The sequence below is a fragment of the Lagopus leucura genome, unplaced genomic scaffold (genome assembly GCF_019238085.1).
Source record: "Lagopus leucura isolate 7727_CA_CO unplaced genomic scaffold, USGS_WTPT01 Super-Scaffold_100009, whole genome shotgun sequence".
NCBI lineage: Eukaryota > Metazoa > Chordata > Aves > Galliformes > Phasianidae > Lagopus > Lagopus leucura.
Genome location: NW_024962266.1, coordinates 5,467,810 through 5,538,395, shown reverse-complemented (window position 1 = coordinate 5,538,395; position 70,586 = coordinate 5,467,810). Strand labels below are relative to the sequence as shown.

Below are 70,586 nucleotides of genomic sequence, written 5' to 3'. Positions count from 1 at the left end.
GGGTGTAAAAAGCACTTTAAAAAAAGATCACCATGAATGGGGGGGAAAGACAAGTACGTATGTCAGAAATTACTACGTACAGGAACTGATAAGGCCTGAGAAACCATGAAAAAATTTATGGGCACCAGGAATCAGAACGGGAAAATTTACCTTTATGAAGATCAAATACAGTCTGAGACATTTAAAATAGTTCTGTCATTCTGTCCAATCTAAAAAGTGACTGCATTCTAAGGGAAGATATTTTTAATCTAGACATTTCTGAAACCTGCATATACAAATAACTGAAGACTCCAAAGCATCAGAGTTTGCAAGACCTCCAGCGCCCTAGCATCTTTTTTTTTTTTTTTTCCTCCAGAGGGGAAGTCTAACAGTCTGGAACCACTTCATTAACCCAGTGAAGAGAACCAGTGAAAAACAGGCTGGAATTTTTATTTATTTATTTTTAAGTTTGCACCACAGACCTTGAGGATTATTTTGCTTCCTATAAAGGATAACAGCAACTTGCCATCCACAAACAGCCTTCTCTGAAAACAACAGATTCTCTCGACAAACGTTACACACTTAGCCTCTTAAACAGCAGCTAAATTCCACTGCATAACGTTTCAAAAAACAAGTGTAAATGCTTCAAATAATCTGAGTAATCATGCAGTGGTCAGCCCAAAGCACTATACAGTGCCACTGCTAGCAAGAATATGTGCTAGATAAGGACAGAATGGCAGATGCCAACATCAGGAAAGACAAAACAACTTGGGTCATTCTATCATTAAAAAAAATAAATGTATTTCATTGTACTTGCAGAAGCATACACTGACTGACATAGACTTCTATATTGAATAGGCAAATGCAACTACTGTTACTTGCCTAACTGGCCATCCAGTGACTATCTGGAATAGCAATGAAGTAAACACAGGAAGCAACTCCTGTGAACTCCAAAGCAGTGATACAATAGGAAAAAAAAAAAAAAAGATTTATACTTGAAGTAAACATTTAAACATTTATAAAAACATTGAAAATTGGGGAATTATAGCAGTTGAAGATGAGGGACAGCTATTTAGTTAGAAACATAATCAACTACTGGAACATAATTCTAGCAGATGTAGCAGGCAATGGAAAGGTGCAGATGGAAGTGTGTTTTTATTAAAGCCACTGAGCTCAACACCCAATTTAACTAGATCAAATGGAAATGACAGGAACTACCATATAAAACACTGGGCAGAATATTGTAGATTTGCAGTTTCACTAACCTAAGATAAAAGCTAAACATTAAAGTGAACCCTTGAAGTCTAAGTTTTTCACAGAGATGTTAAAATTGACATCTAGATGTAGGGAAGTATATGGGACAAAATAAAGTAACAGCACAAAGGGGAAGAAAATCTTCAGTCATTTCTTGCTTGCACAGGAGTAGAACACACTAACAACACAGCATCACCACAAGAAGCAGCAAAGCCCCATCAAGTCATGAAGGCATCAGCTGCAGCCTTTAACTAACCACAACCACAGTTAGCTGCATTTCTACCAAGCAAATGGATCGATATCCAGCAAAGAGATTGCTGATACTTCTTCCTGCATCTTTAAATTAGTGCCTCTATTTCAAACCTTTTCCAGAAGAAATCATACGTCAAGGAATAAACACTTAAAAGCCACTTCCACTTCTGTGGTGTGAAGCACATCCTATTTTAAGCTTTCATGACAATAAATTTTGCTTTAAAACTTTTTCTAATTGTATCATTGGAACAACACTTAAGTCTATTTTCTTCAGAGGTCGCTGTCAGATGTCCCTCACAAGTATGAAACAAACTCAGCTGATGACTTGTACTGAGAACAGGCAATTAAACTGCATGCAATATCCAGCAGTGAGCCAGCACTATTCCCACGCCTGTTTTGTTTGTATCACATATCTGGGCAGCATGAAACAATATTGTGAAGTCTGTAGCAGAAAAATTCCATGAGAAGCCTCTGGAATTTATGGCATACTAATCAAACAAATTGAAGGGCATGTAGTATGAACAGATAGGAAAAGTAGAAGATTCAAACTAATATATACAGAATTAAGAGTTTTAAAGCTTTTCCCGACATACATCAGGAAAACCACACTAAAATCAAACAGGTTTTTTGCATACACACAAATTGTCAGGTTAAATTTAAACTTAGCTGCCATGTGCTCGAGGATTTCTCTTAGTTTCGTAAGGATTTTAAAGTGATTACACCAATTTTTACAAGAACATACCACAGGATTTCATGTAAGGAGCCACCAAGACTTAAAGAAAAGGTAGCCATATCAGGTGCCCTCTTACATCAGATTTATAAACATACTGCTTTCAACCTAAGTGGCATTTGAAGTTGTTTTATTTTCTTTTTCTGGCTGTTCTTTCTCTCCCACTCCCCCAACAGCAAGATTATTCCTTACAAAAATTAATAATGTTAATTTTTGAGGTGCTATTTCCCCTCTAGTACCTCTCTTGAAGACTTCTAAGCCTAACCAGTTCCTTCCCACTTCCTATCCTCTGCAAGTTTTGGAAAACTTGAGAGAAATGTTACAGCCAAACAACCCTGATTTCATTGGTCACTTACTTCTCTTCTTCGTGCTGTTCTTGTTTTGAAGCCCATCCTGTGCCGTCCTTAGGCACAATGTTCACATTGGGATCGTTGCCTTTGTTTTCTGCTTTGAGACTAGGGAGGTTAGCTGGGGGAGGCATCCTCCTTGAAATAGCAACTTTTCCAAGACTTTGTAATCCATGGCGTGTGGCAACTGCATGCCAGAACAGAAAGTGCAAGTTAGCAGTGCTGATTAGCAGGCAGAGTTCCTGCAAAGCTGCACAAATCAGTGAAAATGCTTGTTTAAAAAAAAGAAAATCTAATATAAGAACTAGAATTTCCCTTTTCTTTTAATTAAACAATGAAAAAAATTGAATTATAAATACTTGATTCGGGAGAACTTGAGTGCTTTGAATACTGAGTCACTATGGTTAACTTATTCCAGAAGCAAAAAAGCACGTCAGTTCACTCTGCCTTGTGCTCAATGCTCTCTCACAGAACGTTGGAGAAGACATTTTAGGTATGACATTGACACCTTGCTACTTTTAGGACATTGTTGTCAACTATTATTTTCTTGCTCTTCTCAGAGGTTTATCATGCTTTAATGGGTCCAGCAATACCCACACAGGATCATCTCATTTTTTCTGCCAGTCCCAGTTGGCAGATGCTGCTCATACAAAAGCATTCCTACACACTTTGTTTACTCCAGATCACAATTACGAAAGCAGTATGAAGCCAACACACGGCACTGGACATTCAACCACCAATTTGTAAGTTCACATGAACAAGATTCTCTGCTAAGTATGTTCTATAATCACAAGCATTTCATTTTCAACCTCTGAACATCACATTACAGTAAACTTAAGGAGCCAATGTATACACTAAAGATCTCAAAATATACTCAAGTGACATAAGTGCTGTTTTCTTCAGAAATACACCAAAAAGCACAGCTGGGGGACGGTGCGTCATACGCTGATAACAGATGGAAACTGCAGCCATAAAACTGTTATTTACTTGCATGCTACTGAACTGAAAATGCTGTTTCTCCCTGAACTTGAAGTTTACAGATAACCAGCAAGTGGAATCAAAACTGTTTTTCCACAATCCTTCCAGTTAGCTGTTATATAAAGCAGCTTAAAAGCCTTGCTGTGGTTAACGATTGTACTGCCCTCCTAATTAGCTGTACAACAATGAAGATGAAACGAAACACATAAACGAAATCAGTTTAATTTACCTGTGGTTTTCTGAGTTTCCAGTGACTTTCCCTTGTAAGTATTAAAGAGACTGAGCGTTGCATACTTGGTTTTTCCATCCTTTGCTTTTGTACTCTGGCCTGACTTTTCCGACATGTCGATGGAAACTCATCGAGTCTGGTACCGCCCGCTCACTCCTCTAATCAGCCTGAAAACAACACCAGAAGAATAAATCAACTTGAATGTAAGCCAGGACTTAAGACAGTGGTCATAAAATGAAACTTTACAGCACATTTAATACTATTAAGCATTACTTCATTTAAGCAAACTGCAGACGCATTAGAATATAGTAGACCGAGGAACAGCTTACGTTATGAAACAATATGCCATCACAAAATCAGGAGGGTCAGCATTTGAACAGCAAACTCTGAAAATGTTAAGTATTGTCTAAATCTCAATTTATAACCAAAAAAAAACCCAAACAACAACAAAAAAAAACCAAGCAGAGTTTCCATCAGCAACCAGTTTCCCACTGGGGGAGCACGATGACCTCATCCCCTCCTGCAGCCAAGTGCTCAGATAGCACAAACTGCAACACAGTATTTCTGGAATTTGCTTTTTCCAATTAAAACCACCATAAACTCAGCAGCTAGAGAAGTGAAATACAACCAAATCTGAAGTTTATCAAAACTAGAAATATGATACGTTCAGACATATAGCAAGTAATTCTTTGAACTAAAAGCTATGCTATTCTTGCAACTGTGAATCACAGGGCTGCTAGAGAAGGCCTTCTCTCCTCCCTTCTTCCCCTACAGTAGCAGATCTTGAGAAGAACCACCCAGTAATTATCACTGATGTTTCTCTTGTTCTTAGAAGGAACTTGCCAGAGTTTCTGCTCACCATCAGCTAGGAACACACACGAGCATTCATAAATGGACTAGACAATAATATTCTGTTTAAATTTTAACACTACTGGAAAAAAACTAAAACAAAAACAACACTACAGCCACTAGAATAACCATTTTTCACACACTCCCACTTTGATGCCAGAAGCTATAGGCACTCAAATACTCTTGCATTTCACTCTAGGACCAGCCAGCAAGAAGCAAGACAGAGCTGTCCAATCTGCTCAAACTCCTCAGTGATCAACCAACTTCATGGTCAAACAGTCTCAAAAGACCTTCAGGAGAAACTCAATTTGCATGTAAGGCACTCGCATATTATAAAGAGACTGAACAGATAAATAGCTGAAATAAAATACTTAGTTGGTCATGATGACATAAACCAATGGCAAAAGATCAAGGAAGTCTCATATAGGATAACATTCCCACTTGAATGAAATGAAATGCATTTTGCACTCTCACAAGGAGGAAGCAACTCCCAGATTTGTTTTTTGCTAGACTGGTCAGCATCCTCCTATCATCCAGAAACTTGAAAAACAATAGAACTGTTTAAAATTGCACGTTCCTCGGGGATCTGCTTTGCAGGAAGTAGATGAAGCACTGCAAACAGTCTTCTTTCAAACCAGGCCAGTTAATACATTCACATTTAAGTGAATTTAAACCTGATACTGGTTGCCAGACAAGATATACTGGTAAAATTAGACTTTAGAGCAGGTATTTAAGTGAAGGGTGACAAACACTCCCTTTGAAAGGCCTCTGTCTCTTTACAAGCATATCTTCCATGTCATATACTGCATAAGCACCCTAGTGCCATCTAATTACAGTTATAAGTGTCTGGTTCCAAGCCATATAATAAAGCCAGATGAAATAAAATTCCAGCCCATGTCCCTGTCCAAGTTCTGTGCCTTTTCACTCCAGCTTCACTTGTACCTACTGCATTCTTATACAGGAAAATCACAATCATTCCCTCTTTAGTACCATCTATAAGACACTTATACATACAATTATGCTTTTGGTTGGCAAGCACCAGACTCGCTGATACTAAATTTTCCCTAGTATTGATATATTTTTTATTACCAGTAAGGTAGTGGTGAGTTTGAACTCTGTTAATCAAAGCTTTAAAAGCAAGAGCACGACAACAGCTGTACAGCTCTGAACAGCAGCAACATAAAAAAAAACACTTCCAAGAATGAAATCATTACCATGACAGCAAACAGAAGGACAGGCAGCAGTGCAAGCGAAACCAGCAGCTGGCAGGGCTTAGTGCACTATGAACAAACTTACGCAAATCAGTGACTGATTTTTAAGGACTACAGTTACTCCACGGGTAATTACAGGAGGGCCAGTGCTCCCAAACTCTGGAGCAAAGATTACCCTTTGGACACTTAGTAACGTTATCAAATAACACAACTGACCTTTGCTGTGGCCTTAAGACCTGCATATTAAAATTATTACTGTAATTTCTGTATGAGTCTTTTTTCAGACTGCAATCCACTGGCTTATTTAGATCCTGCAGTGACCTCAAGCACACGTACAGAAATCAGCACAGTAAGCAGCCATCATTACATCCAGAACTCCTGATTTCCTGAAACCCACTATTAAGGAACATTTTCTCCTGCCCTCTGAGATATTTACAGTCGGTAGAAGAACAAATTGAATGCAGTATGTGTTCTCATGGACTGTGATTGCAGAACCCTATTTCTAAAACATTAACATAGAAAACAAACAGCAAAATTTCCCACTCCACACAGAGCTTTTCCACCAAGCTCCTCATTCTCCTCATCACTTCAGATTCCCCCCAAATTAGTTGTTTGGAATAATGATGATTCACATCTCTGTATATTTGATAAAGTTTTTGATAAGGATAAACTGCATATCAGGAAAGATCTTATTTCCACTTTGGAAAAGTGTTCTTCTGTGATTAAACAAGGAAGAGAAGATTTCTGAGGTCACTTTTCTAGGAGTGGAATGGTAAGGAGTTTAAAACATTTCACATCATAACTCAGCAGCAGCTGTTGTCTGGTTTCCTTCTCTCTCTTCTACCACATCCACGTCAGTGTTTTGCGGTTTTATTACACACACACACACACAAAAAAAAAAAGTTTCACAAAATTCCATTCGAATACAGAAAAGCATTTTGCCTAAGTTGTGACGTTTTGTTATCTCTGGAAAAAGGGAACAGAGTTACGTAAAGCTTCAAGTAAAAAGTTCCTGGCAAAACGTAGATCAACTCTTACTACTGCCGTGGGAAATAACTTCATTTTCTTTGTTATGGGCTCCAGAGGAACCTGTTTCTGTACATATCTGAGGCACAACGCACACCATTCCTCAGTTTTGAGAGAAAGATTACTATTCTCTCTATTTCCCAGGCATCCCATTCTAGCTGAGGTAAGCACAGGTGGCTGCATGAAAACATCTCAACTGTACTTTATACAATCCACTTGTAAACTTCTAAGCAAAGTCTTCTCTGTTTCTTGTTTGTTTTGGTTGTTGTTTCAACAAAAGCATAACATGGCAAAAGACCTCCTTAGCTTTATTTTTTTTAATTACACTTATCTTTTACACAGTCCAATCAGCTTAGGATATCCTCCTCAGTTTAGCCTTCATGCATTCGGTCACTTACAGCAGGCTATTCGTGCCTAAACTTTACATAATTTGGAAGTTTCAAAAATGTTAACTGAACAGCAGCATCATTCCCACATTCCCTATTTAACTCAGAGTAGCTCATCCCATCGCTTCAACTCCAAAGACGTATTTTGGTTGAAGTGGAGAGGATGAGCTGCAATGACATAAGATGAGGCACATAATTCAAGACAAACCTGCTGTGTATTTCCTAGGAACTGAAATTCTCAGTGCCTCAAATAACCATCTGTGAAGTGGGAAACTTTAAAAAAAACAACAAAAAAACCAACGTGATATGAAAGTTTTTTCATAGCCGGGACACGTTAGCACCTCTCAAACCAGAAAACAAGAAACAAATCCACAAAGACTTTTCATAACATCTTACCCTAATTTTAAGCACACTAAAAAGTGGTTAAGGAGCAAAAAGCCTCACGTACAAATTTGTCATCACATACAAATTTTGAATCTGTTTTTAACTCCACTTTCTTTTTCAGAATAGCTCTATTTTGGGCACACTGAAGAATGTGATTCTTCTAAGTTTTGAAACTAAACAAAAAAAAATACAATGGAAAAAAAAACAACAGAGCTTTCTTGCCATATGCTGAATGGATATTAAGAAGCAGATTTCCCAAATTCAGTGTTACTAATTTTGAAAGAGCATTCCTGATATCTCCATAAGGTCTGCACTTGATACCCCAGATAACATGACATCAGAATTGTCAACTAGAAAGAAAGGATTTCATTTCAAGGCAGTTGCCTCACAAGAGTAAAACCCAAGCATTATCCACAAGTAGACAGTAAGTTTTGAACATTTACAGGCTATCCTGAAAAACAGTCACCACCATCATGTAGAGCAAAATAAAGTCAATTCAAAACAGGACAACAAAGCATGCTGGATTCCACGCAACCAGGAACCTAAGAAAGCTTTCCTTGTGCCTTATCCATAGCATATTATGTAAAAGGATCATATTATTTTACAAATGAACACTGTTGTGTAATTACTGATGATATGGTTTTGCACAAAAAGAAGGTTGCACACAAATGATGAATGGTACTGCAACTAAACATACCGACTTCACCTCTCTGACATACGACACGTTAATGAACACCACACATTCTCTAGAAACCCCTTATTGCTGCCCTCATACTTACAACTTTCTAGTGCCCAAAGCATCATTCTGGGACTACAGTTTGCAGGAGCAATTTATATTAAAAAAAAAAACAAAAAAACACAGCAATATAGTGGGATAAATGGACAAAACAAAGAACTCCTTATAGCTTCAGCATCAGGCAGCTTGAAATGACATGAAAATAAGCCACAAAACCTCCCTAATAACACCTGAGTAGCAAAACGCTCTGTCAAATCAAAGCATCTAATAGAACAGTCTCTGAGGTCAGGATTTTTTTTTTTAAAAGGATATTTTGCAGCAGCAATCACTGTCAAGTAGATCATTGTTAAGCAGGCTGAAAATTACTGTAAGGATTTCAGGGACTTTCGAGCTTCTATTTAATGTACTTCAGACAAACTACATAGATCTGTTATCTACTACTACAGCAGCTCTGCAGACCTTCAGAGAGTTCTGGGTAGATCTCATTACAACCCACTCTTGAACATCCAGATTAAATTTTATGTACTTTGAAAGCCAGGTGAATAATTCCATCCTCACTTCTCTTCCACACATCTAGATTTTGGGCTCCCTGGTTTTCAATCAAGCCTGAAGAGTGCACAACATAAGGGTCACAAGGGTTAGTCTCCAAGTACAAAAGAAAAGCCTTTAAATACCATCTCTTCTGCACCCACCACCTCTGAGGAAGAACTGCAGCACAGGTCAATCTCCTAAGCACTGGGCACGCTGGAGAGAAGTACTGCAAATGACCCTCAAATGGAAAAATCAAGGAGTTGTTCTCCTTAGAACCAAAGCATTCTGTAAGATGAAGTTGAAACCAAACAGGCTTTGCTTCAAATTACTTGCCTTCTAAGCCTATTAGTGTTTTGGGGAGAAAAAAAAAAGACCAAAACAAGCTATGAGCTGGGTGGAAAACAGTCCATGACAGCAGACAGTCACTTGAGGACATCACCCCATCTTATGCATCTTATAAAAATGCAGTCTGCAGACGCCAGAAAGGAGCATCCACAAATATGCCTGCATCAGTTTTGAGGCAAAGATCTACATTTTAAAACAGAGCTACTACAACAAGCAACAAAAACCAAAATGAGCCACTTACAAAAACCGTATGCAATAACCAAGTGTTCTGCAAATCGTATGTTAGTTCAAACTAGAGATCTGTAGAGCAAGCAAAACTTCTGCAGCCCTAAACTGTAGGGCAGCTTGTTGAACAGTCTTGTGAGAAACAGCGTCACCTTGAACATGGCCTTACAACAGCACAGCTAGCAACAAGCCACAAGTATGAAGGGAACTTTCATTAGGCTCTCTCTATAAGATGGCACTAGCAGAAGTGACTAACACTTTTTAAAATACACTTTCAGGACACATCCTGCAGCAGAGAAAGGCTAGAAGGGATTCAAACAAATTTATTTCTACTTCTTTTTTTCAGAGCATTCTCGAGAACAAAAGGAAAAATGAGTTAAGAGAGCTGGCTGGAGTCAAAAGCCAAAGATAGAAAGGATGGCAGCCATGCAAACTTCCAGTCTGTCTCTGTTCACAGATCTGAATAAATATTTAACAGTATGTGCATGAACAACTCACTTAATAAAACTGTCAGAGCCGCATCAAATATTTCCATGTATCACCTGGCTATTTTGTTTAGCTAAGGTAATTAATAATACTTGTACTCTTCATGAACTCTTCTCCTTCTGAATTTTACCCAGGGCATGGAGAGTTCATGGTCTTGCCCCCTCATGGGCAGAATGGTGCCAGTACAGCTGCTTAAGATAGCTGGGAAAAGAAAAGGGACAGTTTTCATTTTGTTTAGTTTGAGGATAATTTTGCGCATGTTCAAAGTTCAAAGAATGAAGCTGTTCATTATTTTAACAAACACTATCTAAATATTACTTAAAGTAATACTATTACCTTTGGGTTTCAGTATTTTCAATAATTACATCGCTTTTTTTCTGTGTTAATATTAAGATGCTGTTCATAAGCACAATACTTTCTAAAAGGAAGGAGATAATGTGAAGAGGTGCTCAAAAATGAATGCAACCATTCTCATGACCAAAATCCTGAAGTTAAGCATCTCACTAAAAATTTATTCAGCTCTTGCCTATTCTACAAACAGAATCACAGAATGGCCAGAGTTGGAAGGGACCTCAAGGATCATGAAGCTCCAACCCCCCACCACACACAGGGCACCAACCTCCCCATTTCATACTAGACCAGGTTGCCAAGGGCCCCATCCAACCTGGCCTTGAACACCCCCAGGAACGGGGCATCCTCAGCTTCTCTGGGCAGCTATTCCAGCACCTCACCACTGCCATGGTAAAGAACTTCCTCCTGACATCCAACCTAAATCTCCCCTCCCTCAACTTAAAACCATTTCCCCTCGTCCTGCAGTTATCTACCCTTTCAAAGAGTTGACTCCCCTCCTGTTTGTAGGCTCCCTTTAGGTACTGAAAGGCTGCAAATGAGGTCACCCCGCAGCCTTCTTTTCTCCAGGCTGAACAAGCCCAGCTCCCTCAGCCTGTCTTCGCAGGGGAGCTGCTCCAGTCCCCTGATCATCTTCATGGCCCTCCTCTGGACCCTCTCCAACAGCTCTCTGTCTTTCTTGTACTGGCGGCTCCAGACCTGGACACAGTACTCCAGAAGATTTAATACATAAAATTAAATTTCTGCTTAAATTTCACATGAAAGCCATGATCTTCCAAATACCTTTAGGCATCTAATTTCTATTGACCATAATAGGAAGTGAGTTCTTACATGAACAGAATGAAGACCTCAGATCTCACCCCATGAATCAAACTATCTCAGACTGTCCAGTAACTTCTTAGTGTTTCTCTGTTACCATTCCCGAAACATACCAGCAGCCAGCAACTTACACTTTGTAGCTCCTAAGGAAAAAGCAGGCTGTTGGGAGGTAGCACTGCCACTTGGCAGAGAACAAACACCACAAGGAAGAAGGCAGCAGCAAAATCCCCAAAGAATGGGACTCCTAAGAGAGCAATTGATGCTACCAAGCAACAGGCAGAGAGGGGACCCTGGAGCACAAAGCCCTGCTCACCAGCAGCAGTATGGGTGGTTTAAAACCAGCAAGGAAACATCTTCTCAGACTAACACTCCTCTGTCTCTCCACTGAAGTTCTCACTCTTTCTGGTCTATGTGCTGATCTATTTAAATTCTCCATATAGGAAAAAAAATAGATTTCTATTTTAAAGACACATCTACAATTTTTATTATTTTTTTTAAGTGAGTTCAAGTACCATATCAACAATATCACATAAATAAATAAATAAACGTCACATCCTCAACCCAAATAGAGGATAAACTTAGAACTCCAAAGCTCTCACTCTTGTCGCGTCCAAAACTATTTCCAGAACTTCTAAACGCAGCAAAGGTAATGCTTACACTTACTTGAAATTAAATAATGACAAAGGCTACAAAATCAGGACCTACATTTTTTCCAAAAATTCTACTCTTAGACTTCCAATCACACCTTCCTGTTTCCCCACTCAAGCAATATCAGCAGCACAACTCAAGTAAAAACGACAACGATTAATAAGTACTGCATTAATACCAGTTCTCCTACAAGTACCACTTTTTCAAATTACCAAAGTACATTTAAGCAGCTTCTCTTGCCAGAAGGTTATTTCAAGAGATTCCAGCGAAGACTGACAGCGCGTGCCACACGTAAGCCAGAACTAGCACAGCATGCAGCTCAGGCACTAACACCACTAAGCTATTCTTGCCTCTTTCTGATAAACCTCAAACATAAATTAGAATAATCTAAATGCTCTGCAGGATTACCAAATATATTCTAACGCAGAATGTACGTTTCTGTAAATCTAAGATCCAAAATCTCTTTCGTGTTCAACTTTAAGGCAAGCTACTGTGCTCCTAATTAGCCTGACTAACCTTCACAAATCTTTCTTTCCCTGCCACTAAGTGTTAGAGCACGTTTTTTGTGAGACATATTTTTGCTTCCCCAGTTTCACGCAGTTTGCTAAAGAACTTTTTCAAATTGTAAACTTTTAATTGCAGCAGGGCTTCTGAAGTGCTGGAAGGGAGCCAGGACCAGGAAAAAAAAAATGTAAGACCAGCTTCTATACAATTAAGGAGAACATCATAATGAGATGCATTCTCATTACTTCTGGGAACCGAACAATGCGAGCGCTTTCACCCAACTAGCTTTTCAACTCACAGATGCCAAATAAGATTTTTATTTTCAAGATTTTCAAGAGTTTATTAAAGAAATTTCCATTATTTAAGAAGAATGAGAATACTTCAAAGCCCTTGAACTAATTTGCTGACTATATGAGAAAAAGATAAGTGAACAAAATAAGGCAAATTCTTGCAGAAATGATCCATATACCTGCTATTAAAGAACAGCACTCAAGTAGTAGTTAAGCAGGCAGCAAGTTTCACTCAATAAAGAGAATGAACACAACCTGTCTCACCTATCAGTTATTTTTAATTGAAAAAGAAAGTTAAACTGTACACTAGGCTTCTCACAAACTAATCCAGGTCAGTTTATTCTGACCACAGCTGCTTTCTGTAAAGGCATCTGTTAATGTTTAAGATCACAACGGTCTGTTAAATTACAACAGCACTTAACATGCTGTCACAAGTACCACTTTGTTTCTTGCTCAACTACAGCACAGCATCCAGCAGAAGCCTGGGAAGGCAGAACTCCTGGCATGCCCATTGTCCTGAGGCATAGCAAAGGCAACATGGGGAGTCTCCTTCTCAGTGGCACCCCAAGCAGCACTGTTCTGCTTGCTGAGAACAGCATGTCTGATAACAGAGGAACAAAGGGGAAGCCCACGTCTGATCTGCTGGAGAAGCAATGCTGCTGATGATAGACAGCCATCCCTGTGATTATTCAAACGAGTGCTGAAAGCACTCAGATGCTCAGCCCCACTCTGCTTAAATTTCAACGTATGAAAAACCACAAAGATTAAGCAAAACCGGTGATATTGGTGGGTTTGAGGATCCATTCGCAAGAATAATTTAAAAAATCTGCCTGCACCCTACAGTAAAAAGGTACGAACAAGTAGTCTACACGTCACTGGATTCCTTCACATTTCTAAATGTACACAGGAAGCAAGGCATGGTTTTGTTCCAGCTGCACTTCAGCAGCTCTGACTCCAGATGCAGACTTAACAGCATGCAGGATGCGTTCCTGTGCAGACGCCCGGCTGGGATAAGTTACCTGAAACAAGAGCCGGGCTGCATAAGAGTCAGCTCCTTAAGTCAGCCACAGTGTCAGGTGCAAAATATCTCCTTTTAGGAAGCTGGTGAAACATAATCTCAATAGGTACGTGACAACAGACCAGATTCTCTAAACTTCCACCTAAATGAGTGGAAGTAGAAGCCCTTTTAAGTCACCCATCTCTCTACTACTTCATCTTCTCCCTTCGATCTAACGCTATTCCTGCAAGCACCCCTGTGCTTTCTTACAGACTCTGAATCAACGCCATTTAAACCCGTGGCACTTTTGCCTCTCCAGTATGCCTCAACTATTGCCTAGGTTCAAATGAGAAAGTCTCTGTGGTGATTTCTAAAAGCTGAATGAGACCTCCTACATATTTCCTACCCTTCCCACTCACTGAACAGACAGCAGAAGAGGGCAGGATAGAAAAAATACAAAAGTAAAGCCAAGTTGTTCCTTGCTGTGGATAATCCAGACTAAAAATCTTTTTTTCCAGATGTCAGTTTCTTCTCCCTTTGATACAATTTCCAAGTCCAACTGTAACAATTAACATTTTTCTAGAGGAAGAAACACTTTTCAGTTCCTCTCAAGGAACCACAGTTCACTTGCAGCAGTGAATTTATTTCTCTCAAGACCTTTAAAACCCCCTGACACCAGCTGAAAATAAGTAAAAATTTGCCAGTTTTTAAGCAAAACATTTTTTCAGTGTCTCCATCCACAGATCAATTTTAAGTAACAGATCATTACATTTAAGGCCCCTTACTTCAGAAATCAATAAGATGCTTTGAAACAGTGTTCAGGCAAAGTATTCTGGTCGTGAACTCTTGCAGAATATTTTATAAGTGCACAAGAACTACAGTGGGGCTAAATCTTGACCATTTTTATTTCTCACTAGAATACATGCGCCAAAATGAATTTCTCTTCTCTAGCTACTAATTCCAACATCTTTCCCTTCACATTCTCAAGTACCTTTGTTACTGAAGATGGCAACCTCAAGAAGGAAGGAAACTCATTAACAGTAGGAATCTGCAGGACATAAAATTTTATACAGAGCTCTGTACATCCTTAACATGATGAAAAACAGTTCAGTAACAGTTACTCTAGTCAGTAAACCTGTCTTAAGCTTCTTGTCACAACCCTTAAAAATTCCCACCTTCTTTAATACTCCAAATCCGTGTTGCCTGTAATTCCCACCATACTTCTTAATTGATTTATATAGCTAAAACCACAATCTCTCCCCTGTATTAGGAAATGTTACATCTTACTTGTCTTTAAGACAGTGTAAGACAAGTTCCCACTGTGACAGCCAGAGTCAGGGATGCCAAATGCTCACAGATTATCACTCTCCATCATCAATAAAGAACTTTACTCCTGTGCATAGAAAGGTAGAATCTGCTCCTTCACAAGCCTTGGGCCGGTCCAGTTCATTACCATGCAGCCTCTTATGCCCATCATCTCTGCTTATGTGGTGGTTGCTGACGACACGCTAATTTCTTTAAGCAGAAACCATCTCCATCCTGTATCTAAAGCAATGCTCGTTATGTAAGAGAAGCAACTGTGAAAATCACACCAAAGACTGGACAATGCTGCTTAATTAAGGGTCAGCTTCAGCTCTCTGCTTTAGACCACATTCATTATTGAAAAATAAAAAAGATGAGCTAAATTAGAAAAGATCAGAAAAGTCTTGTCAGCATACCTAATTTATGTATAGGACTTTCATCATTACAGAATTGATTTAAGGTATGAAAGTTAACTTTCATCTGTCCAATTACACCAGATTAAGCCAAATATTTTCAGTTTCTCTTGGTTCTTTGTTTACCAAAAACAACAGACACAACCCCTTGATGCTCTGTTTTCAAAAGCAGTCAAGAAATCTCAGTACACTGTCAAAACCACAGTTAAACTATGATGAATCCAAAGCTAAGTGCATACTACAAAGTTTTGTCCCTGCTTGATACATGGCATAAAAAACATTTTCTAACCAAGGTGAATCCAGTAAATGAATCACGTAGCCATACCATGAGAAAAAGGCAAGCTTCTCTTCATAGAATGCATTCTTCCTGCAGAGTATTTATTCTTATTTGCAAAAGAAAATCTGTTACTGCAGAATATTTTTGATGTACACACAAACACACATTTCGATACACTTGCAAAGGAAGCACAAGCTGTTTTTAACAGTATTATAAAACAAGACCTGTAAACACAGAAATGTGATTTTAGCCAAATGAAAGCATCAGTGCACTGATCCCCAGACAGCAAGGCCTCCCAGTGGGATAGATGGTTACTTTGAAAAGGAAGAAACACCCAAGTCCTGTAACTTATCAAGTCTCAAGCTGGGAGAAATACCACTGGCTTCTGAAACAAAGTTATTCTTCTGGAAAGATGAAGACTCTCCTGCAGACACCTGGGCTGAAGATTGAAAGCTGTTAAATAAGGTGAAAAAAGAAAGCTTACAAATGTCTCATTTGAAAATAAGAAGCCATATGTATGCACATACTATTTAAATGCACATCTATAATTTTAAAAGTTTACAAGCTAAAAATCTGGAAATATGAAGGTCATGTGCTTACAGAAACATTAATACTAAAAATAAACTGAAATTGCCTGTGCGATTGAATGAGGACAGCCTGAAACTGTTTGCTTTTCTAAGCAGCGAAGTTTGATGTTTGCTAACAGAAGCAAACAGTGGCAAAAATGGGCAACCTAGCCACTGCAGTTTTACTATAGAAATCCATTTGGTTGCTGAGAGCATGCTGAGCTACAACTTACATCCCAGCTGCCTAAACATGGAGTAAATCTGCTCTGTCACTGAGAAGTCAGTTGTACACTGAATTAAAGAGATATTTAAGATAATCTTCTCTCAGCCACCCAACACCAGGTGGTCCAATAATTTCACAGCTGATGTACCCAAATGTAAAATGCAGTAATTTCTGTCTCTGGCATTGCAAATCTCTGAAAACATAGCTCAAGTTATCTTCAAAAACACATCAGTTAAAAGTTACCACTATCATACTTGAGATAGAAGATACACAATGCAATTCTGCACTCTAATTTAATCATTAATCAAGATGTTATCAGATACAGGAAAACAATACGATGATACAAAGCTTCTCACGCTAATACAGTGCAATCTGTAATAGTCTAGTTCATTACTGTTTAGTTAGAATGTTATGTAATGGCTGAGGTATTTGTAATAAAAACAGTCTATTTCTGTTAGCCTGTTCTTCCTAGACATAAAAGCTGTCTTCATCTGATTTTTATTAGGACTTCATCTTCCTCTGCTCTTTATGCATTTCTTTTTCCAAGACTTCTGTCCACCCCATCTGCACTTCACAAACACGAGCACACTGTATTATCTCCCCAGCCTCCTCACACCAATCTCAGCATTTCTTTTTACACCTGCTTTCACCCATGGAAAGTTTCCACAAGGTTTTGTGAAACCCAGTCCTGAAAAAAAACCACCCACCAACAACCCACAAACGAGGGCATGAAACTGAGTGAAGAAAAAATTCACTACCGAAGATGAACAACTGGTTCTACCAGTAAAATACCACTTGTGGTCCCGTCATTACAGGCCCAGCATCCATCCCCAACTAGTGGAAAGGTGCTGCATTTTCAGGGCGGAGGTTTTCTTCCTCCATTACTATAATTGGCCTCTGCCCCATTCTTCCTTCAATAACTACAGGAACATCTGTCTTCCTCACTCCCACCTCCAATGAATCATAGAATGCCCTGGGTTGAAAAGGACCACAATGAACATGTAGTTTCAACCCCCTGCTATACGCAGGGTTGCCAACCACCAGACCAGGCTGCCCAGAGCCACATCCTTGAATGCCTCCAGGGATGGAGCATCCACAACCTCCTTGGGCAACCTGTTCCAGTGCATCACCACCCTCTGTGTGAAAAACTTCCTCCTAATATCTAATCTAAACCTCCCTTGTCTCAGTTTAAAACCATATCCCCTTGTCCTATCACTATCCAAAATGCACTATACAAGGGTTTGTTCCTCTGCAAGAGTACACGGTGCATGGGTTTAATCCTCCTATGAGAGCTACCTTTTCCTTTCTGTTTCCACATCTAAGCCTCTTATCCACATCACCCTTATATGGTATTTAGGCTGTTCTCCACCCTCTCTCCACTTTCCCATCACTCCCACAGCTGACTAGGCAAATACGTCAGACTAAGGGGCTTGCACTTTGTGTAACTCAGGACACCTGGCACAAGTCAACCCCACCAACACATCCACTGCTTTGCCTTACATTCTTTCATTTTATTAATCTAAGAAATCCATTCAGACAAGAACAAAACCTGAATGAGAGCTCTCTCATCTTTTGATGAAAGCACCATCTTTTCCCTCTTCTTTGTGGGTCATTTAACCTTCCCTGGTAGACTAAAGGATTTGAGAAAGACAGACCTAAAGAAAGTGCATTCCATAAATCTGTACCATCAAACAAGGACTCCAGCAATAAGAAAGTTACAACTGTAAACAGATGCAACAATTTGTAAAGGTTTTTCTACAAAAAATTAGGGCTCCAGTTACTAAATCTAAACAAAAGTAAAGAAACTACAGGTTGATATTCATAAACTATCTGCAGAAGAAGACTAGCCAAGATTACACACATTTTACAAGCTAATACTTACCAAAGCAAGGCCTAATGTAGAAAATACATATATAGTACGGTGGTGTTCCAGGTGACAGGAACCAGTCCTGGTGGCCATACACAAACACTGGCCTATGCCACTTCCCAATTCAGCTCACATGGCCACCTTTTATTAACACACCTGCATCACAGCAGCCATAACCTCACACACTGAGCCCAATACTGAGAGACAAAACACCTCTCCATTGAACTCTAAGTCCAAAGAGCTCTCAAAACTTAAAGGTTCTTTAGTCCCAGGGAAGACCCCGGGGAAGGGTCCCAATATTAATTATGAAGAAAAATTCTCTGGGTTTTATGATTCAAAGGAATTTGAGAACCGTTCATCTCCTGGCACTCAGTATTATAAGGCCATCCTTTCGTTTCTTCCTGATGGACAGATGAGATCACGTCCCATTTCCTCCCCCATTAAAATGCAGTTTCTTGTCCAAGCACAGCTCTTAAGGCTAGACAATGGGTAGGCCTGATATCCCACAGCACAAGAAACAAATCAATTGAAGAAAAAAAAAAAACACTCCTTCTGCTTGAAATAATCCTTATTTCTACTAGTACACTCAGTTGACTCCAGTAACCAAAGAATGATAACGAAAAACAGCCCTTTTCCAATGAGAAAGGGTTCAAGACCTTTTACAAAGGGACATGCTTACAAAACGCATGCCCAAGACACAAAAGGGAAAGAAACCACACAGCATTCACTACAACTCCCAGCACCAGGCTCTCATGCATGCTCTGATTCCTCCATAAAGAGGGCCTGAGCTGGAAACTAGCCCCAAAATTTCAATCTGTATCTGTATGTGATGGCTCCCATTGCAGACCACCTACCTGAATTTTAGCCATGTCATCTAACCATGCTCACACCATGATTTAATCGCTAAGCCCCCTCCCAGCCCTCTCCACCCCCACTCCTACAAACCTCATTCCTGAGAGCAGAAGCCACAATACCTTTCCCAAAAGCGCTTCACTCACATCTAAGATAAATAACCCAGCAGCAGCAGCCTTTTACTGTGCATCTCCAGAACTGTGGATGGACATTTCAGAGTTAGAAAATCAAGCCGCACAGCCCAGCGTGCAGCACGAAAAAAAAAGCTCCCCCCGGGGGATCTCGGGAGGAAGAATCAGTGCCACAAAGAGAACACGAACGCCGGGGATCTCCCTAGAGAGGGACAGAGACGTTCAGAGAGAAAGGGAAGGAACAGAACCGAAAGCAGAAATTGAGAAAGGGGTGGGAAACGGGGAAGAAGGATGAGAAACGGGGAGCCGTGGATCGGGAAGCGGCCCCTGCAGCCCAGCCGTGGGGCGAGGCCCGGCGCCGTGCCCGCTGCGGGGCGCGGCCGGCCGCAGACGGCGATGCGCTGCGTTGCGGCCCAGCAGCCCGGCCCGCCGCAGGCCTGGGCGCCCTGCCGCCTCCCTTCTTCCCTCCTTCCTTCCCGCTCTCTCTCCCTCGTCCACCCGGCCGCGGCCCCGCGCGCACCCCGCTCCCCGCCAGGCCGCTCAGCACCGCCGCCAGGCCGGCCGGAAGCCGCCCCCGCCCGAGGCCATGCGGCGCAGGCCGCTCTCCCGCTCCTCCCGGCGCCGGTTCCTCATCGCCGGCCGGCGAGGAGCCGCGGGAGAAGGGAAGCGGTCGCTCTCACCTGGCGCGCAGCGCGGCGGGCCGGCGTTCCGGCCTCCCCCCCACCCCGCGCTCCCCGGGGCTCCCGGATTCGGCGAGGCCGCTGCCGCTCCCGGCGCCGCGACGCCGCGCCTCAGCCGCTTCCACACAGGGGCCAAGATGGCGGGCGGCCAAGCCGGCGCCAACGACGTCTGACCTCACCGCGCCGCGCGCGCGCGCCACCCCTCGCACCGCCGCTCACGTGACCCCAAGCCGTGCCGCAGTCCGGGAGGCGCGCGGAGCCCGCGAGCGCCCCCTAGCGGTCGGAAGTGGCGGCTTCCCCCAGCGGGAGGAGTGGCTCGCGCGCCCCCTGCTCTCCCGAGCCCTTGTCTGTGCGCAGGGTGTGCTGGCGCTGGGCCGTGGCCCAAAGCTGTAAGTCCCCCTCGCCTTTCCCCAACCCCCATCGCCGATTAGTCAACGCGTTACTAAAAACGTGGACTCCCACCATGCGTAGCACTGTTAGAATCTCGCTGAGGTTTATTTCCGGCTAGCCCCTCCCAGAAGTTTCCATATGAACACAACTGCTGTTCCCAAATCCGCAGTGCTGAGGAGGCCCGTGCCATTCGGCCTCATCCCAAACCTCCCCACAGTCTTGTCCCGCTGCATTTCAACCACAGATAGGGACAGAGGGGTGAGATCCCACACACATTGGACCCGCAAACACCTCCCTGTTGGCGCGGCACAGCACCGTCTTCATAGGGTCTCTTCTAGAACATAAGTCGTGCCCGGGGAGCCCACCCCAGCTTGGGACATTTGGAGAGCAGGAACCCTACCACCAGTGCTGTAGGGAGGGCGAGGAGGCCCAGCCAGCGCCAGGAGTGTGAGGAGGCACTGTCCTCCAACACCCGAGTTCTCAAAGGTTTCAAGACCCGCTGCCACTGTGTCAAGATGGCAGCCCTAGCCCCGCTCCACTGCCCCCGTCCCATCAGGCGGTACTGGTAGGATGTGCAGGGCCCGAAGAAGACAGCCAGGGCCAGCCGAGGGTCGGTCAGGAGCAGCCGCAGCATGCTGGGCTTCACACCGGCATACGAAGCAATCTCACTGGTGTAACTAATGAAATTCAACTTCAACTTCCGCTTCTCAGGCACATCCCTTCCATGGGCATAAAATCAGTACAGAAAATCAAATAGCATGTTATGTTCCCACCTTGGGTCACTGCTCTGGGCTTGCAAGAGCCACCATGTTGCAAGGAACACAAGCTGGCTGAGCTCCCTCAGGCTGCCCTGCTGTAGGGTGACATGAAGGGACCTAAAAGCACCCAAAGAACCTTTATGCAGGGTTATCAGCAGCTGACCTAGCACAAGGAAGAGGCTCTGTCTCCATAACCTGCTTGTGGTCTCTGAAGCACAACCCACAGAGTGGCCTGAGCTAGGAAACTGCCCCTAAACTCCAGTGGGCTTTAGGGATGGGATGTGGCCTTCAGCCCACACTGCCTGATTCCGAGACTGGGGAGGGAGAAGCCACGAGATGGCACCCTCTGTCTAGAGGAAAACAAAGCTCCACGCAGAGGTGCTGTGAGAGAGGGTGGGCTGTGCAGGACCCACAGAGGGACCTGCAGGTTATGGGTGTTGTGCTGCTTCCTCCCCACATCGCTGGGGGTTTGCTTCATCCCAGAGCTCAGCATGGATCAGCAGAAAGGGTTTGGCAAGAGAGAGGTCCAACTTTTCTCAGCTTGATTTGCTTATGAAGAGCAAAGGCATATCATACTATGCTCACTCTATGAGCCCAAGTACAGGAGCATCACACACCTTTTGACTGGCAGCTGTTTTTTCGAGACTTCAGCCATCATCTTGCTGCTGGGAGGGAGTTTGCATGCGCCTGAGAAGAGTAAAGAGACCAGAAGTCATGTACAGACCTATGAGCAGAGCAGTCAGTAGTCATTCTTCCCATTTGATGCTCCCAGCACCTTCACCAAAAGCATGTGGTGATGCCCAGCATGGTCCCAAGAGCAGCAAGGTGACCTGTCCTCCCTCCTCAGCACCTCCCCTATCCCTGCAGTCCCTCTCTCACCTGCAAAGACTCCTGTCACCCAGCGAGCCTGGATTTCTGCTCCCACCATCACGGAGCCAGTCAGCTGGATCAAACCAATGACAGCTAGTGTTGGCCTTTCCAGCTGGGGTGGGAAGACACATTTATATAGGGTACGATTACTTTTGAGTGGGTTGCAAATTGACTCTTCAAGAAAGGAAAATGAAAAATTGTAGCCTGTGGCAAAGATCACCACATCGATGTTCTCTTCAGTTGTTCCATCTTCAAAAATGGCTGAAGTTTCGGTGAACTCCTTCACATTTGATTTCAGCACAATGGTTCCAGAGAGCATGCAAAATGGCAGCTCTTCATTGATAATGAATTCAAAATTGGAACTTTCGCATGGAAAAAAAAAGAAGGAGAGAAATGTTAGCATCCAAGGGAGACGCAGTATGTCTTTTGTGGCCTTTCCTAAGAAAGCGGTGCTTGCGAGGGATGTGAGGGGTGTGTGCCTCGGGTTTGGATCTCTGCCCCCTGTGGCTTGATTAACCATTGCAAAACACCCTGATGTGGGGTGGAGTTGATACTAGGACATGGACAACATTGAGTTCCCAGAACCCAACAGGACTGTAAACAGGCACCAAGAGTGTGAAGCCATACTAAATGCATTATCAATGGAAAAAAAAAATCCTCTCTGATGGTTTGCTATTCTGCAAATATCCTTTGAAATGAAAGATGATTTCACACTATTAAAAAATATATTCTAACAAAAAAAAAAAAAAAAACAGAACAACCACCTTTTAGCAGAAGCCAAGCCGTAGATCTCATGGTTAAACCATGAATTCATCTTCCAAATCTTGATCCTTTTCATGATGGCTGATGGGAGAAGCCATTCAAGAAAGTGATTAAAGCGCGTGGTGTTGAGCATGTCCCAGGGTAAGCCATGGTTTGCCACCCGGCTGAACACCCACGTGGTGCTCCTGGCACTGAGAAATACCTGGCAGAGAAGGCAGGCCTGAGGGCCTCGTGCCCAGAAGCCTGACTTCCATTTTTGCCTGACGTAGCAAATCCCAACTCCTGTGCTTGTGAGCAAGGTCCCAATGAAGGCATCTGGTGTCCAGATGAACCAACCAGTTCATGGCGGGCTTTTGCAAAGTTCCCAGATAGTCCAAATTCTCCAGAAATTGCAAAGCTCATTCAATTGGCCTCAATTTAAGGCTTGTTTGTTGAGAAACCCAATGGGCAAGTGAGAGGAAACGCTTGGGGAGCAAAACTGTGAGTTTCTGTGGGTACTGAGAGGTGAAGATAGAGCTGTACTTGCAAGATGGACAGAGAGAAGAAATCAAAGGTGTGCAACATAGCTACTAACAGCGGTGCAGCGGTCTCATATTTCTGTTCAAGAAGGTGCTTTAGCATCTTCTGTGTGCTTGTAGAAAGTTTTGGGGAGGTATATGGGAACAGGAAGAGCTTGGCTGTGTGCCAGTAAAGTGGAAAAGCAGTGATGAAGCCTCACTCAGAGAGTGAATGGTTGAAGGGAAGGCAAGTGCCTAACGCCAGGAAGCGGTTTGTCAAGAACCACGCAAAGGAAAGGGAAACGTGTCCCTGTCGTGAGTCTTGCTAACCTTGGCTTTGAGAGAAAGTCTGGTTTTAACCTCCCTCCTGCTTGTCCCATCTCCCACCCACCGTGATGCTGTACCTTTGCAGCAACATGACTCATATCCACAGCAATATCACAGGCGGTGTTCCCAAGTCCAACCACAAGGACCCGCTTTCCCTGGAAAGCAGCTGCATCTTTGTATTCCAGGCTGTGAAAGTACTGACCTCTGAAGCGGGTCTCAATACCTGTGCAGAGGGTGAGGAACATCTCCTATCACCACAGATTTGCACCGACTTGATGCCAAACCCGGTCAAACCTTGGCTTTGCAGCCAAGCCCAGTGCTGCAAAGCCCACAGAACACTCAGCTCCACCAGTAGTGGCGATGCTTTCACCTTTTCCCACCTTTCTGAGTAAGCTTGTCATGGTCCTGCTCAGAAAATCCTCATGGAACAGCATTGTTGCATCTTCATGAGGTGGTTTATCCATTTCTGGATATGCCCGCATCCATTTTCATGGGGCAAGGGTCACAGGTGCCCTGGCTGGTGAGCCTTGTGGAGCAGAGGAACATCCCTAGCCCACCCCACTGCAGAGGCAGGACTCACCTGGGAAAGAAGCCAACGGCAGGTGGGGCTTCTGAAAGTTTCCTGCGCAGACCATGATAGCATCAAAGATGTGCGACTCCTGGATGCCCTCTGTCTCAGTGATCACATCCCACTGGCCTGAGGTGGCAAAATCCGGGCGCTTCCTCACACTGATAACTGTTGTCTTGAAAAGCCCAATAACGCAAGGATCAGAGACTGTGCTGTGTTTCAGAAAGGTGCTGTTCACAAAGGGCTGGGGCTGCTGGGCCTTTGGGTACCTTTCAGGTATGAACTGCAAAAATAAACCTACACCTTCCCCCTGCATGGGGCACAGCATGGGGGGCACAAGGCAGTCCATGCTCAAGCAGCCTCACTTAAAAGATGGAGCCAAAAAGGCTGCATTGAGGATGCCCAGAGCATGCAGAGCTTGTGGGCTTCGCACCCGTCATTGCCCCGTCCCACCCATGTGATGGCAGCTCCTGCAGCCCCTCAGGTCGTCCTGCTTTTGGTCCCAGCTCACCTTGAAGCGGATGTGCCTCAGGAGCTGGAAGTGCCGAGCGTACATGCGGAAATACTCCAAGAAGAGGCTGTGAGGAAGGAAAGAGGGGAAATCCTCCGGGAAAGGGAAGTCACTGAAGCAGGACATCTCCTTGGAGGTATTGCTGATGATGGAGCGGTACACGCTGAGCCTCCCGCAATCTGCACTGTCCTGTGAGAAACGAGCAGGGCTGCTGTGGGAGCACAGGGGAAGGAGAAAACCAAGCAGAGCTCACTCACTGCAAAGCGCCACAGCCCCCCGATGTCCTCGCTTCTCTCAAAGCAGGTGGGCTCCAAACCCTCATCCAGGCAGCACTTGGTGGCCACCAGCCCGCTGATCCCTGCCCCGATGACGGCCACTCGGTGCACCATGGTGTCCTGTTGGCAGCGAGGGGAACACAGAGAGTGACCAACAAGGAAACGAGGAGTGCAGAATCAGCAAAATCACAGCACTTTTCCTCCCACCCCCATGGCTTGTTTTTGTGCTTTTGTATTTATTTTCCGTTAAGTAGGAAAGAAAAAGGCTTTAGGAAAAAAACTGCCACGATGCCTGATGGGATGGGGGCATGGAGCAGCGATTCAGAAGTAACGCAGTGTTGTGAAAGTGCTGCTTGCATTACAAAACATGCAAGGCGAGAAAGCCAGGCGGGGCAGGGCTCAGGGGAGGAAGTGCAAGCTCAGCTGTGTAAACTGAGCTACGCTGAAACCAGTGTAATCAGAGAAATGAAAAGAATGAGTCTGTGCAAACTCTGACTAGATAACAAGCATTTCTCCTGCAGTCTCAAGAAAGATTCATCTATAACTTACTTTCAACCAATTTTACAATCGAAGATTAAGTTAACTTAAATAGGAGCTGGAAAATAGTGCAGAAATCCAGAGAAAATCACCTGGGAGAAGCAAGGAACTCGAATACACCCACAGATGCTCTCGTCCAGCTGCAGCTCTCTGTGCCACAGGAACAGGTGCAAACCCCATATAGCAAAGTGAGTGTGCCTTTAAGCCAGTCACCACTCCATCTCCATAAAGCCCCCAAACTCACCTGCCCCGATACCAGTCCCACTGGCCAGCTGTCTCGACAACACACAAAACGCAGCCAGAAAGGAATTCAGAGTAAACTTTCACTGTGCCTTTTCTCCTTAGGGCTCATCTGATCTTCTCTTGGAGCTTCTCCAAGCATGGATTTAAGGGCAAAGTGGAATTCTGCCTGGCCCTGCTCACAGGACTGCTGCACCGTTGACCTTTATACCCATGCTCACTCCACTGCCGGTGCTTGAATGCGTGCACAGCAAAGACATGGACCTTAATCCCCAAGGCAGCATGCTTGCTTGCAGGGACTCCCACCCATGACACTGGCGTCATGTCTGTGCCTGAGGACCCCTGCATCCTGCCCCATCACTGGGCACCCCTGGGGCAATGGGCCACCAGGCTCCCTGTGCCTGCCTGCTGGCTTGGGGGGGTATGGACTACTGAATGCTGCACATAAAATCTCCACAAATGGAGGTCACCCACTGTCACTGGAGGAGGTGCTGGGGCCGCATGCCTTGGTTGGCTGCAAGGTGCTGTCTCAATGAGTGAAGACATCCCCACGTGCCCTACTGCTGCCACCAGTAGGAGATGCGGGGACCAAGGAAGGTGGAGAAGGACAGACAGGGTTGGTCAGAAGCAGTATATTGGACTTGGTGCCAATGAAAGGGGCAAGGTTTTCCACGTACACCCTACAGTCAATTTTGAGGATTTTGTCAAAGGACAGCTCAAACCTTAATGAGTTGGAGGAATGAGTCTGGGTTGGCAGAGGAAATGGAGGTCAGATGCTTTGCATCTGCACTGCTGTTGTGTCCCAACAATTGGATCACTCTTAGGAAAGGCACTGGGGAGGCTACTTCTTTGCCCAAATCCTGCCTACCACAGCTTATGCAGAGTGACCCTGGCTCTGGTACACCTTCCTCACATGCAGCACTCACCCATGAGTTGCACCTGAACTTCCTCTGCACCCTGGTGTACCTTTTCCAAATGATCTTATTAAAATAGGATTTTTCGTTCTTGTTTGGTTGTGGTGTTTCGTTTTTTGTTTTTTTTTTAAAGTTTATTTTTAACTAGTTTTGCCTTTGCTCTCCCCAGAGAAATCACGTGCTATGTGAGAAAGGCAGCAGCACCCTCTAGCTTCCTCTCAAACTCATTTCCACTGTATACTGCAGGAAGGCACAGTGACTCAGAAGTTTGCTTCCAGCTCACCTGCCCAGCAGAATGCACAGCTTCTCCCACCATAATATATAAATACATAAAACATACTGTAATACATAATATATACAATATATAAAATAACCACATTGCACAGTTCTGTTAGACAGTAATTATTCTGATTCATATCCATCCTCTATTTTGCTTTTCTTCGTCTTTCTTCCTTTAGCGATCCAGGTGAAGCACAGATTAATATAACACACCCAATCTTGCCCCATTAATTTCCCAGTAATTCTCAGCCTTTGATTTGACCTCTTGGCAGCCTCCAAGCTCCATGCTGAGGCCTTCAGACAGCAGTTCACTGTGACTCAGATCTCTGTGCTGAGAGCTGAGATAATTTGTGTGTACAGCTTTTTTTTTTCTTTTAATTCTGCTGAATTAATTTGCATGTATTACCATTAATTTCTCTGCCATTTTGTCTCAGGATCATGGCAAATTCCCCAGCTCCCCAAGCAAGCTTCAGTCTCAACTACCTTGAATCAATACATTCCCACCCTCAACACGCAAAATATCAGTGTCAAACCACAGGTTACATCAGCTAAGCACAAGCAAATAAATAAGTGGCTTGATGCAGGCATTTATAGTTTCCAGCCTCTGCTATAGATGCAGGGAGCAGCACATGCTTCTCTCTATCACTTCTCTTTTATTCCTTCTCCATCACAGAATGTGGAGGCAGCTGACAGAAGGGAAACAGATGAGAGCATCTTGGGGGATTTAACTTCTAAGGGGGAGGGATGCATGGTCTCATTCTGCAGTAGTAAATGGGGGAAGCCTTTGCCCAGGGGGACAGGGAAGTCTCATTGTATTTAGCTCAGCAATGCTCGTCCTACCAAAGCACGCTGAGATGAATTCACCTCCACCCTTTCCTCTCCTCTGGTGTTCACTGGGGACAAATCACCTATCCTTAAAGAAGCACCAAGTCCTGCCAAGATGGATCCTCCAGAGTTCCTTCAAGACTCACATATACGCACCTGAATTTCCGTATTCATCTCTGTGCTCTGAAATATTTGAGAGGCAAGATGTGCCCAGCCTGAAAGCATTTTAGTACAGGGGAGCCAGTGTAGAAGGCTACGTTATCAACGAGCTCCTCTTCAGAGCAGTTGTGGAAGACAATTGAGTTGTCCTTCAGCAATATCTCCAGCACAGAATCATTATGGTTTGAAAAGACCACTGAGATCGCTGAGTCCAACCCCAACCTGCCTCCAGCATGCCCACTGGCCTTCCCTCAGTACCACACACAGTTCTTGAATATCTCCAGGGATGGTGATCACAACTCTTCCCTTGGCAGCCCATTCCTGTGCCCAAACACCCTTTCCAAAAAGAAGTTTTTCCTAATATCCAACCTGAACCTCCACTGGTACAATTTGAGACCATCGTATTTCATTTTCCCCATTGGTGGTGGTGCCTCCATGGCCACACAGCTGACCTCCACCCTGATGTTCCGTCCCGAATTGCCCATGCCAACCACAAGGACAAGATTACCCTTAAATCCACTGGGCTGTTTGTACTGCTGGCTAGGAAAGTACCAGCCTTAATTACTTGAGCACCTGTTACTTCTGTAGGGACAAGTTCTGCAGGAACAATCCAGGTGGCAAGAGAAAAGAGCTGCAATTGGTGGCCGGTGGAGACTCAGGCCCAGACCTCCATCCCTCATACACAGAATTGGTGTTTCCCTCCCAAACTGAGATCTTTCACACCTCTGCGCAGCAGACAAACCTTTCATTCCCTTTACCTGGACTCTTAATTTACAAACTAGACGAACATTTAAAGCCATTTAATCTTCTCTCTCTCTTTTTTTTTCTCCTCAATAAAGAAATCCACCCCCTTTCTGCGTGCCAGCCAGGCTGCTCATAAAGCCCTGCAGTTGCCCTGGAAACTCTCTTTATGAGTCTGCAGCTCAGGGACAAACCACTGCCAATTTTTCTTGCAATCATGTTTGAACTACCCCTCTTTATTGGCCTTGCAAATATTTGCGTCTAATCTTTGGAGCTCTGCCACTTCCTTTCTTAGAAAAACATTATCAAACGTACATGACTGCTCCAAGCCCATGCATCCTGTCTGCTGCCCCCAGGACAGATGCCACCAGCTTCAGTACCACTGCAGCTGTAACACTGCAGCTTTAGAGATGCTTTGCTTCTGCCTTCCAAAGCCTTCCTGCTGGGGAAGTTCAAGACAGACAAATGGATGGCTGTAGGATTGCTGCAAGCCGCAGTTTGATCTCAGCATGGTCACCAGCCTGGTGGCACACTGGCCAAGTGGCACCAGCTCCTCCACTCTAGGACATGCTTCTAGCTGCTGGGGAACAGTGGCACTTTGGGGAGACAGTGGCACACAGGGGGACAAATAGTCAGCAGCAAGTAGCCTTCAGCAGAAAAGCAGGTTTGGACAAATTCCTTTGTAACACTGCATTTCCTATGAACAATTTCAGCTTTCAGTAAGAACTTCAAAACTCTTGGCTTTCCAAGTTCTAAATGAAAACTGGACTTTGTCAAGTTATAGAAAAAAACTACAAGCATAGGCAGTTTATTTATTCACTACTTTTTTTTTTTTTTTTTTTTTCTCCTCCCTTGCATGTCAGGAGTTAACTTGCATGACAAACATTTCAGCTATGCATAGCTTTTCATTCCCTACCCTATAGAAGAGAAGCCAAAGATAACACCCAGGACCCCAGGACCCCATGCCCCTGCTTGCCCCATGGCAAGAACTGCCCTGCTCCCATCCTTTCCCTATAGCAGCTAACCCCAAAAACAATGGGGGGAAGCACAGTGTTCAACTCACTGCTCAGAAAAGCTCAAAACACTAGGGACCCATGGATATTTCTAGCTATCCCCTTACCTCCCAGCAGCACACTCACTGCTGCAGGTGAAGCAGCCCCACCTCAATTTATAGGGAACACATGGTGCTACTGTGGGACTGGCTGCACTCATAGTGGTTACATAACCTGGGTTTGCTGTGGCACCTGGGATCTGGCACCAGGCCACCTGGGCGGTGGTGACCACCATGGATGATGGTCAAAGGGATTGTGGTGGTAGGAAGGACTGGTATGATCCAGAGGCATCCCAAGCTTGTTTAGGTGGTGGTGCCCAGCAAACTTGGAGAAGGTGAAGTAGCCACCAGCACAGCAAGGTCCTAAAGGCACAAAAAAGTGGAAATACTCTCCAAAATATCAATGTAACATGTAGCACCATGCAGACATCTCCCAGGGGTGAATTATCATGGAGATTAGGGAGATAGAGTGGCTTGGGATGCAGCTACTTAATGTATTTAGGAGAGACTAGAAAGGAAAACATTAAACCCCTGCAGATGGGTATGTGGGGACACAGAGGCCATGCAGGACCGTGACTTTAGGACAGCTATGGTTTAAGAAGAGACTATGAGTGTTTCTGCCCTGCCCCTCTCCCACCCATTCAAGATCTTGCACCTGCAGAAGTGTTTGCTAGGACTTGGCAAGAGAACATTGCGAATCCACAAAGGAAAACATGTTGTTCACATGCTTCTGGTTCCCTGGATTCCCCAGCCTGGATTTTCAGCTGCTTTCTGTCAGTGGGACATCACTGTCCAGGCTCTGCATGCTGAAAGGAGAAGGCCAGGAGAAACCAAACCATCCTATACAGGCTTCTTGTTCTCTCATCGAGGCATTTTAGATGCTTCCCAGCACCAAGCAGAAGGATGAAATCCCATTCCCCTATTGCCCAGAGTGGGGAGGCTGCAGGAGTGGTGGGGACAGAGGAGGCTGTGTGCAGCTGCTGGTAGCAACATGCCCCTATTTTTTAGAGCTGGATTTTGGCCCTGAAAAATTTTGCTGAATTACTTGTGCATTGAGGCAGGAGGGATGTCCCTGGGATCAAAAGGCAACTTTCCTGCTAAAAACACAAACAACAAAACCCACTATCCCAAGCAGGAGGGGCTGCTTTCCTATTTACTCTGTGCTGAGAGCAGTGAAGAAGACCCCAAAGCAAGCGGCAGCAAACACCAGCAGCACATTTTTGTTTCTTCTTATCAAAACCAGGTATGTTTAGTACCTTGAGCTCTCACAAGAGATGCCAGAGAGGAGACCCAAGGGATGTGCCAGGGCAGGCATGGGCTTGTGAGGACATGTGCTTTACTCCAACACACCTGGCAAAATTTAACCTGGTTTAATAAGAAGTTCTATGTTTTCCACGTATGCAGGCTGTGGACTTTGTCATGGTGAAGCCCTTGTCCTCGTTAAACCTGCTGCCTCCCATTGTGTCAGTGGAGGCAGAAAAGAGGCTGCCCTTAGCTTCTTGGGTTTGGAGGTTTCTATCTGCACAGTGAAATGTTTCCATCAGGTGATGACTTAAAAATCTTCACAAGATCAGACCTGGTGGATGCATGCTCTCTCCCTTGTTCACCATGGCCTTGTACCAGGACACAAAGCAGACCCCAACCACAAAGCACCTTCCTACCTCTACCACAGTCCTAAAGTGTTTTTAAGAATTCTGTCAACACAGTTGGTCACATTCTGTAAACACTGACCCTCCTCCTGAGCTCGGTGTTTAAATACTTTCAATTCCTACAAGTACTTCAAGAGCACCTCAAGCACAGGTATGCTGTGCTTGACATTCCCAAACTGTGACATAGAGACACAGCAATGCTCCCCATCCTACAGGGATGAGCTCTTGCACCACCTCAGCCTCCACCCCATCCAACCTGCTGTGTTGATTCCCAGAATGAAGTTCTGGGAAAGGACAAAAACCTGAACATTAGTCAACCTGCTGCTCTCTGTGCACTCGAGTCATAGAACCACTATGATTGGAAAAGACCTCTAACACCTCTTCCAACCCCAACCCAGTACCACCATGTCCACTGCCCACATCCCTCAGGGCCACACCTCCACAGTTCTTGAGCACCTCCAGGGACAGCGATCTCACCACCTCCCATGGCAGCCTGTTGCAAATTTCCACAGCAGAGCCAGGCTATCAGCTAACTGCATTTGGAGAGATTCAAAGACATTTTGCAATATCACCTCTCCATCAGTTTAAAGGTCCGCTTCCTTAAATTGATAGAGGAGCTCAAGGCTTTGCTTGCTAATTGACTGGAGTAGATGCGGGGCACTCACAGGTGGTTCTAGTGCCGTAGGGCTGCACTGCATGTTAGGAAGAAAAGAGCATGGGACCTCCAGTTTCTTGTATACAAAGTGGATCTGGAAACAGCACCAGAGGTGAGCTGGCAATGCCTTCTCCTGAGGTTGTTTTGACCCAAGTACTATCCCACCCAGGATAGTAGAATCCTCAGTCTGGCCACCCCATGTCTTCATTTGCTAAAATAATGCTGACTTTGCTGAGCTTCCTTGTAAAGTGCAGTTCTCACCCTTGCTGGAAGTTTCCCACAGGCTTGGTTTTTGGTGGGTATTTTTTCAATTTGTCTGAGAGGAATATCACCCAGTTGTAGGGTTGCTTTCTGCAGCTTCAGGGCAGAATTATGGGAGGTACCTGAGGTCGGGCCCACCAGCACAAGGTATTCCTGCTGCAGCCTCCTACAGCCTGTCCAGCTCCAGACATGCCATCTGCCCCCTGAGATGCTGTTCCCCATCTCCCAGCCCTCCTGCAACTCTCCGCCCAGCTCCCAGCCCCATCCACCCCCTCCTTACATCAGCCTCCAAGCCTCTTTCCCTCAGTTTTTATGCAGGCTCTCAAGGCATAACCTCACCTCACCCAATGTACTGAGGGGGAAAACCACCCAACCTACAGCAGGAGACACACAAAAACTGTTGCTGGTTGCATCTCGAAAGCCTTTGAACCAGACAAGGATAAGCCAGGCTGAGCCTGCTGGACTTCAGACCTGTCTGGGCACAGGCTTTTAAATCTGTTTGCTATGAGCAAACCTAGCAGAGAGTAAATAACAGGTCAGGGAAGACTGAAGCCAAGACTCATCTCTTCTGACCAGGGATCAGCTACACTACACCCTGCACTCAGAATCACCTAGAAAGTGGGACATGGCCATGGCCCTCACGATGAAACCACCAGTCCATCTTTTTGCTCATCAAGAGTGCATTCAGATGTTTTATACCAGGCTTCACCCTAGAGTGAAGTTTTGTGCCCATAGAGATGTCATAACCAACTCTTACTTTCTACATACAGCAATAAGCAAAGAGTAAGGGCTGTCTGGAATTCACACCTGAATGACTAATTGCTTTTATTATCTGTATCAGTTAAAGTATTTTGCTGTTAACACTCAAGTTAAAGTAATTTCCCACATCAAGCCCAATGCCTGGCTCAGCTTGCAGCCCAGAGCATGTATTGATCACAAAATGCAATAAAATTCACAGTGCTAAATGAAGAGCAAAAACTTTTCCTCTCATCTGAAATGAGAAGTGTATCCACATTTCAGCTGAGACAGAACTGATTTTTCCTTCACAGCATCTGGTCTGATGCTGCGTTTTGGCTTTAGGAGGGAGCCATCATTGATTACTGAGCAATACTTTAGCTGTTGCTGAGCAGCACTGCACAGAGCCGAGGATATTTTTGTTCTCAGCTTCTTGCTGTCCTGGCTAAGGGGCTGGGGGATGGAAACAAGGAGGTGGGCAGGGATAGAATCAGGACAGCTGACCTCAAATAGCCAAAGGAATAACCCATACTATATGGCATCATGGAAGGCAGAGGTTGGCCGGTGGGGAAATTGCTCATGCTTCACTTGTTTTATGTATATATTCATTTGTACACATACATGTATAAAATAATTATAACTATAATCCTTTTTTTCCTTTCTGTCTTTGTAAACACTTTGTAAAGTTTTTATCACAACCCCTGAGTTATATGTTGTGTTTGTTTGGTTTTCTTTTTTCCCCCAGTTCTCTCCCCTATCCCACTGAGGAAGGGAGGAGTGAGTGGTGGCACAAAATGCCAGCTGAAAAACCCTTTTTAGAGCAGACTGTTGATGGCTCCAGAAGCACCACAGGTGGTTACTGCTTCTATACACATCAAATAATCCATCACGCAATGAGCAGAGAAAGAGTAGAAGCTGGTATCAAATGAAACATTGGGCACATCTCTGCTCTGCTAAAGCCACATTAGCAGGTTGGGATGTCACCTAGCCCAGGCACCTCTCACAGCTCAGAAGTGCAGGCAAGCCAATTTAGCCCAGAGCATACATTTTACACCAAAACATTTAATGAACAGGCAAACATGTTATCTCCATTCCTCCACTATAGAAAAAAAAAAAAAAACTGTAGGAAAAGTTGGAATTGAAGCCACATCTGAGAAAGGTCCCAAATTCACAAGGCACCAAGGTTACACTGATTTGTATAGCTGTATATTATATATAGGGGAGCTCTTGAAGAATTATCTGGGCAGGGAGTAAGGCAGGAGCACAGACAATGGCCAGCAGGAACTATCCTGCACACAGAAGCCACTTGGTAAGCCTGCAGCCCTCCCCATCCCCCTACCAGTAGAGCACAGTGAGGAGGAGGAGAAGCGGAAGGAAGAGCATCCCCAGCACCAGCAGGCTGGGGAGTGTAGTGGTAGCAGGGGGGGCTTCACGTGTCCTTGTGGCCTTCAGTGTCCGGTCCCACTGAGTGAAGATGGCTTTCCTGGCTCCACTCCACTTCCCTGGCCCTGTCAGGCGGAACTGGTAGGGGGTGCAGGGGCCAAAGAAGACCTTGAGGGCCAGTAGTGGGTCTGTCAGCAGGAGCTTGAGCACGTTGGGCTTCGCACCGATGTCTGAGGTCAACTCATTCATGTAGGTGATGTAATCAGTCTGCAGCGTGTCACTTCTCCCAAACCTTTGATAGAAAGGTAGAGGAAGAGAGAGACTGCTTTAGATCTTCTCCTTATTTCTCTCAACATGACATTTTGTGTTCTTGTTGCTTGAGGAGACCCTGTAACAGCAACGAGGATGGGCAGGGAGGAAATCCTCCTTAAATTTAGACATATTCAGTGCACGGTCAAAATAGCACAGGGATTTGGCAGAGAACACAGACAGCTTTCTGTGCTCGGCAGCAGTCTTTTCCCATGACATTAAGGCAAGGGCTGGGAAATCTGCTCTCCCACAAAGCCTTGAGAAGGGGGATGATGTCAGTCTAGGGAAGGTGGCGCTTGTCCCTGCCATCCCCTAAAACTGGGGAGCACTTGGGGCATGGCCACACATCACTGCTGCTGGTGGTGGTGGTGAAGGAATCTGGCTGCCCTTGCAGCTCTGTGCTTTGGAACTTCCTGCAGTGCAACAGTTTCTAAAAGCAACATAAAACATTGCTTGGGCCATATTCAGCTTTGACCATATTGATATTTGTCAAGTATTGCTTCACTATAATACGAGACACGTGCAAATAGGAGGGTAAACAAGACCTTTGTGTACTTTATGAAACAAAAAAAAAAAATGTTACTGAAGAATGAGGGAATGCTCTGTTTTCGCTGGGGCCTCACTTTCTGTGCAAGTAAGAAATGTTTTTTTCAGACCGATAACACTCTACAAATGCTGCAAAGCAGCATTTTCAGATGGGAAATCTTACCATTATAGATTTTCTGCACAGATTTGCCCAATTCAACAGCCCTGAGGCAGTTGGAAACCTGAGAACTGACACAAAGGAAACTGGGTAGGACCTTCCTGTGTTGGTCCCTGTGGGTTTGCTCATGTGGGACATGAACAGAGTAGTTCAGAAGGGTCTCCTTGCAAGGAACTTGCCCCTGCTGCAGCCCTCCCCATGCCCACATCCATCCCACCCAGGCTGAGATGACAGCAAGTCTTTTCCTCTTCCTTCCTGGGCAGTGTCCTATGAGTACACCTACCATTTGATCTTATTCCTCCTCATCTCCTCTATGCCCTCCAGCATCTCACTGACCGAGGGGAGCTTGCAGAGCCCTGGAAGAGCAGGAAGAGTGTCAAAGGGTGGGATGCCCATGAGATCCCTCCTGCAGCAGGTGGGGTTTGTAGGGGTCAACTGAATCCTTGGGCACTTTTCTCTTCCCTTTGGTGTCAAGATCTGAGTTTGGATCAAACTTGGGCATTGGGGTTGTAATAAAACAGGTTGCCCTCTCCTTTAGGATGCGTGGTGATGCCCAGGTAGCTGTCCCACCACAGGGACCTCACTGACATCTGCTGCTGGTCAATGAGTGACTTATTCCCCATGATGCAAGGCAGCCCATCCCAAGGAGAACCAGTTACTGGTATTTCCTGCACTCATGCACTGCCCTCGTTTTTAGTTTGAACCTGTATATTGCTGATGGGAAATGCTTCTTCCCATTTAGGGACCTTAGCTCATTCACCTACCCTGAAACACCTTGACTGCCCAGCGGCACTGCACATCTGCTGTCGGGATGGTGGATCCAAAGGACTGGACCAACCCAATGACTGCCATGGTTGGCTTCTCTAGCTGAGGAGGAACAATGCATTTGTAGAGGTTAATCTCCTTGTTCCTGCTTTCGATGATGGATTCATCCTCCATGAAAGGAAAGGAGTGAGAGTAGCCAGTGGCAAAGATAACCACATCGAGGTCGTCCTGCACAGTCCCATCTTGAAACAAGACTGACTTTTCTCTGAATTCCTTCACATTTGGCTTTATCAGCACCACACCACAGGTGATGCGGCTCAGGATGTCATCATTCAACACTGGTTCCCTGCGGGATGCTCTGCAAGGAAAAAGTCTGAGTTAGCCCCTGCTGCTGGCCCTGGACAGGCTAGATTCCACTCTGCCTGGGACCAGCACTTATGGTGGCCTTGAGAACAGATGGCTTCATGCTTACCCATCCACCGGCATTAGGCCAAAGTCCTCATGTTTGTACTGCTGGTTCATGCCCCTGACATAGAGCCAGTCACTGACTGCCTTGGGGAGAAAGTTGTCCAGCCACGTCCAGAAGCGGGTGAGGAGCAGCATGTCCCAGGGGTAGCCAAAGTTCCAGACACGGCTCATCACCCAGGAGCCACTTCGGGAGCTCAGGTAAACCTGGGGGATGATGAGACAGGGGTGAGCCACCCCTGTGGTGGCCACCAGCTCCAACCAGCCCTGGTTCAGGTCTCCATACCTGCGAGGCCACGGTGCTGAGCTCCACAGCAATGTCACAGCCAGAGTTGCCCAAGCCAATCACCAGCACCTTCTTCCCTCTGAACTTTTCTGGCCCCTTGTACTCTCGGCTGTGTAAGTAGGAACCTTTAAACTTCTCTATCCCTGGGAGCAGGAAGACAAAAAGGGATAAGTCATCAGTGAAGAAGTGTGTCTGTGTTAACCTTGACTGCTCCCACTCCTGCAGGCATTGCCAGAGCATGTTTGGGAGTTGCTCACAGCAGAGGGATGCTGCAAACCTGCAGAAAGGTTTCGTCTCTGGATTCATTCAATATTTAAACGGGGAGGAGCATGAGAGAACAGGATAACTTTGTGTGGTATTTGTGTTCCTTAAAGGTACAACCCAGCATCACCCTGAGACACCAGATCAGCCACGGTCCATCCGCTTGGTGTGTCTTTGTGCCTTTGCACCAGTGGTAGGAAAACTTCAATTTTTAAAACAGAAGGTGACAAAGGACACAATGGGAGTTTTCCCAGCCAGCCTCCCAAGACCTCACCTCCTCCAAACAGACCCCCAGCACCAAATACTTCTCATCACAGGAAGTTCTCCCACTGCTGATCCTGTAAGCAGAGGCAAAGTTTGCGCACAGCATTTGTACTAGAAACCATGGAAAAATGCCAAAAGAAGTGCTTTAAGAAACCCTTTAGTGAAGAAACTTCTATTAAATGGAAACACCCTGCAATAATTTTTCCAGGAAACATTAGCATTGCCTCCAGTAAAAATGCCCCTGCTTTAACATGGTTTGGATACAGTCTTTTGTCTTTAAAAAAAAAAAAAAAAAGTTTTGATCTCCTGAACAGAGCTCACCCCAACACCAATCTTTGATGCTGGAAAAAAAAAAAAATCCAACATTTGAATGTAAAGTGCACACCTGGCTGCGTGATGCTGAATCAAGTTCATTTAGCTTACCTGGGAAGTGGGCAAGAGGGAGGTTTGGGTAGACATGGTGTCCAGTGCAAACCATAACAGCATCGAAAACCGCTGCCTCTTCCTTCCCGTCTCTCCGTGTAACCACCTCCCACTGCCCCGTAGCGCTGAAGTCAGGGCGCTTCCTTATCTTGGTGACTGTGGTCTTAAAGGAAAGGGATAAAGGTGTGGAAAGCACTCCAGGAGACCCACTGCAGCCAAGCATGCTCTGTCCTTGTCCCCAACAGACACAATGTCACAGACCTGGCAATTATTTTGGATGGAGAAAACCCACCGGCGTCCTCCCATTCCATGTGATTTTCCATCCCAGTAGTAGTGGTTTCTCCATGTTGGTTGTTTATTTGACACAACCAAACCAGAATCTGGTGAGACCCAATTTAACAAAACTAGCAAGCTTCTCCCCCAGGATGTCTATCCCAGGATTTTCTTTGAGACACAGCAGCAATGTCCATCCCGCCTACCTTAAAGCGGATGTGCTGGAGAAGGTCAAAATGCTGTGCATAGTCACGGATGTACTTCTGGAGCCTTGTGTTGTGCATATAGTTGGGGTAGTCATCAGGGAAGGGGAAGTCAGGGTAGCACATCATCTCCTTGCAGGAATTGGTGAAGACAGTGCGGTAGATGCTAGCTCTGCCTTCCTCTGGCTTTTCCTGGAGGGAGGGGAGAGGGCTTTGATTAGAGGGGTCAGTTATGGACACCCCAGAAAGTCATAAGCCACAAGCAAGAAAATGCTAAACTAGTCTGGATATAACCTCACCCAATGTCATGACTGCTAGGAGAATCTCAGTTTTGGAGACCTGAACCACAATATCTGGCTCTCAAAGCAATGTCTTCACCCACCTCCTCCAATGCTTTCTATGCCCTCCTTTCCTGGCCATGTAATTCCCAGCTTGTCCTTCCACTCAGCTTTACCAACCAAACCTAGAAACGAGGCCACTGAGCACCCCAGAGGGTCATCCCTAGCCCACTGCTTACCTTTCTCATATGCTCACAGGCTTTGTGGGCTCATCCTGAAGAGCCATATACAGTACATCCCTGTTATAACCTCAGAGTCCTCTACTCAGTATAACATCTTCTGCATTTACCTTATAGAAAGATCAGCTCTGTTGATGTCTGTGCTCAGCTTTGCGCAAACGCACAGCTGCTATTTTCAACTTCAGGCCTTGCTTCTTATAAACATCACTTGCAGAGTTCAAAGTGATATTTCCCTCTGCTTAGCTGGAGCACACAGGGGACATTGCAGACTTATCGCTCAAAAGGGAAAAAAAATTCAGGCAACATCAGCAGCTAAGAAAAATACTTTGTCCTAAATCTGCTCTGCATCTGGCCTGCTGGCCAACAATCTTGTGACACAGCAAGGATCACATCCCTGCCAAACTCTCAGATGTCCTGTGTACAAGATGATCCAGCACTGTTGTCTGGACACCAGGGCATTCAGAGCAGCTGCTGACTTTTCTGGCTGGGATTTACATCCCCAGCTTTGCCCAGGTGGTATTAGGGGATGTATGCACCTGCAGCAAGGGGACAGCAAATTTTGGGTGACATCCTCACTGCAGGTTCACCTGCTCAGTGGGCAGAATGGAGCAGATGTGCAACATTTACCACATCTTTAATAAGCCACAGGGGTAATTAATAAAACAATGTTTCACCCATGCAGAACTGCCACAAAACTGTCTTTTCTGCTGCAAAAGTTTGGTTAAAAATACATCCAAGGGAGCTTGAAGGAAACTGAAGAACAGAAGGTTATTTGCATCAGAACAAAAGAAAAGAAGAAAGAAAAAGAAAAGGAAGAAAGCCCCACCAAATTCTAAGCTCTAAGTGTTTTATTACTCTTGTCAAAGTAGGAGTCTCACTGGGGCTGGAGGTGTCCGTGTTCCAGCCGATCCTAGAATCAGCAAGCCCAGATCAGTATCTTGCTGAAATTACTCTGTACAGCGCTTTTGCATTCCAAAAATATTCTGGGTTAAAAATTAAACCAACTCCTCAGCTTTCTAGTGATAGAACGTGTGGGCAACCCCAGGCAGAGCCATCAAGTATAGTAACCAACTGACCCCTATGAGTGCAAATGTGCCCCGAGGGGCCGTGAGGAGAGCATTCTCCAGGCACTTAAGAGCTGGTTAGCCATTGCCCAGAGCTAACCTGATGTCTTCACCCCCTACCGTGAGTTTTAACGTGATCATTTCCTCCACTTGAGTGACTCTCGCAGCCACCACTCCCCAAACTCTCTCCTAGCCCCAGACTGCCAGAAGAGCACGCAGCCCAAGCTCCTCACCGTGTACCGCCAGAGCCCCCCGATGTCCTCACTCAGCTCGAAGCAGACGGGCTCCAGCCCCTCTTCCAGGCAGCACTTGATGGCTGCCAACCCGCTGACGCCTGCGCCCACCACAGCCACACGTCGCACCATGGTGTCCTGCGGGTGGGAGAGAGGCTGTCAAGGTGCCATGTTACGATCCTAGGCTGTCTGGCCCCATGCAACACCTGGAGCTTTTTCATCTGTCCTCGCTTACCTGTGCAGCCCGCGGTGCCTCAGAGCTTGGAGTGGGAGCTGTGGGAGGAGAGGATCTGTGGCTTTGAGGCGTTTCCTACCAAGAGAAAAGCTTTTATCTGGCACAGCATGGGAGGCAGGGCCAGAGCCCTGCAGCAGTTTGGATGGCTGCCTTCTGTTGGGTGGACTTTAGCAGTCCCACAGCTGCAACATGAGGAGCTGTGGGCTCAGAGCTCTTGAGTTAGGAAATCAGTACTTTGGGCTGGAATTACTTGCAAGCAAGAGGTCAAGGACACAAGCAGCTCCCCCCAGCACCTCTGCAAGGCTGCATGGCAACATCCAAGTCACTGAGAGCAGATGAAGCTCTGGAAAGGCTGCACAACAAGTTCTGAGTTCAGTTCTGGGCCCCTCACTACAAAAAAAGAAAAAGACATCAAGGCCCTAGAGTGTGTCCAGAGAAGAGCAGCAAGGCTGTGCGGAGTCTGGAGCACAAACATGATGGGGAGTGGCTCAGGGAATGGCATGGGTCAGGGATGGAGAAGAGGAGCTCAGGGGACACCTTACTGCTTACGCAAAATGCCTGAAAGGAGGCTGTGGTGAGGTGGGGGTTGGCCCCTGCTCCTGGGTAACAGCAACAGGATGGGAAGTGATGGTCTCAGGTTGTGTCAGATAAGACATTTTAGTGGAACCACGTATGTATTTTGATACGTAATCTTTTGTTGACAGGGTAATTCTATTTTTTTTTTTTCTTTCCAGAATATAAAGTGCTTAAAATAGCAAAGATTGAAGTAATTAGCTTTTTAAAACTGTTTAATATATATATCTGGGCATTAAAGAACCATAAAGGTAGGAAGTGACCTCCGGAAATCCCCCAGTCTGATCCTCCAGTCCAACTGCCATGGTAAGGCATGTTCCCAGAGCAGGTTGCCCAGAAAATCATCCAGGTGGATTTTGAATATCTCCATAGCAGGAAATTCCACAATATCTGGGGGCAGCTGGCTCCAGTGCTCTGTGGGTTAAGTAGGAATACAGAAACTTTAAAACATCTGAGGTCAAGAGCTTTACTATACTAATATAATAAGAAAATTCTTAATTTTCTATTTTTCCCTGTAGGCTTTTTGGAGGAGATACTCGGCAAGAAAAAGTTATTTACAGCTAAGATACTGTGTTATTTTTGTACAAAGGATAAGGATGTTGTTATCTATCACTGCATAAAAACAAATTCTTTGGGCTTCTGTTACAATTCAGAATCATCTGCATGCATCTAAACTGGCAAAGGAAGATCGACAAAGATACAAAATCTTAAGGTCTTCAGCACTCACTATACAATCTGCGTTCAGAAAATGGAGAACACACAAAGTTCAAGAGAAAATTAGAGCAGCTTTAGTGCTCCAGAAGCATTTCAGAAAATGGCAATCTTCAAAACTGGCTAAAGGAAAGAGCTGCCCTTGTCATTCAGTCTTGGCATAGGACTCACAGAGAGATGAAACAGTTTTAAGCAAAGCATTATCAAGATTCAGCCTTGGTACAGGTGTCAGCTAGGTGTATTTACAAGGAATACAGGACACAAATAGTGACCATTCAGCAGTATTACAAGAGCTTATAAATCAGGGAAAAATGAGAAAGAACTATTTGCAAAAGCGTGCAGCAGTAGTACTTCTCCCAAGCTGCTTCTAGAGGCAAGAAAGCACACATACCATACAGGCAAACAAAAGCAGCTTGTGTTGTTCAATCACTGTGGAAAATTAAAGAAACAAATTTTTACTATTAAAAAAAACTGTCACTTTATTGCAGTCACATGTGAGGAAAATACCAACAAGTAAAAATATACGAAGAGATGAAAAACGCCGCTTCTGTAGTTCAAGCTTGGTATAGGGCATGTGTCACTGCTAAAAAAGCAGCCTCATCTTTCCAGATGCGTCTGGCTGCCATTGTCCTTCAGTCTGCCTACAGAGGAAGGAAAGCTAGGAAAGCAGCTCACATATTGAGATCTGTGATTAAAAATTCAGTCATGTTTCCGTGCTTATGTCATCCAAAAGAGATTTTAAAAATTGAGAAATGCTACAGTGAAAATTCAAGCTTGTGTAAAGATGAGACAAGCTTGTAGGTATTACTGTGCCTTAAGGGAAGCACTACTTTATGTCCAGTAAAGGTATCAGTCTCATAGATATGCTCTTCAACTTAAGGAAGATTACAGGAAAATGAAGAGAGATTGCATAAGAATTCAAGCTGCAGTTTGAGGCTATCTTGTCAAGAAGCAAATAAAAAGGTGAAGGAAGACTGCAGTATTTCTCCAGGCACTGTACAGAATGAGGATGACCAGGGCACATTATTTATCTACTGTTGTCATTCAGAAACACTACTGTGCATACCACAGGCAATTCTGTCAGAGGCAGAAGTTCCTGCAAGTTAGAAAACCAGCAGTGTGCATACAGGCAGCCTGCAGGGATCATAAGGCACACAAAAAGCTTAAGCTTGAACACTGAGCTGCTGTCAAAATTCAAACAGCTTTTAGAGCTCATGCTGTAAGAGAAAAACAGAACTTGCAAGACTAGTAAAGGCAAAGTCTGACCTTCCTAAAGATAAGAGCAGTCTGCTTACTTTACAAGCAGCTTTTCACAGTTACCAGGTTCAAAAGCAAATTCAAAGACAACGTTCTGCTGCAACTGCAATACAATCTGCCTTCAGAAAATTCATGGCTCTGAAAATGCTCAGACTTGTGAACCATGCTGCGCTCACTATCCAAAGGTGTTACAGAGCCAGCATCATAAGCCAAAAAAGCCGGCAGGAGTACACGGAGCTGTGGAACTGTGTAGTACATACTTCAGCAAGAAAAAAGATTCAAAAGAAGCCCAACCTTGCAACAATTACTCAGTCCTATTACAGAATGCATGTCAATCAATTAAAATTTAAAAAACTAAGGCAATCCACTCTAGTGATTCAGAGATACAGCTTACCATATGAAAAAAACAGCGTGCACTTTAGATAAAGACAAAGGCAGCTGTGCTAGTCTTGCAGTCTGCATACTGTAGGATGACTGTGAGGAAACAACTGAGGGAATTAAGCAAAGCTGCAACAACAATACAAGCAGCCCTCAAATCGGACCTGGTGAAAAAGAACAGTTTAATATACATACGTGGGCATTAGGGAATCATAGAGGTAAGAAGCGGCATCTGGAGATTCCCCAGTCTGATCCTCCAGAACAACTAGCAAGACTGGAGATACGTGCCACAAGGAAGATTAGGTCTTTTCTTCAGATGGCTGTGCAACATAGAAAACTCGCCCAACTTAAAAGAGCAGCTATTACATTACAAGCCTATTACTTAATGCACAAAGCTAAATCACAGCATGGGAGCTATAAAAAAAAAGCAACTGTTGTCTTACAGCAGCGGTACCAATCCCACCTGATTGTAAAACACCACAGAACGATATATTTAAAAACCCAGGAAAAAAAACTATTATTGTGCAGGCTACAGTCAGAAGATTCATTGTAAAGAAGATGTTCCAGAAAATTGAAGAACAAACAATAAAAATTCAGGTACTTATATATGTATAGGATATTGTTTGTTGTTCTCTGTTGGAAAACTGCTACTATTTCAAATGATGGTTAAAACCATATAACTTACAGCAGAACCATACCCTGCAGTATATTAAGGGTGTAAAGGTAACTGTGTAAGGGTAACCACAGCAGGACACAGAAATCAGTCTGGCTCCATTTCGCCTTTCCTTGCTGAGGCATTCATCTTAGAGGTCATACTCCTTTTTTCCTTATCTTTCCCCTAAAATGTTACTATTTAAAATTTAACCTCTGATGTTTGTGTGTTTCTATTACTCTTTTAAGAACATTTTTATCTTAACTGGCTTTCACCTACTTAAATATTAATAACTTAATGAATATTTTCTTTAGAATGTATCTTAAAGCTGTTCAGATGTATTGAAATAAGTGAGCATTAGTATGGGATATAAGGTGAAGTAAAGACAGGAGAGGTATGACCACATTCTTTAAGACTTTGATTTACTTAGATACATAATCAACATATTTACTTAGATACATAATCAACATATATACATAACATACAAAGTAGAATAGTTAAATTGGTATCCACAAACCATATATAGCTAGGAAGATTATCACATTGGAAAGGAATAATCAGAAACAACCAAAAACACTCACCCACAATGTAGGCTCACAGAAAAAACTCCAAGAAGAGCACTCTCCAGAAAGAGAATGTTACTCAGTGGCAGTCAGCCCTTAAATGGGGTCTAGGAGAGGTGCAGCCAGGCTCCATCCCTTCCAGTCACACAGGTGAATTACCTTCACCTGTACTCCTGCAGCTGACTCAGTGCTGGCCTCAGGTGATCAATCAGAGGTCCAGGCCATGGTGCAGCAGTTCCCATACACTCGCACCTTCCTAAATAAGCAGCATTAAGAGTTTGGGTGTTTGCTTTTTTTCTTTAGATCTGTTAAATAGCTCCAGACTAATTTTGGTGCCTATATAAAATATTTTGAATAGGGATGTGAAGAGATGTATTTCATTCTTATCGCATGCCTCAGCTGGTACATTAGGTGTGAAACTGTAGTCTGTGATGTCTCAGACACGCTCTGCAAAGGGGAAGTATTTAGTTTTGACACTTTCCTTCCCTCTTTGATTGGATAAAATATCAAGAAGGGTTGGCAAGAAGTAAACTTGTCAAACATAGGTTTTCAATCTTACATCCATTCAACAGATATCTATACTCAAATTCTTTTTTTCTTATTTCAGGAAAAAATAGAATACTAAGGCTAAACTTATTTCTAAATTATTCTATACCCATTCTAATGTATTATTATTATTATTTCAAATGTAGAATCTATTTCTGGGGGACTTTATGTGGCTGGGAAGCAAAAAGTGAAGCTGCTTGTGGCATTTTAAAATAGCCCAACGTGCAAAAGTGATTTTTGTCACATGGATGCCAGACAAGCCACAGATTTTCTCGGGAAGAATATGGATTTTGCTTTTTCTTCTAGTTGGGAAATTAATTTGAAGATCGGTTAGAAGACCTCTTATTTCTTTCTGATATAACAGTATGAAAGAACCACTCAAGCAGTATATGAAGGAGATAATTCTATAGATACATTACTGAAACTACTGCAAATGTACAGAGGGAAAGCGGGGGACAAAATTTTGGAAGAAGGAGGAAGTATTTTCACGAAGACTTGTTGTTTTGAAAGGCCATCCTTTCAAAGGACCCAAAGACAGCTTTGGTGAGACCTGGTGTCTCCTTTTCAATAGTTTATCATTGCTTTTTGCTATTCTAGCATGTTTTGGTGTTATATACAACACCATTTGTGGGTTATTTTTTTTCCTTCTTGCCTAATATCTGTTACCTGTTATAACTAAACTTTGTTGGTGGGAAAATGCAATTCCAAGGTGGTGAAAACAGTCATTATCCAGTGGTGTTTGATTTGTCACTCAGAGTATGACACCAAATTTTTGATCCTGCGATACCTGCAAGATTATATGTTGCATTTGTTAGTTGAAAAAGGTTTTTGATGAATTTCTATCAGTTTCTTTGCATTATGTAAAGTTTAGTTGCTGGCTTTAAAAAAAAAAAGAAAAAAAAATCCCTACTTCTGAGAGCTTGCCATTACTTTTCATATAAAGTTAAAATCTATATTGTCAGTAAAAGCTAGCAATACTATTTATGCCTTTGTGTGACATACTGTATTGTAACAGAGCCATAGCCTGGTTTTGGAAAAAACAAGTAAACAAAAAACCAAAGTTTATTTGTTCATACTTATGGATAGAATCACCAACTAGAGCAGTCTGGGTTCCATGCTAGAAATAGGATAAACTTGAATAAATCTGATGAAGCCACCAGAAATGAGCACTTGGGTTGTTCAGTCACTTCTAACCACGGCGTTAGTCTTTGATTTGATATGAAGATGCACAAAAACACTGATTTGTGTCTCTGTACCACTTGTTAGAGACATACACCACTAACATAACAAAATTAGCTCAGATGAGAAATTATTAATATTTGAATTTCGATTCTAGGATGTTCTGAAGTCTCAGGTGATGTTCCGTGTATGTATTTTGATAGCAGTAGTAGCCAGCGTGCTGGTTTTAAAACAGCTTCACCGTACTTTCGGGTAGAAGCTTGGTGTATATTAAAAATGTCCACTTTCTATTGAACAAAACAGATTTCTAAGTTTAAGTTACCTTAAAGTTTGTGCTGTTTTCACCTTTTCTCAGGAAATCTGAAGCATGCCAAGAGTTGTTACGTGTGTTCAAAGCCTCTTACAGCTCATAAGTGCAAAATGGATGCAGAGAATGCTTGTGGAAACAGAAGACAAACACTTGAATTAGTGGGATTTCCTTTATTCCTGTAACTCCTCTAAGAATAAAGACAGTTTCAAGGTACGTGCCTAAAAATTAGTCTGCTGTTTTTACAGTGACAGCACTCTATTTTAGTGATAAACCACTCTTATTTCCACAGAATTAAACTGGACTTGGATTTGAGAAAATATAACATGCAAGAAGTTGTGGATCCTCTCCAAGCAATCGTGGTGGCGATGGATACACTTGGCATTGCCTGCTACTGAAATGTAAATTAACGTATTTGTACAGTACATATGCAGCAGGCAGCTAAATGATTTTAAAATGAAATAAATAATTGTCAAGCTGCTCTTGAACGTGTTTCTGTAATTATCTTTTCTGTATTGTATTTTGAAATCCTGCCAAAATCAATTGTACAATAAAATCTTATGTCCTTGTCTACTTTGCCGTTCCATTGACATTGTTCTTTGTACAGCTCTGAATCTTACCCATGTTAAGGTATTTCTCACTCTGACCAAGTGTTGCGTAGTTGTTTATATCTGACAGTTACATTGGCCTGCCAATGTGGAAAGGTGTGGGAAGGAGAGAGAGTGTGCTGACTTGAAAATTGGCTCGTGATTTCCCAGGGCCTGACAGATCATGCGTGACTGTAGGAGACCTTAAAAAAAAAATTTGTTTTTCTAAGCTACAAGATTATGATGGAACAAAGGGTTCTTATAAGGATGACTTATAGAAAATCTGACCTGCTATTTTAAGGGAGGTAATTCTGTGAGATTTCTTACCGTCGTGTCATCAACACATAATAGTGTGCATCTCATCCAGCTGAACAGTGTTCATCACAGCATCTCCCTGAAATGCTGTTCTGCTGTGCCTAGGAATTGCATTTTCTTAGAGCACAGTCAAGAAAACCAAACCAATAACCTCTGTTACCAGACAGATGTTCTAGATGTATTCCATGTTTTGACACATTGAAAAGCAAACACTGAAAATTCAACTGTTGAGTGTTGATGTTAAAGATTCCTGAGAAGCAGCATTCATGGTCTTTTTGTATTCCCTTCTATTTCCTGATAAATGTACATCAGTGTCACTGAAGTGCTCTGCTTAGAGGGTGAAACAGAAACACTGCACCCAAAAAACTGAATGTAGTTTCTCAAAGTTATCTTGCCTAGGCTTTATGAGCAGAACAAAGACCATCACTACTAAAGTTTCACTCATTTCTAGCAACCACATTTCCTTCACAGCACAGAAGTGGAAAGGGTGGAAAAGAAGTACATTTCAAGTAAACGGACAAGTCCAATGAAAAGTATTTAATCAGTACTAAGATGAGACTTTCCGGTCCTTCTAACGTGTTCCTGAAGTAACTGTAAAGCCAACCTACATGAATGTAATAGCAGCTTCCAGGTCAACAGATGATGTGTGTGCATGTCTACAAGAGTGACGATGAAGTAATGAAAATGGAAGCAATTCTCAAATGAGAGCCGAGAGCAGGAAACTCAATGCTTACATTTATAAGCTTATCTTTTAAGTGTAATTATTACTGTGATTTACAAAATTTAAAATCGGTACTAATTGTTGATAGAGACTTGCTTGTTTTGATGTAAAGCTGTGAAAGATTAGTGTGGCACTTCCTTTTCCTTTCGCATTTCATTTCTGCTATTTTAAGCCTGTTGGTGCCCTGCTTAGACAAGCAATAAGAGAAAAGTCTCTCTCATGCATGGAGTCAAACACAATCTGCCCAATTTTAGTTATGAACTTCAAAATGCAGCTATCCAAGCAAAGAAGGGAAATTAAAACAGGTTTCTTAACTATTTGTTCTGAGCAGGCATGTTAGTGAAGTTCCAGTCCCCCTGAGCTGCAAAATGAGCCGGCGGGGAAGAAGACCGGCGTGGATGAATAGGGAGCTATTCTTGAGGCTCCGGGAGAAAAAGAGAATCTACCGCCTGCGGAAAGAGGGACAGGCCACTCAGAATGAATACAAGGAAGTTGTTAGGATGTGTAGAGGTGAAATCAGAAAGGCAAAAGCCCAGCTTGAATTTAACCTAGCCGCTGGTGTGAAAAGGAATAAGAAACGCTTTTATAAATACATTAACAGTAAGAGGAGGACAAAGGAGAATATCCACTCTTTGCTGGATGAGGCTGGGAATGTGACCACTGAGGATAAGGAAAAGGCGGAGGTTCTGAATGCCTTCTTTACGTCTGTCTTTAAAAGTCAGACCAGTTATCCTCAGGACACTCCTCTCTCTGACCTGGTAATCTCGGCTGGGGAGCACACTAACCCCCCTGTGATTCTGAAAGAAACAGTCAGAGACCTACTGCTCCAACTGGACTGCCACAAGTCGATGGGGCCAGATGAGATCCACCCGAGAGTGCTGAGGGAACTGGCGGAGGTGATAGCCGAGCCGCTTTCCATCATCTGTCAGCGCTCCTTGTTGACTGGTGAGGTCCCAGAAGACTGGAGGCTTGCCAATGTGACTCCCATTTATAAGAAAGGTTGTAAGGAGGATCCGGGGAACTACAGGCCTGTCAGCCTGACCTCGGTGCCAGGGAAGGTTATGGAGCAGATCGTCTTGAGGGAGATCATGCGGCATGTGCGGGATGAGCGGGGGATCAGGCCTAGCCAGCATGGGTTTGTGAAGGGCAGGTCCTGTTTGACCAACCTGATCTCCTTCTATGATCTAGTGACCCATCTGGTGGATGAGGGAAAGGCTGTTGATGTGGTCTACCTAGACTTCAGCAAAGCCTTTGACACTGTCTCCCACAGCATTCTCCTGCAGAAGCTGGCAGCCCGAGGCTTGGATGGGTACACTCTTGGCTGGGTGAGGAGCTGGCTGGAGGGCCGGGCTCAGAGAGTGGTGGTGAATGGAGTCAAATCCAGCTGGCAACCGGTCGTGAGTGGTGTTCCCCAGGGGTCAGTGCTGGGGCCTGTCCTCTTCAATATCTTTATTGATGACCTCGATGAGGGCATCGAGTGCACCCTCAGTAAATTTGCAGATGACACCAAATTGGCTGGAAGTGTGGATCTGCCTGGGGATAGCGAGGCCCTACAGAGGGATCTGGACAGGCTGGAGAGCTGGGCTGGAGCCAATGGGATGAGTTTCAACAAGGCCAAATGCCGGGTCCTGCACTTCGGCCACAACAACCCCAGGCGACGCTACAGGCTTGGGGCGGTGTGGCTGGAGGACTGCGTAGAGGAAATGGACCTGGGGGTATTGATTGATGCTCGGCTGAACATGAGCCGACAGTGTGCCCAGGTGGCCAAGAAGGCCAATGGCATCCTGGCTTGCATCAGAAACAGCGTTGCAAGCAGGAGCAGAGAGGTGATTGTTCCCCTATATTCAGCACTCGTGAGGCCGCACCTCAAGTACTGTGTCCAGTTTTGGGCCCCTCACTGCAAGAAAGATATTGAGGCCCTGGAACGTGTTCAAAGGAGGGCAACAAAGCTGGTGAGGGGTCTGGAACATAGGCCATATGAGGAGAGGCTGAAGGAGCTGGGAATATTCAGCCTGGAGAAGAGGAGGCTCAGGGGAAACCTCATTGCTCTCTATAACTTCCTGAAGGGAGGTTGTAGTGAGCTGGGGGTCGGCCTCTTCTCTCGTGTCATTAGTGATAGGACCAGAGGGAATGGCTTCAAGCTACGGCAGGGGAGATTCAGGCTGGACATGAGGAAGTCTTACTTTTCAGAAAGGGTGGTCAGGCACTGGAATGGACTGCCCAGGGAGGTGGTGGAGTCACCGAGCCTGGGGGTGTTCAAGGAAAGACTGGATGTTGTGTTGAGGGACATGGTTTAGTGGGAGCTACTGGGAATAGGTGCACGGTTGGACTGGATGATCTTTTAGGTCTTTTTCAACCTTGGTGATTCTATGATTCTATGATTTACAGGGTCAGTTTAATTAGGGTATGGAACACAAGCGTCTAGGCACTACGATACCACAAAGAAGCTCATTCTCGTTTTATATAATCCCAAAATCAACAGATGCTAATTGAAACAAATCAAGGAAGTGATGGTAGTACATATAGGTGCACTCAGATTCCCAGCCTGACCGATAATGGTCAGATTTACAAAAACATTTGTAATACTTCAAGCATAACAAGGACAGGTACAAAACCCCGTGCTGCATATTCTGGATCCACTATTTTGACTGCGGCATAGGCAGGATTCACGAGATAGGCGTAGGCGAGATACGTCATGCCTCTTGTCGTCAATGTCATCAGCACCATTATTTCTGTAGCAACAACATGCTGGCCTTACACCCACCTCTTGCTAGAAGCATAACAGACAACACCTGTGAAGATAGTCTTCTGATCACCCATCACATTCAGATTGCAAGGAGGAAAACCATCCATATGAACGAGAAGTGAAACGGCGCTCTGCCTCTCCTTTACCAACTTTGAGCCAGCTACCTCAGCTGCCAGATTAGCTGAGCACTTTTGATGGGCTTTTGACCGCTGAGGTAAAAAAAATGTCTAAAAATCACATTGCTTATGTACCCATTATCACAAACATATGAACCTAGGTACAGCCACGCTCTTCCTCTCTATACTTCTTTCACCCTCAATCTAAGCACAGCTCAGATTTCCTGAGGCAGTAGCAAGAACAGAGCCGGTTATCTTGCGCATCCCAAGACAAGCTGAGGTTAAACTACTCCAATAGCCCGTGTCATTAAGCACTTAATAAAAATGAGTAATGGAGCGCTTGCTGCTCAAAACAGAGGGATGCACTTTTTCATTCAGTAATACAGTGTTCTGATTTTAAAAAATCAATGAGCAGAAACTGAACAGCAAAGTTTTGTTACCATTAAGCGAGGTATTCTTTATAGGCAAGGCTGGGGCAGCATCGCGATAACTCTCCGAGAGTGCTCCGCCAGTTGACTGTTCTGAAATGGGTTGTATTTCCACATTCATTACCTTCCCACATTCATTAACCTACCCACCCCCAGTGACCGTCGAACAGGCATGGCCTTATTTTGTGATCTTTGATGTCATCTGGTGTCCTAGCATTGCGACAGTCCGTCCTCAGTCCTCACTTGTTGTTTGTCTGTTTAATCAATTATTCTGGGCAAAATTCAATTTAAAAAAGAACTGTGCTCTTGCTTGAGCTAATGACTATAAATGATTATTTTATATGTACATTAACAAAAAAAAAAAAACTCATAACTTGTCTTGTTTATTTTTTAATTAAATTTAAATGAGTATGGATTATACAAAAGATGCTTTTCGACTCACCTTTCGCATGCAATTAATCATAACTCAAAGTTCAGCTCCTCCTTTCTTCTTATCATCCGACCATCAGAAAAGCAACGTGAGGTGCACTTTCCAAGAGTCCAGCAAAAGGCTCTTTCAAAGAAATACCAAGTCCTCTCGCAGTGTACTTCAGCTAGCTTAACGACTGGAAGTTTGTTGTGTCATTGACTGGAATATGCTGCTGTTCCTAAGGCAGCAACAGCTCACACAAATAATTGTAAGCCCTGTGCCGTTATGTTTATTTGTCTCCCAGAGCAATTCCCTGATTATGTTTGAGTAAACAGAAGCCTTTTGCAAGCTGCAAGACGACCCGTCACCGAACCTGCTCCTTCTCCCACAGCACACTGCAATATATCACACAATCTCGGTGGGATCTCTGCTGATGGCTGTGAAAATATATCTGTAACAACGTACAGTAAGAACATTTGCAGTTCTACAATTATAAATAATACAAATGAGTGCAGTCTAACTCTCAGGATTTAAACCTAAGAATGAAAATGCTACGTAGTTTACGTGCATTTCATCGCTGTAGGCTTTTCATAGTGCCTGTGTCCAACTAAAATCTCACAGAAAGTCTTCCTACCAATTTATAGGACATGGGAACGTAACCCAGAGCAGTGCAGCACAGAAGTGTTTGCAAAGCTCTCCTAATCCACCAGTCTGTCACTTTCTGGCAGGTATCATTCACCCATTTGGCCATTGGTCACACTGCAGCTCTGGTATTTCCACCACCATCTTTAGTCATGTTTTCTCTGAGATCAAAAGGTTTAAGAAACGTTCTTTTGCTGGTTGGTTTTTGAGGTTTTGGTTTGGTTTGGTTTTTGTTTTTTGGTTTTTTTTTTTTGGACGAGGGGCGAGGGAAAGCACATGAAGCACGTGGCAGGGACCTCTCCAAACCGTCCCGGCCGGGGCGTTCTCTGGAAGCGTCACTCTGTGTCATTCCATTTGCGTCAAATGCAAAGCGATCCGTTTGAATCGGGTACGATTATTTAACTTGTTAACGATCCCAACAACGAGGCGAGAAGGAGAAGCGCGTAACAAACTGTAATCTGAAGCGTAAATTCAGTCCGTAATTCAGATCTGGAGCCCACGCGTCGACCTGTCAGAGCCCCGGGCCAGCCCTAACGAGACCCAGCCTCGCTAACGAGCGCCAGGTGCCGCGGGGCCGCGCACAGTCGCGCCTCGTCGGGAGCTCGGGGGCGGAGCTCGCCTCAAGGCCTCTTGAGCTCCGCCGGAGGCGGCTGGGACTCGCGAGGAGGTTCGCGGAGATCCTCGGCTGCGGGAGATGGAGCGGGCTGTGTTTCTTCATCCTGCTGTAACGCTGCTAGGGCTGAAAAGCAACGCGAGGGGTGGCTTTTAAAAGGAAGCCTTGGGATTCTGTTTAACGTTCTATGTTGTTGCTTCGTTTTGTTTCAGGCTGTAGCGAGACCGCGCGCAGTAAGAATCAGCCCGACATGTGCGCAGTTCCGGAGGTAACGAGACAGCGGAGGGGGGGAGCCGTCCGATATTCTTACCGCTGTTTTTAGGACCGGTGTAGGGCTGCCGCCGGGCTCTCCCGGCTTTTCGGAGCCGGAGTACCGTCACTGCCCGGTTTCCATCTCATTTTCGGTAGGTGCCGCTGCTCGGTTCCCCGAGTCCCAACGCGGTGCATTCAGCCCCCCGGGGTTTGTCTGCGGGCGCTTCAGATCCTCCCGCCGTCATCGGTGGGAGCGAGCGAGACGGGGCCGTATTGTTCAGCCTGTGCGCTGCTGGAGGTGAGAATCAGCACGAAGGGCTGCTAAGACTGAAGTCTGTCTTGCAGGCGGAGCGAGGGTCGTAGCGGAGCCCCTCGTCGGCTCCAGCCGGCGAGCGTTTGGGGTCCCAGGTAAGCGCTCTGTTCTCGGGGTTTGCGTAGGGCTGCAGCTCAGAGTGCCAGCGAGTAGGACGGGACAGCGCGTGTCCTTCCTTTCCCCCAGTTCTATATAACTTCAGGAGCACCATCTCGTGTCCTTTATGGAGATACGGCGGGACAGCTTGCGTGACTGCAGTGCCGCTGCGGATGGCGATGTGCTTTTTAGGCAAGTCAGATCGGTGGCGGAGCCGCGGTTCGCGTTACAGAGCGGGGTGAGGAAGCAGGTAAGACCTTCGTGCAGCTGGCCGTGGCTGCTTCTCGGCTCTGCAGGTCGAGAAGGACGGGAAGTCTGTGGTCTGGCAGAGGGCGATGAAGATGATGGGGCGCCGGAAGCATCTCCTTTCCGAGGAATGGATGAGAGACTAACGGGTGCCCGGTGTCCTCCTCCGGGAATGAGATGATCTCTGCAGAGCCCTTTACAATCCCTGTTCAATCCTTAAGCTCTGTGGTTCTGATATCCCTGCAGGGTGAGGGTGAGGTTTGGGGCTGTTTCACAGTATCAGTGACCTAAATAGACAGATGGCTACAAAGGAGTTAGGTTGATGCTCCTGGTGACTTTTACCAACTATTGCTAGGAATAAAAGTCTACTAGGAAACTAAAAAAAATTGAAATGCTTAGGAGTCTTCCTTTCCTGAGATCTAGAATAAGGCCAAAACAGTCTTATGTTTTCGTAGGAATGCGATAAATTATCTCCTTGTGGGGATAAGGTTTTACTTGCATTTAAGGTAATGCCTTGTAATGTGCACCAAATTGAATTAGTGGGCATGCAACATTAAAAATTTTACATTTTAAAATTGGTAAAATTAGGCCTCCCTTTTAAGAGGTGTCTTTCACTTCGTCTTGTTGCTGAAGCAAAGCTGTCTAGGAGGACTCGAGCTACTCTGTGCTTGTTGCAAGGTATGCCCCAAAAATGCTGGTAGCAACAATGTTTGCTTCTGTGTGCTTCTGGGAAGCAGGTGATGATGCATCCATTTTACAGATCAATTACCAGCTCAGTGCAGTTGTTTGGAAAGAGTGTTTCTGCTAAAAGTAGAAATGCTCTGCTTTACATGTAGCAGTAAGTATGCCAAGGAATATCTGTACTAAAATGAAAGAGTTAGAACTTAGTGAACTGAAGTTTCTCGGGTGGAGTGGATACCTGTCTTCAACTTAAACTTAAAAAGAATCCTTACCACAAATAAAGGGATGCACCAGCATTTCTGTGCTCTGGACTTACTTCCTTGCTGCTAACATGAGCTTATTTGTCTTGGGGAATAAGAAAGAGGAGATGAGTTACCTCTTCTGTGATCAGCCAGTTAGTGCTTGATGTTCTGGGAAAGGTTCAGAAGCCAGACCTAAATCAAGGAGAAAAAATTTTAGATTATCTGCTTCAAAACCACAATTCATCAGACTTACTTTACTCACTGACTGAAGACACAGAGTATGCTTCCAGTATCTTCTAACAGCTGAATTTCTGAATAGCAGTGTTTCTTGAATTTGGTAGAGCATTCCAAGCTTGAAGGCAGGTGTGCATCCTGAAAGCAGAGAGGCAGTGAGTGTCTCACAATAAAAAAAAACTCTGGTTTCCTTTCTTTAAGATTAGCTCACTGAGAATTCTCTGGTTTCTTGCTCGGTAACTCCAATTAGTGCATTGTGATCAAAGCCTTTGTGTCAAATCTCAGTGAGTTAGTTTCTGCAAACCTTCATCCCACACTGAGGATAAACTCTAATGCAAACAACAAATGTCCTATTCTGCATTTACTTTTTTACCAAAAGAAAAGCAACTGTATTTGGATTTTACCTTTGCATTAAATGTATGTCCAGGCTCTCTGAGTGTGTTCCTCCATCAGTGAATAGTCAAAAGGATTTCCTTTGAAATTCTTTTAAGACAAATCATATATAGAAGCCCTAATTCTTAATTTATGTGGGTTGGGTGACAAAGAACATCATCTTTGTTTATACTGAGCACTAATCTCTAATCACAGAGCATGTGAGGGAGGAAGCTCTGACCTTTTCCATTTTCCATATTCAAGTGTGGTAATCATGCACATAATCATCTCACTTGTGCATTGACTTGAGTAACCAAACAGAAGATAAATCCCTCCCTGCAAGCATACGGCATGCATGACAAACTATGGTGTTGTGTTTTTTTTCTATTTGAAAAGCAATAAAAATAAACTACAATGACAGTGTAGGTTTCTTAAACTTCTTTAACATGCTTCTGTGGTTCATAGGTTCTGAAGTACTTGACCCAACAAGAACCAGGGGTAAGAAGGAAGAAAAGTGAGGAAACAGCAAGGGTTCAGATGTTATCTCACAAACCTTACTGCTTACCCTGTAAGCTGTTTAGATGACCAGGCCACAGAGAAGTTGGCAGAACGGCTTATCCTTCTAACCATGTTTCCTAAGAGACAAGATCCCACAGACTTGGTGAGCCTAGCAAAAAAGCACAAGAATGGGTCAAATGACTCCCGAGGAAGAAAAATGAGCCTGCTGCGTGGCACTGCTGGGGAAACAGCCAGGCTGACTTGCTTTTTTTTATAGTTTTAAATGGATAAAACTGATAAAGTAAGATGGTCAAACAGAAGTACCTTCATGAAGTCATTGTCTGACTTGCTGAACCCTTACCTCAGTTATTTATGGTGAGTTAGGATATGGGATATGAGGTTTTGCATATAAAAGCTGCAGGCACAATTTGCTTGATTCCAAAATGGGGCAGTTATCTACTTCACAAAAGACATTTAATTGCTGTATCCTTAACAACAAACCGGCTTCCAGCTAAGCTGAGTGCCAGTCATGAGTTTGCAATGGCAATTTTTTTACCCTCCAACTCAGAACTCAGTGTGCTTTGCTTTACTTATCTTTCTAAAACAAAACAAAACAAACAAACAAACAAAAAAAAAAACCACTAGGGAAAATCCTTTTTTTTGTGGCCCAGAATGTTAACACCACACTACATCCTCTGCTTTGAGAATTCTTAGTTTTAATTACCCCTCAGAAGAGCCATGCCGTTAAGGCGGCCTGCCTGCAAAAAACAAGAATTTCAGAAGTTTTTTTAGAAAGGTGAATTCTCCTTTAAGATTTTTCAGGGATCACAAGACTAAAGTTTTTTTCCCTATCAAATGGCTTTGCTTAGAATTAGACCGATGTTTTCCTGTGACACTGTGAATAACCATGTGCTCAGATAAGCGTTTATTTAACACCGCCCTGCCGTCATCACCCTGTATGGTTTCTTTACTCTGCAAACCAGTTACCACATTGTCCAGGCAGCATTTATTGCCTTACAGGAACAAAATGAAGTTTTAGCTTTTAGGAAGAGTACAAATTGCTTAGAAATAAATAATCACTTGGGAAAAGAAAAATCTAAGCGTAACTGAAAAGACAATCTAATGTCTAGCAGCCCAGGCATTAACTACCACAGAGACATTTCAGCTCCTTACTTTCCCACTTGTTTTTGCAGGACATTTGAGCTCTTGTATTTTCACATTCAGTAACCTTAAACATTAAATTGGTTAAGTTCTCCATGTGGTGCAAAACAGCCCAGATTGCAGATATTTTTTGTCCTCCTCAGACCAGTATAATAATGATTCCACATGTATATCCAGTAGGGCCAGAACGTGTATTCACATCATCCTCTCCACAACCGCCCAGATAACTTTATGAATGGGCGAATGGCCAACTAGGGAATAATGGGAGCTAAAAATTTTACCTGCTGAGAGAAAAAAAAGAAAAAAAGAAATCAAGCTGTTTCAGTGGGGTGCTAAAATTCACTTGTATTTACTTGTCCTCACTCCCTTTGTCTCCATCACAGAAGCAAACCTCTGCGTCTGTCCTCCAGTTTCACAGAAGACAAGACTGAAGTGAGTGCTTTGAATGTGGTTTTCCAAATGTTGAATTACCATATTAGCCAGTTTCTCTCTCGAGCTAAAGAGAGTCAGATCTACATTTTTCCCCTGTCTAGAAGAATTCCTCATCCACCTTGCAGGTAACTTTTAGGAATTTCAACCAAGTGGCAAAAGTATTCACCTTCGGAGAACAATTCCTACCCTTTGAAGTGTCCTTAATCTTAATGAGGTGTTCAAGTACAAACCCTAGTCCCTATAAGGTGCAAAGCCTGCTGGATGAGGCCATGCAGGGTTCGGGTACCAGCACACTTATCTGTCAAGACTCGATACTGAATGAAACAGATTCTCCTGTAAGGAGAGAGCTGCTCCTCTGAGCGATTGCTTCCGAACAGCATATAGAATCGTGAATACAGTAAACAACAACAAAATAACACTAAGTAGAAAATGAGTTCCAATACTAAAAGCCCCATCATCGTGAAATCTACTGAAAAAAATAAGACCCAACACTCTCCTTGGCTCTTTTTCCCACGCCAATAGGAATAAAGTCAGTCGAGCAGCATTATTTCAGACAGGTTCCATTTCTGCAACATTTTATATGCTTCACAGCTTTCAGTTACTCAGGCAGAGGAGGCTAACTATGAAATTACTACAGAAAATAATAAAGCAGTCCATGTACAGAAGAAAAAAATATATATATTCGCAAATGCTGAGATAGAAAGAAGCATATGAGGAATAACGATGCCTTTCTGAGAGCACTACAGTTCTCCTGTTCCCAGCATTAGAAACCAAGCAGAGGAGGCACGAGACCAGTGTGTGACAGAGCAGTGACCTGCTGGGGAAAAAAACAAGGCAAAAGAAGGAAAGTGTAACAGCTGAGGAAACAGGGACATGTAACCTGGGAAAAATATACGGATGCTTTCCAGACACGCAGAGATGAGTAAACCAACATGCAGATGAAACTGAACTTGGCAGGAGACTTAAAAAATAACAAAGAGCAATTTCTACAGATACACTGGTCAGAAGACAAAAGCCAAGGGAAGTGTATTGCCTCTGATAAGTGAGAAGTGAGAAAAGGGAATGACAGACATAGGGAAGGTGCTCAGCGAGTCCTTCAGCCCAATCTTTGATGGCAGTCAGGCTTTCCATATCTCGTGTCCCTAAACCTCTAGATGGGGAACGACGGAGCAAAATCCCTCCCGCTGTAAGAGAGGAGCGAGTCTGAGACCACCTGAAAAGACTTAATGAGTATGAGTCTATGGGGTGTGATAACATGCACCCCAGGGTCCTGAGGGGACTGAACTGCTGTGCTACTCTCCATTGTATTTGATGGCTCTCAGGAAAGTCCCCTTTGACTGGAAGAACATCACAGCAAAGCGGATGAATGCCGAGCTGTAACCTCGATAAAGAACCATTGCCTGTGCCACGTCCAAATGGACTGACATAACCAGGGTGGTATCCTGCACAGCTCTCTATTTTCTAGGCATCTCCTTATCAAGAGCAACTTGATTTTACAAGCTGCAAGAAAGAGCTCGCTGACAGATCCGAGAGGCTCGGGCTCAGTCAGTTCAGACACACTGTCCTTCACGTGCCTGCAGTAAACACGTGGGGAGGGTTCACGATTTCTCACTGCCTGCAATACTGTGCAGCACAGGTACTTTTCCAGAAGAGACGCCTACGATGTCCACCGCAGCACTCACCACTAAGGTGAGTGAATGTTCAACCCACAATGAACTACTCTCTTTCTTTGGCTTTACTCTAATCTTTACACAACAATATTAAAAACAAAAAAATTCAAAACACTGCCACAGAAAGTTACCTGATACATGTCCCCATAGTTTTCGATGTCTCCACTTCCAGGATGAGATTTGCCACCATAGAAATCCCAGGCAGAGTTGGGCACAGCAGGAAACCCTCTGTTCCCTGTGTTGAATAGCTCCCACAGGTGGCTGAGCCACCACAGATCCACGTGTGTGATTGACACATAAATACAAATCTGGAAAAGTAGTGGTTGCATTTCAGTATGCATTGTGATGCTGTCGAAGCAACAGCCAGAGCTTTACCGCGCTGCTGTTAATTTGACCTTTTATCCCTCTCCCTTTATGCTCCATTTAACCCTGCTTTGAGAATAGGAGCAGTAAATTTGTACCACTGAAACTGCCTTTCTATGATGCTAGAATGGGATGATAATAGCAGAGTGGCAAAGTCTTTGGCTAAAGCACATGAGAATGAATCCAAATGCAGCAGCCACAAACGTAGAAGGCAAGGAAAAGAGCTGCTCAGCTTTAGAAGGCCACAGGTAGAAAGGGATCACTGGAAATAGATACCCTTACCTCCACTGCCAACCCTTAAATGAGGTCTGGGAAGGGGTGGATCCTGGCTCCACCCCTTCTGGTCAGTCAGGTTTCATTGCATACACCTGAGCATCCCTTGTTTGGCCCTGCCTTCCCACCAGGTGCTCAATCACTGCTTCAGGCTGTGACTTAGCATTTCCTCTACACTTTCTCAGTGTATCAATTACAGATTTTCCAGGCACTTTCTCCAACATTGTTGCTTCTGGTCACCTTGACTCTGAACTCCTTTTCACTGTCCTAGACAGTGGTTTAAGAAAAAGTCAGTATGTGAGATAAGAATATTGATTTATTTCCATTCTGAATTGCATTTAAAGCTATTTTGTTTATTTTCTCTCAGCACAGCTGTGAGCTTTTTCTCATTTTCCTCCTCAGTTTCCCTACTGTGATCAGTACTGTATTATTACAACCTGGGCAGTATAAGCATTAGATATAATGTTTTACCTGTGCCTCTGATTTCAGCACATACACTCATGGGCAAGCAAACTAATTTCTTGTTTACTAATGCAGCTAAAGAACATTTTACTATTGACGTTAGATCTGTAAAAAAAAAAGTTATTTGCGGAGAAAGTAATAAATACTTATTGCAATAACATTTATGAATTAATCACAGCTTCTTCTTGTTAAAAAAAAAAATCAAGATTTCAACTTATATCAATTCAGTTTTCTTACAGAAGAAAAAAACCCACGCTGTGATGCAGTACAAATCGAACTTGAAGTTCCCTGGGTGTCTGCATAAATTTCAGATTTATATAATGGAATTTTGCATCACAAATTAGCATTCGTCAGGTTATTTCAGCAGACGGAGGAAAACAGCAGCCACCCCCAGCTCCCCTGCGGTGCTTACTGGGCCACACGGGAAAAGGGTTCCGCCTCATCGTTAGCGTGCAAGTGAAAGAAATAATTTGTACTTTTCCAAGGATTCTTAGGGATTTCCATTAGCCTGTGGTGCATCATGTGACCGTCGCATATATACAGTCAAGGAGTGGAAGAAGTCCTGTCCACCATTAACTAAACCTGTGACACTGAAGAAACCCATGCAGACTTTCAGATGTACAAAGAAGTCTTGAGTACGTATTTGTTCATTATAAAAAAAAAAAAAAGCTTCTGAGTTGATCATCAATATGATTAATAACACAGTAAGCACCTGGTTATTTCCTTTACGCATGTCAGGTGTTATTTAGCATGTTTAGTAAAGTCAGATTTGAATTTAATGCACTGAACTGGTTGGAAAGACATGAAACGCGTAAAAGTAGTGATCAGAGTTCACTTCTAAGGTTTCCTTTTTCCATTTAAGAAAACTTAATTAACATTTTTCTTATCACATGCGATGGAAAATACGGCAAATACTTTTTACTTACTTAACTAGGAAGGAATAAGAAAAAGAATGGAATGCTTTTGCACACCCTTGTTCCTAACAGCTTAACATCGAGGCTCATTCATCTGCTTTCAACAAACAGTACAGAACGCCTGTAAAAACAACTCATTCAATTTAATTAATCTAACTTTTTTAGACAACAGCGTTGTTCCATTTTGCTTTGCTTAAAAGAAAGGTGGATGGCTGTGCTACGGAACCTAAGGACAAGAAAGAGCAGTGGCTACGTGGTTACGCTCTCATTAATATTAGGGCCTCCAGAATGAATTAGAGATAGAATGCAAAGGAGTGTGTGGGAGGGAATTTTTTATTTCTTCTTGCTGCGGCCAAGGTAAATAGTAACCTGATAATAGAATGCCCTTTAAACTTGGAACTGAAGAGGTTCTAATGGGGAAAGTGGTCCACAGGTTTAAATTATTCCATTCAGTTTGTCGCCTTGCTTTACTGCTGTGTAGCAAGTTCAATCCCATTTACTGATATAAAGTATGTCCAGTGGGAGTAGAGTTCTGCACTTCTAGTTGTGGTTTGTGAAGACATAAAACAAAAATACAGTTTTTGGTGAAGTATCTTGAGTTACAAAACACTCTGGGCATTACAGCACTTGTGAACAGCATTGAAAATTCAGTTATCATTTACAGAAGTGATAGTCAGGGAGTTTGTGAAGATGATGGAAACTATTGATGGGGTCAGTACTGAAAATGAGATTTAAAAGCTGCCTTTTCTTCCTAGTTATGATGAATTCAGGCAAACTCTTTGCAGAAGATAAAAACACTGAATTCTTCTGCTGATAAATATACATCGAATCTAGAACGTGGAGATGAAGTTTCTAAGGCGGAGTATCTTTTGTATCTTGACCAAGAATAAAGACTGCTTTTAAATACAGTTTTGTTGCAAGATGGCTGATAATCATGGATCAGTTGTTGCTGCTTATCTGAGCTACAGATTCACTCGTACACTTCAAAGCTGTATAACGGAAAGGTCCAGATTTCTTTTCAGAAGAGTTTTCTCGGGAAATGTATCTGAGCTACTTTGGAGCATTACACAAATGGAAATTTGCCCTCCTAGACATTAGGTATGCTGGCACATCTCAGTAATTGGGCTGTCCTGGCTAACCATCGAGCACAAGAGCAGAAGTGAAGAGGTGCCTGCAGAAGTTACCCTCGGATGGTGTTTCACATTTCCTATCCCTGTTTTCAGTACCGTTTGAAATTCCTGCGTCTGTCTAGAATGCATCCTGCTTGAACTGAGACTTCTGTTCTTAACCTCCCTTCCTTCAGCGAGTTGTCTTCTATATTACCTCCTGCTGGTTTGCCGTGCTGAATGAGCAGCTATTGCATAGCTAATTCTTGATGCTGTTTCCACTTTGCTTTGGTCTGTGCATCAGGATGGTTTTTAAGTAGAAGGTGCTCGTGCGTACATCTTCTAGGCTACAGAGAGTCAAATAAATGTGCCCTGCATCCATTTTGCCCATTTTGTTCATAGCAGGAAGTTTAATTCCGCAGGTTGTATTTCTGTGGACTTAAAGAACATAGGCAGATATTTTCGATATGTCAGTGTGTGTTATAAGACTCTTCACACCAAGGATGAGGTTTAGTAAAAAAATACAGTATGATAGCATTAGAATAATACTTTCTTCTTTAACAGTGACAGCCAAGTACACCAGCTTTGACCTTGTAAGCAGCATTTCATTCCCTTTCTGTTTTTAAACAAATACATTCTTAGATGGGATGAGAGTTTTGTTGAGAAATACACGTGTTGTGTCTTTGCAGAAAAACTTTGTGATTTGCCACTTGTAGAAGATGGAAGGATTACCCCATGTTATTACAATTTCAAAGGTTACTATTTCCTTACGCATAAAGGAAAAAACCTTTCCTATTCTTGCGTGGCTGGTTATACAGCTGAAACCGGGACTCAAGACAGAATAACTTGTACAGAAAAAGGATGGTCTCCAGTGCCACAATGCTACAGTGAGTTCGCTTCTTCATTTCATTATTGCTTCTAGCAGAAAACTATTTTAGCTCAATTTCCTTAAGCATAGAGGGACAAAAGGTGCAGAACAGTAGGGATAAAAATGTGTAAGCTAGGTCAAGGTGAAATTCATTAGGTCTATTCATACATCAAATTGTTTTATGCTAGTATATGTTCTAAGGACTCTTACCACATACGCTTTTTAAGAATTCCAAGAAAGCTGCCCAGTGTAACTGAACTTGGGAAAGATAATTGACATTTTAGTTACAGATGTGCATCTGAGCCTCCTTAGCTCTGGAGACATATTCCATGGTAGTACCGTCTGCTCAATGATTGCGGGAGCATTTCAATAAAACAAGAAAATGAAATTGGATGGAAATAATTAAAAAACCCCACTTTCTTGCCTACCAGGAAAAATATTACATCGATTATTTCTTCCTAACCAAACCGTCTCTTTTCATTTAGAAAAATGCAATCAGCCTCTTCTGGAACATGGCATTTTTTACAGTACAGAAACATACTTCAAAATACATGAGAAACTACAGCACAAATGTAATCAAGCCTGCCGAGCTCCCAGAGGTGGTACTGAAGATACAGTACAATGTCAATCAGGTGGATGGTCTTCCCAAGCAAGCTGTACTAAGAAAGTTGGTAGGATTGTTTCTTTCCTTCTCATTTCATATATGTTCATAAAATTCCGCTGTCCTTCCTGTACCTGTAAGGTCAAAATGCCTTTGTTAGGCTATTTGAATATTCCTGAAATAAGTCCCCAGCTGTACCTCATGTGATGAAGTTGTCAGATGTTTCATGCTGTTGTTTTGTGAATTGGTACAGATAAAACTGTGGAATCGGTACAGGTGGGATAATTTTGTTTCAAATTAACTCATTTCTATTCAAGCTTTGCACCCAAATGAACACTAGAAAACCTATGTAAACTGTTGCATTTTTAATTGTTAATTGTTTTCAAAGACTGCTTCAGATACAATCACTTTAAAGGGAAATGTTAGATAAGTAAGCTTAAAGGAAAAAGGGAAACCAACAATATTATTCATTTAAGTCATGCTAAGTACCTGAGTTACATCATGGCAACTACTTCACAACCCAGCAAGAGCTCCGAGTGAATGAAGTGCTGCTGTATAAATGGGATAAGGGATACCACACTGCAGGAGGAAACACTACACAAGAGGCAGTTTGTCTCGCGTGTAGACAGTCCCTACTCCAAACTGCTCGAGCACGTAGTGGAAATGAATTCTCTTTGAAATGTGACATAGTCTACAACCGAATAAAAAATTTATAAGTTTTATAAACTGTTGGGATAAAAAAGACTTTTATGGTTTTTGTTTTGTTTTTTTTTTCCTAGAAATAGCCTGCCCCTCAAGATTTCTTCTCATTCTGTTGCTGTCATTGCATTCAAAGTTATGCATTTGTTTTTCTACCAGACCTTTAGCTCTGGCTGAAGCCGGGGGGGAAGGAAGGGTCCCCTTTGGCAACAATAAATGGCAGATGAATGTCATTTATAAGGCTGTGAAGATGAGCACATAAAGTAAATAATAATGCACTGCAGTAGCCTATTGCTTTGCACTGAATGTGCTGGCAGTGCTTTTCCTGCATCTGTATAAGGTTTTGCAACAAGAGGCTTCACCAAAGTTGAAAAACAAACAAACAAACAAACAAACAACACACTCTTCTTCTCAATATGAACATCTGAAATACACTGTCTACCTCTCTCTCATTCCCACAGTCCAGACAACTAAATGGAACCCCTCCTCAGCATGGAGCACCTGTTCTTCCCCCAGGACACTTCTCTGCCTTATATGACCCGTGGTCCTCTGACACAGAGACCAAGTGAGAGCACCGCTGTCAAATCCGTATATTGAATGGCATTAAAGCTCAATTTCTTTCCTTTTTTTTCCCTTTTTTTCTTTCTTTCTTTTTTTTTTTTTTTTCTTTTTTTTTATAGTCTAAACAGAAGCTTTAATAGTTTCTTGCTATTCTCAATGGATTTATCTTGCACAGTGGTACTTGCACCCTACACCAGAGCCCTATTGTTCTAGTGGACCTTCAGCATTGATTCATCCCAGTCTTCAGCTGAAAGATTCCTTTTTCTCCAAGTTCCTGCGACAAAAGATCTGTGTGTGCAAAGGCAGTCAGCAGGCCTTTGTTCTCTTGAGATCTTATTCCAAGAAATTATGTCCAATTATTTGGTAATGGAGTGACTAAAGCAAGGCTTTAGCTGTCCTGTAATTTCCCTTATCAGCAAAAGCAACAACAGGAAAATCAGGTACTACTCACTTGCTTTATTTTCTTGGAATTCAACTCATGTTTATATCCCACATGAATACCGAGACAGACAGACTCCATGAACAGTACACAAATGCAGTGTATTGCTTTGGTTCATTTTCATGAGCTTGGCTGAATTAATTAGGTGAAGTTAAAGAAAAATCTCTGTGTTGAAGGCATTTCAAGGTCAAAGAATCATCCCTTGCTGCACTGAGCTGCGTGTGCTGCACACACTGCCTTTCAAAAAATTCTTAGGAAAGTGAACTTCAAGAAAAATGTGCGTATCTTCTACAAAGCTCTGTCAAGTAGGGCAGTAAACCCCTCCCCAACAAGCAATACACCAATGCCACATAAACACGTTAGCTGTTCCTATCCATCAGCTGCAATACGGCACCACTGGATCAATTACCAAAAAAATAAAGCACGAGAGTCTCAGATCCATCAAGACAGCAACTCAAGCTCACCAAAAAATGAAAAGGATGGCTCATTCCAGGATCTGGACAAAAGTAAGCACACTCACCTTTATGGATACATCTTGGAGTATGTGACCAGCCACTCTTTGTGCACATAATTTCACCATCCTCATTGTCAGTACGATAATTTGTATTGCAGAAATATTTAGCTCTTTCACCTTTGTAATAGCTTTTCCAATTATTTTGGGTAATACCATCTTCCAGATACCTGACATCACATATTTCTAAAGAAGAAAAGTAAGTACATTTAACCACAGTAATAAAAACAGCCAAAACTGTACTAAAATAATTCTTAGGAAGAGAGTTACCAAAAAAGCCTCCTACTATCTTTGTGTCTATCCCCAAAAGACACCAGTGTTCAAACCTGAATCACAGCCTTCCACTGCCTTGTAATCACTGTATCCCCAAAACAGGAGTTTCACAAAGCACTAAGAACTGGCCTAGTAATCTAAAGTCCTTACTGTAGTTAATAAGTAAGGCTGGTTGATTTCACTGCCTCGAGCGTCATGTATAAGAACTCTGGTATGCTCTGCTAAGTCTCTCAAATTTTGATGTGTGTGCTGAGACACATAAGGCATTTGATCCCAGGCAATTTTATATCTCTATGCAAGTGCATCAGCCACTCAAGCCAGCTCTGGAGAATTTATCAACAGCTAAACATGCTGTCCCTACAGCATCCTGTATCCCAAAACCTAGAAACATGGAAGGGATGTTGTGGTTGTGTTATTGAAGTAACTGATTGTCTACACTGAGCACAACTCTGCTCATTCCCTGCATTGATCTCCTGTCCACTGAGGACAGCAGGAGAAAAATCAACCTTCAGTTGATCCTTCAGGTTCTATATAGATAGGTAGAAACTGCACTGTGACCAAAGATCTGGGTTATGAGAGAAGTCCTCAGCTCTCTGGTTTAAATTTGTTTCCTATAGTTGAATGATTAATTCAGTGCATCTGGATCTCTTATTGCAGACATTCTTCCTCTCAAGTTCAGGTTGAATATTAGAAAAAAACTTCTCAGAAAGGGTGATGGTGCATTAGAACAGGCAGACCAGAGAGGTGGTGTGTGATTCTATGATTTCCCATTGCCTCAAATTTGACTCATTTCTAATAAATGGATCAAATGTCTTTTTTTTTCAGAAGACATCTCTGCAAAAGGACAAAACACAGGCAAGCATAAAGAAGTTTGTTTGCAAGCCCAAATCCAGCTCTGTGCTCTCCATCTTTTCCTCACTGAAAGTGCATCCATCAATTCCTGGCCTCCGCTTCAAATAAAATAGAATGGAGAATGCCAGCAAAATGGTTGAGCAACCAACCAACTAACCAGACCAAAAAAAGTAATAATTAATTTTTCCACTGTCTGACAAATTGGTTTGGGTTTCAAGGGGACAGTTATGGAGTCATGATTAAGTGGACTTAATGCACATAACCTGCCAAGCTGGCTTTTTGGATTCCCCCCCAGAAGAGATGTGGCTCTTCCTTTTGAGTCCAGAAGGACATAATCTGGAGGAGGACGACTTCTGCAAATGAAGACATTTGTTAGAAAAGGACACTTGGGACCAAAGAGAGGATGGCAGTGCCTGCCTGGCATGAGGACAGCGGAGAGAGGGCAGCAGGAGTGTAGGAGGAGTCAATCATTACCCAGTGACACAGCTGCCAAGCATCAGGAACAAAAAGGTCAAGGACCTCTTGACTCGTCATTTCCCCAGTGCCACTGTCCTAAAAATGAAGATCTTGGGTATCTTCTTCCATTTTTCCTCTCTAGAAAGGGAAAACAAAGATATGGGTAGGCAGAGGAAGAGAGAGAAGTTAAGGTGTGCAGAAGTCTGTAAAAACATAACAAAAATCTAAACTTTTCTAATGGCACCAAAGGTAGCTCTGCCCAGCATCTGCAGGCTCCTATTTGATTTTTTAACAGGCGTTACAGGAAAGAAGCAGCAGAGAGGAGCTCTCAACCTCCAGAAGAGCAACAGCAGATGGGAAAAAAAGTGATCTCACAGAAACCTACGTTTCCAGCTCAACTAACAGTGTGCAGCTTAGGCTGGAAGAGGACTTGAGCAGGCACTGAGCTGCAGCTGAGGTGTAAAAGCTGAAGGATGAACATCAACAGATGGGCAGGTCCGAAAGGATGCTCTATGCCCATTGGGGAGCTGCTGGGAAGCACAAAACCCATTGAAACCACAAAGCTATGGATGGGTTCCTAGTGCTGCTGGCAGCAAGAGAGGAGCAAAGCTTCCAGAGGCACTGTGGCTGCCTTGCAGGGCCCCTCTCGTCCCTCAGCCCTCACTCTTTGAAGCACAGCCCCATTGTTTGCCTGTCTTTGAAGTGCCAAATGGGAAACATCCCAACAGTCCTGCGTGTGGGGACAATAAATCAGCAGCTGGCATCGCATTGAGGCGGGAGGCAATGGGCAGCACCCACCTCCCATTTGCACTAATTGCATCCCTCTTGTTTTTGGAGGAATGGTTAATGACACATTTTTCATTTCCTTCTCCGCATCCCTCCTCTTCATTATTGTTTGTGAGCAAAATCCTTCCGGCTGCAAGACCTTGTCTTGCTCTATCCGTTAGCTGAAATCCAAGGCATCTCTTCTTAACTTTCCCCTCTCAGTCCTGGGACAGCTCCTGTTCAGAAGACCCTAGGACCTTTTCTCATCTGCAAGTGCAACCCAAAGCACTCCAGACAGGGCCAAAGCCCCTCAGAAGTCCATGAAATCTTTTCCAGGTATAGCTGCATCAGTTTCAAATACAATCCTCCATGGTAAAAGCTCTCCTCTAACCCCCACACCACCACCCAGCATTGGAGCTGGATGCCCTGCAGACCACCTCCTTGTCTTCACCAGTAACTACTCATTAGCAGATTCTCTGTTCTTCTTAACTTTATCTCCTGCCCACATGTTATTTTCCAGGGGATGTAGGCAGGATCCTCAGAGCACTGAGGAATGGCTGAGACCCTCAGGTGAAACCTTATCCACTCCATTGTCTCTCACACCCAACTCTCATCACCACTGAAGCTGTCAGAGGCTGCCCAGCTCAGAGCTGCAGGATGAATGTCCAAAGGTACCTGGCTCTTCATATGAGATTGTTCTTTTCTTGAGCAACCACCTGGCAAAAATGGGTTCCAATGTTTACCTGGCTTCTGTGTTACTTTAATTCTTACACAACCTGGGAGGAGGAGCGGAGGACTCAGGGACGTGCCTTTGTTATTGCATGAGTAAAACCCTACTTCTGTCAGTGCCACAAAGGGGACTGCTGCCACCCTTATAACAGCTGCTAAGGCCAGAGGCAACATGGTTATGGGCAACCCATTTGGTTTGTTCCATGTATGGGAAGAGAAGTGGTAGCTGCCCCATCCCTGGAGGTGTCAAGGCCAGAGCCCCATCACTCAATGGGGGTCCAGACAGTCTGATTTGGTGGGGGGCATCCAGCCCATGGCAGGTGGTTGGAACTGGGTGATCTTTGATGCCCCTTCCAACCCAAGCCATTCTATGATTCATCCTAAACTCCAGCTTCACTTTTTGCGGACTACTGTGGCCAAGGAGGAACAAACCCAGTCCTCATGCACAGAACCAGACACCACAGGTCAAATCTCAGCAAAAAACACTTTGTCACCAAGCCTGCCTGAAACAGCTTTTGTGGATTTAACCACTGCTTAATTCCTGCTAATTAACCATATCCCTTTTGTCCTCAGGAGAGACATACCTGTACAGAAGGCATCTGGTTCAGCCACTCTGGAGCAGGATGGCAGCAACTAACTCCTATACCTTATCCTCACCCCACCTGCCCCAGCAGCAAAGATAAGTAGAGCCAACAGGATGAGGTGGTGCCAACAGGAGAGGGGCTCTTGCAAGCTGGACACTTCCAGCTGCTTTCCCCAAAGCAAAGCAGGACGTTTGCTCATACCCTCAACGCTTGGCTGTCCCAGGGCATTGCACAAGACCCCTTTTCTCTTTGTGGATCGCAGCTGCTCCCCAGCAGCAAGGAATCAAATTGCCTCATTATGGTTTTAGGATTGCTAATTGCCAGTTACAAGAAACCCAGCCATAGAAGACAATGTCTCTCTCTACTCCCTGAAAGACAACACCGGCCCTGGGGATGATCTCTGGGTGCAGCAGCCCATACACACAGCACTGAGTGGGTGATTTTTCCTGCCTTCTCCTCCTTGTGCATAGATTTGTGATGACATGGTAATTCAAGAGGCACCAGCCTCAGTGAGAGCTGAAGAAGCCCAACTTGCACCCTGGTTTTTACATCCATTCTCACATAGCAGCCGGCTCTGCTCTTTTGGGATGCTGAACCACTGCTGTTCCACAGGGCCAGCCTGGAGGAGCTGCCTCAGCCTGAACTTCTGGCCTGGTTTTGTTTGCCCTGCAGATTGCTTTCTTCACACTGTATTTGATTACCTGCCATATACCTGTGGGAGATTTCACCTTTTATAACTTCCTCATATCACGTATTCAGGATTAACACAGCTACTGCTAGAACACCCTTACGCTTGTGTTCTTCATCCTGTTTACTTTACAGGCAACCCATATATGTTTCCCATGCTCCGCTCCTGGGCAGTGCTGGAGATCAGACTGGTTTAGAAGTGAAACCACCCAACTCCTCATTGTGCACAATGAATGGCTTTGAGCAGCAG

General features: G+C 43.9%; 3 protein-coding genes and 1 long non-coding RNA gene across 21 annotated transcripts in view; all 4 read right to left on the bottom strand.

Moving 5' to 3' along the window:
• The window catches only part of PRRC2C (proline rich coiled-coil 2C), a 68,943-nt gene extending 49,020 nt beyond the window's left edge, over positions 1-19,923 (bottom strand). For all 14 annotated transcript variants that reach the window (XM_042873032.1, XM_042873044.1, XM_042873037.1 and 11 more), the window contains exons 1-3: positions 19,866-19,923; positions 3,770-3,936; positions 2,572-2,749 (exon numbers count right to left, since the gene is read on the bottom strand). In XM_042873032.1, coding sequence (XP_042728966.1) covers positions 2,572-2,749; positions 3,770-3,884 — 293 coding nt within the window. In that variant the 5' untranslated portion in view covers positions 3,885-3,936; positions 19,866-19,923. The remainder of the gene's footprint in view (positions 1-2,571; positions 2,750-3,769; positions 3,937-19,865) is intronic.
• A 413-nt stretch (positions 19,924-20,336) lies between these two features.
• Positions 20,337-25,932, bottom strand: LOC122181563 (dimethylaniline monooxygenase [N-oxide-forming] 2-like). 5 transcript variants are annotated; one of them, XM_042874112.1, is made up of 10 exons: positions 25,605-25,932; positions 24,806-24,943; positions 24,549-24,615; positions 24,050-24,212; positions 23,547-23,692; positions 22,648-22,847; positions 21,893-22,245; positions 21,631-21,700; positions 21,029-21,130; positions 20,337-20,932 (listed from the first exon to the last, which is right to left on the bottom strand). In XM_042874112.1, exons 2-10 carry the CDS (start codon positions 24,868-24,870, stop codon positions 20,590-20,592), a joined length of 1,509 nt encoding a protein of 502 aa, XP_042730046.1. In that variant the 5' UTR covers positions 24,871-24,943; positions 25,605-25,932; the 3' UTR covers positions 20,337-20,589. The 5 variants fall into 5 exon arrangements, with proteins under 5 accessions (XP_042730046.1, XP_042730043.1, XP_042730044.1 ...); XM_042874109.1 differs by having other exon boundaries at positions 24,549-24,737; positions 25,605-25,929; XM_042874110.1 differs by lacking the exon at positions 25,605-25,932 and adding an exon at positions 25,453-25,533 and having other exon boundaries at positions 24,549-24,737.
• A 7,979-nt stretch (positions 25,933-33,911) lies between these two features.
• LOC122181547 (dimethylaniline monooxygenase [N-oxide-forming] 3-like) lies at positions 33,912-40,628 on the bottom strand. The gene is made up of 9 exons (XM_042874091.1): positions 40,254-40,628; positions 40,019-40,156; positions 38,208-38,396; positions 37,729-37,891; positions 36,781-36,923; positions 36,502-36,701; positions 36,029-36,387; positions 35,548-35,620; positions 33,912-34,544 (listed from the first exon to the last, which is right to left on the bottom strand). The coding sequence occupies exons 2-9, from the start codon at positions 40,148-40,150 to the stop codon at positions 34,205-34,207; spliced, it is 1,599 nt and encodes a 532-aa protein (XP_042730025.1). The 5' UTR covers positions 40,151-40,156; positions 40,254-40,628; the 3' UTR covers positions 33,912-34,204.
• Positions 40,629-60,588: 19,960 nt separating this feature from the next.
• On the bottom strand, positions 60,589-69,815 carry LOC122181549. The gene is made up of 4 exons (XR_006179470.1): positions 69,650-69,815; positions 67,590-67,709; positions 66,000-66,176; positions 60,589-63,914 (listed from the first exon to the last, which is right to left on the bottom strand). It is a non-coding gene; the product is annotated as an uncharacterized LOC122181549 (long non-coding RNA).
• Between the last annotated feature and the right edge of the window lie 771 nt (positions 69,816-70,586).

Excerpts from the sequence above, each read along its gene's own strand:
- LOC122181563 (XM_042874109.1), bottom strand. The coding sequence starts at position 24,937 with ATGGTGCACCGAGTGGCCGTCATCGGGGCAGGGATCAGCGGGCTGGTG. Across the intron at positions 22,246-22,647 it reads GGCTTGGCTTCTGCTAAAAG|TTCCAATTTTGAATTCATTA; the intron begins GTGGTTGTTCTG and ends TCCATGCGAAAG. Across the intron at positions 21,701-21,892 it reads GGTGACAGGAGTCTTTGCAG|GCGCATGCAAACTCCCTCCC; the intron begins GTGAGAGAGGGA and ends TACTCTTCTCAG.
- LOC122181547 (XM_042874091.1), bottom strand. The coding sequence starts at position 40,150 with ATGGTGCGACGTGTGGCTGTGGTGGGCGCAGGCGTCAGCGGGTTGGCA. Across the intron at positions 37,892-38,207 it reads TCCAGCACATCCGCTTTAAG|ACCACAGTCACCAAGATAAG; the intron begins GTAGGCGGGATG and ends CTTTCCTTTAAG. Across the intron at positions 36,388-36,501 it reads GGCCTAATGCCGGTGGATGG|AGCATCCCGCAGGGAACCAG; the intron begins GTAAGCATGAAG and ends TTTTCCTTGCAG.